General features: G+C 38.7%; 1 pseudogene; it reads right to left on the bottom strand.

The window, feature by feature from the left end:
• Nucleotides 1–33,487: 33,487 nt before the first annotated feature.
• LOC126066015 (olfactory receptor 12D3-like) lies at nucleotides 33,488–34,440 on the bottom strand (annotated as a pseudogene).
• Between the last annotated feature and the right edge of the window lie 37,649 nt (nucleotides 34,441–72,089).

Consider the following 72,089-nt stretch of genomic DNA (forward strand, 5'->3'; position numbering starts at 1 on the left):
ATCTACTCCAAACACAATCTGAGGCTTGGGTTCTTTCTACTGCATTCTTGCCCAAGAGGAAAGGTAGGAATATAAACCTCCCTAGCTGGTGGCATAGTGGTTAAGTGCTACAGCTATGAACCAAAGGGCCAGCAGTTCGAATCTGCCAGGTGCTCCTTGGATATTCTGTGGGGCAGTTCTACTCTGTCCTACAGGGTCGCTATGAGTCAGAATCGACTCGATGGCACTGGGTTTGGTTTACTTTTTTTTTTTTTAACATCCCCAGGCAATCAATGCCATAATTGGTCCATTGGACTGTTAGCAATTTATTCCTATAGTGACCCAAGATTTGCCTTCCTGTGACTTCCACTCATTCATCCTCTGGGTAATAAATATAGTCCTTATTTTCTATGACAGCCCATCAGTGCCTTGAAATCAGGAAGAAGTAAAGTAGAGGATAGCATATGAACAACAAACATAAATTTCATTATTCTGTTGTGTAACAGACATGTGCCTATTCTAATTCCTTTCATGACTGTTCAAAATAAAAGTTGTTTCATCTCTCTCCTTCCTACCATCCTGGAGAGACTATTTCAGATAATACAGAATGATGACCAGAGTAAATCAGAGTAAATCAAAGGAAAAGAAATTCCATTGCCCTCTAACTGCAAGGGGGATACCAGTACAAGGCATATGTTCCCGGGTGCCAATCTAGAAGGTACCACAAAGACTCCAGTCTTCTCATTCCACCCTCCCCATATGGAAAACAAAAAAAAAAATCCAAACCCATTGCTGTCCAGTAAATTCTTATTTATTGCCACCCTACAGGACAGAGTAGAATTGTCCCATAGGGTTTCCAAGGAGCGACTGGTGGATTTGAACTGCTGACCTTTTGATTAGCAGCTGAGCTCTTAAGCACCAGGGGTTGGGGGAGAATAAGTACATTACAGTATCCCCAGGCATCGTTTACTTTTATTATGCCACTGAAAAGATGCCAAACAATGCTGATTGTCCAGGGGTGTGGTTAAAAACTGACAGCTTAGACTGGGAATGGAAACAGAGTGAAATATAAATATAATGGGCAGTTCAGGTTATTAAGCTGCTTTTTTAAAACAAAGCCAAGGTCAGATGCTTGAAAACAAGGCCAAGGTCATGAAGTCTATTGTACATGAGCTAGATGACCTAATCAATCCCAAATTGAAGAAAAATTTCATTTCCTACACTCATATTGATTATATATATATATATGTGTGTATATATATATATAAAATACATTTGGAGTCCTGGTGGCACCATGATTAAGCACTCGGCTGCTAACAAAAAGGTTGGCAGTTCAAATCCACCAAGGGCTCTGTGGGAGAAAAGCCCTGGCCATCTGCTTCCGTAAAGATTATAGCCTTGGAAACTCTATGGGGCAGTTCTATTCAGTTCAACATAGGGATGAGTCAGGATCAACTCAAAGGCAACGGGTCTGGTTTATATATTTTGCAATATCTGCTAAACATAAGCTATTTTTTATAAACTACAAAAAAGTAAAGAAATTTTCATTCAGTCTGTTTTTCAATCTGTTAACACCCTTCAAACCTATTCTTCAAATATTCAATAATAAAGCAGAAAAATATACTTCTAAAAGTTTTAAAAGAAAACAGCACTAATTTACATATATCCCATTTTTGTCATCCCACAAGAAGGCAAAAGGACAAATTTCTACCATGAAAAAACTGGCAGGAGGGTGCCCTACCTCATCCTACTCCATAACATACCATGAAGCTTTGAAAGCAAGACTATCTACTGTTCTCTGTCTCCAAGAGAGAGGATATAAAGGAAATTAGCTGGAATGAAGCAGGAAGCATTGGAAATCAACTTTTTTAAGAGCTAGTGAAGGAAGTAGAAACTCTAGCATTTCAGAAGAACACTGGAGGATATCCTAAAATGCCTTTGAAAAAGAGATGTTTAGAGTCTCTGGGTTAATTGAAATACATTGCTGATTAGAGTGCAAAAGTCTGTAAAGAAGAAATCTTTATCTTGTTTAAGAGATCTGTGAACTAAGCTGTAAAGAATTATACAAAAAGGGAAATCCAGCTGAAACGGCAACCCTGCTCTCTAATGACAAGACTTTGATGAGGAGAATATATACTGAGACTTGCTGAAGACATCAAAATGTTGGAGTTTCCTACCTTCAGCTCCCTCCCTTCTTGAGCTCAATCTGAAATAAAGTAGGATATTAACTAGAAATGCCACCTTTGTCATTCTCCATTGCCTGGAGCTGTTCTGTCCTCTACCTAACATCCCTTTTTCTAGCTCCCAGACTATTCTGTCCTTTCCTGGCAGTTCTTTCCGTTTATCACAGGGAGGGCTTACAATTGCTGAGAACAGAGGTGCCCCTGAGAACCAATTAATGATTTATTGGGAGCAGGCTTAAATGAACAAGAAAAATCAATCCCTGAGGTGCTGTCTTTTTCCTGAGCTGTTAGCTTGATCAAAAATGGAACAGAAACCAAGAGTTACATGGGAACCCATCTTTCCATCCCTATGAGGATTAATGCTGTCCACTCCACCAGCACCTTATCTCCCAATTCCCAGTATCTTCCCCAGAACTCATCAGCAAATTTTCCTCATTCCTCTGCAGCATCCCTAACCATCGCCACCACCCCCCCGCCCACTTGCCATAGTGGTCCTCCAGAAGCCTTCTCTTAATTCTCATTCGTCACTGCTCTCACCTTCCCAAGCAACAATTTCAACATAGAGCTCCATTAGTAGGAGTGCTTTATATAGATCTGCAAAGGCTTGCCAGTGCTGGGCCTGCTTTAAAAAGAAGCTGTCATGTTGCTACAAAGTAAAGTTCCAAAGGATCATGTGGCTTCAGCATCTCCCATGCCCTGAAGCCTGCCTGACACCTCTGTCTCTCTATACTCGCTACTGAGAACTCGCCTGAGAAATCAGACTGATCTGTTCACTTCTCAGACCCAGGAGTGTGTTTAAGGCACTTCTCTGTCATTTACCTAAATCAAACTCTTACTTTAGCCCCACTTTCTGTTTGACCAACAGACACAGGTTAAAATTCCTTCCTCTGAACTACTATAGGGTCTGTTGTCTGTAGTCCACAGTAAATGCCAATGTAATGGATTGAATTGTGTTCCCTCAAAATATGCGTTGGAATCCTAACCCATATACCTGTGGATGTAATCTCCTTTGTGAACAGGGTTTTCTTTCTCATGCTAATGAGGCCATTCAGAGAATAAAAGAAGGCACAGGGAAAAAATAGATGTTATCTGATAACTACAAGGGCAGATGAATCTACAAGCCCAGGAACTCCTAGTATTGTCACTTACTAGAAGCTAAAGTAGACTAGGCCCTCTCCCTGAATTTGGACTTTTAGCCCCAGGAACTATGAGAAAATAATTAATCTGTTCTTTAAAGCCACCCATTTATGGTATTCCTGTTACAGCAGCACTAGGAAACTATGACAGTCACCCTATTTTTTTTATTGTGATGAAAATATACAAAACAAAATCTATAGAAATTCAACAATGTCTACATGTACAAATCAGTGACATTAATTGATTACATTGATCACTGAGCCACGCTACGTTTTTTAATTTAATATCTTAAGTCATAAATATATTCTTATTGTAATAATTCAAGTAGACTAGTAGTCTCTAAAGAAAAATGGACAGTCTCTTTCTTCCCCCCAAACACTCTATCCAACTGATAAAACCACTGTTAAGATGTTGGTGTCTGTCTTTACATACTTTATTTATGCTAACATTTGACTCTATGACTATTTCCATAGATGTCAAAGATCTCCATGATATTTTGTTACATGAAAAAATAAGGCGCTAAAGTGTGTTTTAGTTTGTTCTTATTTCCTTAAAAGAACAATATAACATGCACATATATTTATATGTACATAGTTAAGAAACTATTAACACCAGCTGCATGTAGATTATAGGATAGGATACCAGGGATCTAAGGTAGTAAAAAGATGTAATTTTCATTGCATAGTGTCATAGAGTAACCATCCTTAATCTGATTAATGTAAAATTGAGAGATTTATTAGAAGAAAAGAGTCAGCTCAAGCTGGGAATAGACTGAACTCCATGCAGGAGAATCTAGTAATCCAAAATGGCAACTCAGCAGTGATATTTCATAGAGGGGGAGCAAGGAATATGAAACACGTTGCTTGATTGGTATTTACAAATTTAGATCATTAAAAGACAATTGATTGGTAATTACAGGCTTAGGTCATTGAAATACTTTACTTGATAGGTAATTGTCATGGCTTGAACGGTGTCCCCAAAAAGTATCTGTCAACTTGTCTAGGTCATGATTCCCAGTATTATATGATTGTCTACCATTTTGTCATCTGATGTGATTTCCCTATCTCTTGTAAATTCTATCACTATGATGTAATGAAATGGATTAGTGGTAGTTATATTGATGAGATCTACAAGATTAGATAGTGTTTTAAGCCAGTGTCTTTTGAGATATAAAAGAGAGAATTTAGTAGAGAGACATGGGAACCTCATGCCACCAAAAAAGCAGTGCAAGGAGTAGAGCATGTCTTTGGACATGAGGTTCCTGGGCAGAGAAACTCCTAGATGAAGGGAAGATTGATGACACGGTCCTTCCTCCAGAGCCAACAGAGAAAGCCTTCCCCTGGAGCTGACACCCACCCTGAATTTGAACTTGTAGCCTACTAGACTGTGAGAGAATAAATTACCCTTTTTTAAAGCCATCCACTTGTGGTATTAAAACAAAGAATACTCCACAGGTGGAGTCCAATGACAAGAAAAAGAATTAGGAAAATTGGGAAACAAATTCCTAGTAACTCTACAGCTAAAAGTTTGAGTTTATAACAAAAAAACTATTTCAAAAGCAATGGCAAGTTATAATTTCAAATTAACAAAAATGGCCATCAGGGTCAGATGGCAGCACTACAAATGAGTTAGATCATTAAAACTAACAAAATATCCACAGCTAAAAATTTGATCCTGGTGACTAAGAAAAATTCAAAAAGAGTTGAAGCCCTCATTGAAACAACTTATTTTCACAGTTTCACTTATTTCTGGTCATTGGCCAGATACCAATTGGCATAATATAGTCACCAAAATTACCAAGATATAATTCCACAACCATGCATAACAGCTAATAATACAAAGATTTCAAAAATGACAAAGAAAAAGTCAAATAGTCCAACTTTTACTGAAGGCTGCTTAGGTAGTTTCAGGTCATCTCCAAAGATCTTGGGAAAGCAGTCTACCCAGCCTTCATCTGCTTCTCTTCCTGACATTCAGGAGTTGGGGTTTTCTTCAGTTGGTGTAAATGAATCCAGGCCTTAACTCCCTGTAATTTAATATCACAAGGATTAGTGAGAAGGACCAAATAAAGTCTTTTCCGTCAAAGTTTGAGACTCTTTTAATTTAGTGTCTTTTCCAGTAAACACTACCTCCAGGTTGAACATTAGGTAATTTAGATATTTCTTGCTTTTGATTATCAAAAACTTCCTTAGCCTCTGCATTCTTTAGAAATTGGATCAAAGATTTACAACATTGTAACAAATTAGTTTGAACTAAATTTGAAGCAGGACATGTCGCCCAATAGGAAAGGGTAATTGGCCATCCAGTGATAATTTCATGAGGGGTCAATTTGTGAGGTCCAAATGGAATAGTTTTTAAATTTAAAAGGACCAGTGGCAGCACCTTAGTCCAATGCAGTTGTAAAGATTTGGAAAGTTTGGCTAGTTTTTATTATACTGTTACTTCTTTCAACTAAACCAGTGCATTGAGAGTGATAAGAACAATGAAGTCTTCAAAAAATGAGGGAGATTTTACATATTTCCTTAATTATTTGCCCAGTAAAATGGGTGCTTTGGTCACTACAAAGGACCTTGGGGCTCCCCAAGTGGGGATAGTGTTCTCAAGAAGTTTCTTAGCCAAAAACGTGGCAGTAGTTCAACAACTGGGGAAAGCTCCTACCCAGTGAGAATATCTACAAATCATTATTAATGTAAACTTTTAACCACTTGATGTGGAAATTTGGGAAAAATCAAGCTGTCTCTCAAGCATTGGTCCCAACAGCAAGGGAGATCTCCTAGGTGGAGCTTTATAAGGTTTACCTGAATTGAGAGCAAATCGAACATTGGGAAGCCACTTTTTCAGCTGCTTCATAAAAATGCCCCCACCAATATTTCTTTAAAATCTCTATCATCTTATCTCTTGCTAAATGGATATTCATGAGCAAAGCCTCTAGTAAAGGGGTTTGCAGGGATTTGGGGAGAACTAAGTTCTCATTGGGACCAATCCATAGTCCAGAGGTGGGGCATTAGGAATAACCATGTTTCTTCCATTTTTCAACTTCATCATGTAGGGCTGATTTTTGATGTTCAAATAAATCCTTTAAGGCAATTCTTCAAGGCCTAGAAGGATTATCTAAAAATCATGTTAAAAGGTCACTCATCATCTGAAACAGTCCCCCAACATAAGGGACCATGCGTAACTGTTGAAAGCTTATGAGAAGCATTGACAGGATTGAAGAGGGAGGGTATGATCTTTAAAACTATGAGAATAACATGGTCTACAGTGACAGAAAAACCTCCCCACCAATGGGCTTCTGAAGACCTGATTAATTTGTCTGGTTATTCCTATATTATCATGACAGTAATTCCTAACCATAGGAATATGTAAGCATTCTGGCAAGATGGGTATTTTTTATTAGGCCCATTCCCCATGCCAGTGGTTGGGTCTTAATGACAAGTAGCCTGTCCCCATTCTCTACTCTCCTCCACGGGGGGTAATTGTTGGTGTTTAAAAAAGTGATTCTGAAATTTCTTTTGGATCAAATTTTGATCAGCAACATTTTACAGGTGCCGTATTTATAGGCCTCTTAACTGTTTTATTATTAATACCTATTCCCTCCTTTTCATTATGATCACTAGTGGAACTATCATGATCATGAATGAGGGTAGTGTCTTTAAATGGTGATTGGGTAGCAACTTGCTTAGCTGCTCTGTCAGCTAAGTCACTTCCTTTAACTTCCTCTGTTCATGGATCTCTTTGGGTTGGCGGGCTGGATTTTAATTACAGAAATCTCATGGGGTAGCAACAGGGCTTCTAAAAGTCTTCTACTAAGGATCCCTTTTTATTTTGGGTCCCAGAAGAAATTAGCAATCCCTTTTGTTTCCATAACATGTCAAATTCATGAGTAACTCCAGAAAACATACCTTGAGTCCTTAAAAATATTTACTGACAATCCAGAAGCCAGTTTGCAAGGCTTCATGAGTAAAATTAGTCCAGCTTGCTGAGGTGAAATGCCTTCAGGAAGGGTGCCACTTTTGAGGACTTTAGTTCAGGTAGTCACGGCATAACCTCCCTTGTAGTGGGAGCAGGTAGGTTCAGGCTTTAAGTATAGAGCAAATAAAACTAAATCAGGATTCAATATTGGGATTTCTTGTAAATCTGGTCTAGGAAACAAAAGTTGTTCAGTAAGATTTAAGCAATCATGGGGTAGGTAGTCAGCATGATTAGATAAAGGTAACAATGTAGCTGGACACAGAGAAGCTATAGTATGTAACCGAATATTAGAAGTGACCAAAAGGTGAACTTCATAAGAAGTCAGCCTGCTGGCCAACACGTGTTGAGTAAGTGTTGAATTTAAAATGGTCAACATCACATGAGGGACACAAACTTCAAGAAAATTTCCTAAAACAATATCTGCTGTGGTCTCAACTAGTCTAGTGGCTGCAGTGACTGCTCTAAGGCAAGGGAGGTAAGCCTCTGTCATGGAGTCAAGTTAGAGGTCATGATGACCAATGGATTTCAGTTGTTCTCCACTTTTTTGAGTGAGGACTCCTAGAGTGTTCCGAAAAATCTCATGGATAAGGAATGAAAAGTCTAAATTATAATTAGAAAATCCTAGAGGAGAAGTGTCAATTAATGCTTCTTTTAATTGAGTGATGGCTCTTTGGCCATCTTCAGATAACTGGAAGGGGTCAGGCTCTGAATTCTTTAAATAATGATAAAGAGGTTGAGCCAGCAAAGAAAAATTATGTATCCAAGTTCTGCAATATCCACAGATTCCTAGAAATCCTCTTAACTGTTTCTTGGTAGTAGGGACTGCATAAGCTAAGATGGTTTCTTTTCTTTTGGGGTTTTTTGTGACCCCTTTTGCTGAAATAATATGTCCCAAGTACTTAACAAATGTTTGGGCTAACTATAATTTTCTCTGGAGGCTTTGTGACCACCTCTGGCCAAAAGTTCTAACAACAAGATACTCAGTAACATATGCCTGCTGAGAGTTAGAAGAGACCAGTTAATCATCCACATATTGTAATAATGTAGACCCCTGAATGAACTGTAAAGTCTGTAAATCCTTATGTAAAATCTGAGGAATATAGGCAAAAAAAAAAAGGACTCAGTAAAACCTCAGGGCATGGCAGTCCAGGTGAATTTTTGGTCCCCCCCCCCCCCAAGTGAAGGCAAACAAATATTGACTATCCGGATGGACTGGAATGCTTAAAAAAGAAAGAAAGAAAACACTGCAAAGATCAACTACTGTAAAGTGAGTCACTTCAGGGGGTACATTAGAGAGGAGAGGTGAGGGTTAGGAACTATGGGGAATCTTGGAATTACTGTATAATTAACAGCATGCAGGTCTTGTACACATCTCCAGCCCTGATTATTGGGTTTCTTAACAGGGAAAACTGAAGTGTTGCAAGGACTGGTGCCAGGTATTATTAAGCCTTTAGCCAAAAAGTCTTGAATTAGAGGAACAATTCTTTCCTTAGCTTTTCATTTTAAAGGGTATTAAGAAATTTTAGGTAAGGGCTTAAAAAAGATATCTATTTTAATTTTAATTGTTTCAGATGATAGGCCCTGACAAACACGAGTAGAAGTAGTGGCCTATAAACTTTCAGGTACAGAAGAAAGACATTCCATAGAATTGCATACAGTAAGAGAATGACTTTCTTGTGGTGGTAAGCTAAATGCTTTGTAAATAGCAATAGGTTTTGTCACTTGAAGTATTTTCTATTGTGGAGTCTATTGTCTAATGATTGGCTTAAGGTAAATCTAATAGCATTTCTCCTGTCTCTGAAAATTTTATTTAGGAATTCTTTTTAGATAACAGATCTCTTCCTAATAAATTTAATGGAGTATCTAAGTTAAGTAAAAATGGGTCCATGCACTCATGTTTGTTGCAGCCTTGTTCAGCATGGCAAAAAGATGGAAACAATCTAGATGCCTATCACCAGATGAATGGATAATTAAACCGTGGTACATACACACAATGGAGTATTATGCAACAATAAAGAACAACGATGAATGTGTGAAGCATCTCATAACATGGATGAATCTGGAGGGCGTTATGCTAAGTGAAATAAGTCAATTACAAATCGACATATTTTATGAGACCACTACTGTAAAAACTCATGAAACTTTTACACACAAAAAGAAACAACCTTTGATGGTTACAAGGGAGGGGAGGGGTGGGGATGGAAAAACACTTAATAGACAAAAGATAAGTGGTAACTTTGGTGAGGGGTAAGACAGTACACTATACTGGGGAAGCCAGCACTACTTATAGAAGGCAAGGTCATGGAAGCTTCAAAGACGCATCCAAACTCCCTGAGGGACTGAATTACTGGGCCGAGGGCTGTGGGGACTGTGGTCTCAGGGAACATCTAGCTCAGGTGGCATAACATAGTTCGTAAAGAAAATGTTCTACACTCTACTTTGATGAGTAGCATCTGGGGTCTTAAAAGCCTGTGAGCAGCCATCTAGGTTACACCACGGGTCTCACTCCTTAGGCAGCAAGGAACAATGAAGAAAACTGAAGACACAAGGGAAAGATTAGTCCAAAGGATTCATGGACCACATCTACCACAGTATCCACCAGACTGAGTCCAGTACAACTAGATCGTGCGCGGCTACCACCACTAACTGCTCTGACAGGGATCACAATAGAGGGTCCCAGAGAGAGCTGGAGAAAAAAATGTAGAATAAAATTCTAACTGAAAAAGAAAGACCAAACTTGCTGGTCTGACAGAGACTGGAGAAACCCTGAGAGTATTGCCACCGGACACCCTTTCACCTCAGTAAGGAAGTCACTCCTGAGGTTCACCCTTCAGCCAAAGAGTGGACAGGCCTATAAATCAAATTGAGATTAAAGGGGCACACCAGCCCTGGGGCAAGGACTAGAAGGAAGGAGGGGACAGGAAAGCTGGTAATAGGGAACCCAAGGTTTCGAGCGGAGAGTATTGACCCATTGTGGAGGTTGTTAACCAATGTCAGAAACCAGTATGTGTACTAATTGTTGAATGAGAAACTAGTTTGTTCTGTAACCTTCATCTAAAGTACAATAAAAATAAATAAATAAATGGATGAAAGAATAAAACTGCTCATCTGTTGCATAACCTCTGGCCTTTTGAAAATGTACAACATGGTCAAATTGAAAGAAAACTCCAAAGATCCCAACAGTAGACATGATTAGCAGTATCTCCATTTTAATGGTGAAAAGTCTGAGGTCCATGAAACTGAAGTGACTTGTAGAAAGTTATAGGGTAGATCAGTCGTATGGCCAAGATTAAATCCCTGAACTAGTTTAGTGTTCTCTCTACCATATATTCAGCTCCTGGGATGCCATAAGAAAAGAGGAAACACAAAAAGATGAGAAGGAGGGTGACAAGGCATCAAAGACAAACTTTTGGGGACTTCCAAATTTCAAAAGAGTTGGCTCTGAAGAAACTCTCTAGTTAGGTAATTGAAAGTAGTATATCTTCATAGTGAAAAACACTAAAAAATAAAAAATCCACTGCCATGATTATTCTTCATACTCAGTAGGTCTCTTCCTTTCCTGTCACAGCCTCTGTACAGAAAAGAGTTCCTGAAACCCTCATTGCTGAAGTTGGGGTTATTGCTGCTACCTTTTGCATGCTTTCCCTGATTGTCTTTATTCCCAACAAAGATGTTTCTTAAATTCTCTAATTTGTTTTAAATTTTAAAAATTTTCTGAGAGGAAAATTTTCAACTCAACATCAAAAAAAGTGTACGTTAGACACAGTTCTCATTAATAATCGTGTTTGCTGGTTGTAGTGGTAGCCTCTGGAAGTACAGAACCCTGTGTGAGGCATGGCCTTGTTCAGCAGCTGTGGAATGAAGAGTATGACATCGTAAGAACTTCTAGAACCCATAGCTTCAGAGCTGATATTTAAGAGGGCCAGAGAGCAAAACTTGGCCCCCAACAATCTGCTCCCCAGATGGAGAGGTAGATGTGGTCCCTCTTTAGGGAGCTACCAGCTCTGGCAGGGCTCTTTGAGCCTGAGGGAATTGTGTGACTGCTGTGCTCCTGACACCAATCATCTCTGTGAGAACCCTCTGTGTGCGTGGGTCTTAGGGAGGATAGTTCCTCAGAGGAGAAGAGGCTCACATCAATGACATTTCTCTCTCCCAGGGTGACCAGCTCAGAACCTGGAGGCTCAATGACTGAAAAATAAACTGAAGGATGCTTCTGGAGATTCCTTGGTCTCCAGCACCCCTTGATACTCCAGGTAGGATATGGTTCCAAAAGGGGGGATGGGAACAGAGGACATGCAGAGCATCTCTCCAAACCACTCTTCCTCAGTTAGTCTTTCTCAATCTGTTTCCTAAGACAAAAGCTGAGCCCTATCTCTTCATCCTACAGAACCAAGCAATAAATCATCCTGGTTCTCTTTCCCATCTTTTGCAAATGTTATCCGCTCCTGCTCTGCTGCCTAACGCTTGCGGGGATCAGGGTCTTTGATCATGCCAGAGAGATTAGGAATGGAAAGAAACATAGAGTGTAATTAATGATGGTGAGCCAGATTTTCCCTCCTATAGCTCAGAATCAAAAAGAGTTGTCCCTATTGAAAAACAAGAAGAAAAAAAACTAAAACTCAGGAAGGCCAGGGCAGGAAGCTCCCAAGGAAACCTGAACCTTCACCCAAGAGGAGAAAACTTGGAGTATTTCTCCCCCTACTTGTTTTCAGAGAATTAATGTCTGGAGTGATGGGTAAGAGAAAATCCTTGATCATCTTCTGAGGAGGGGAGAGAGGTGGAGGAGGTGAGAACACTTGAAATCTTTCACTTCTGAATTACGCTCAGAGACAGCTGATCAGCAACCCACTATCTTATTTTTTTATATATATAACTTTTATTAAGCTTCAAGTGAACGTTTACAAATCCAATCAGTCTGTCACATATAAGTTTACATACATCTCACTCTCTACTCCCACTTGCTCTCCCCCTCTTGAGTCAGCCCTTCCGGTCTCTCCTTTCGTGACAATTTTGCCGGCTTCCCTCTCTCTCTATCCTCCCATCCCCCCTCCAGACAAGAGTTGCCAACACAATCTCAAGTGTCCACCTGATATAATTAGCTCACTCTTCATCAGCGTCTCTCTCCCACCCGCTGACCAGTCAGTCCCTTTCATGTCTGATGAGTTGTCTTCGGGGATGGTTCCTGTCCTGTGCCAACAGAAGGTTTGGGGACCATGGCCGCCGGGATTCCTCTAGTCGCAGTCAGACCATTAAGTTTGGTCTTTTTATGAGAATTTGGGGTCTGTATCCCACTGATCTCCTGCTCCCTCAAGGGTCCTCTGCTGTGCTCCCTGTCAGGGCAGCCATCGATTGTGGCCGGGCACCAACTAGTTCTTCTGGTCTCAGGATGATGTAGGTCTCTGGTTCATGTGGCCCTTTCTGTTTCTTGGGCTCTTAGTTGTCGTGTGGCCTTGGTGTTCTTCATTTTCCTTTGCTCCAGGTGGGTTGAGACCAATTGATGCATCTTAGATGGCCGCTTGTTAGCATTTAAGACCCCAGACGCCACATTTCAAAGTGGGATGCAGAGTGTTTTCATAATAGAATTATTTTGCCAATTCACTTAGAAGTCCCCGCAAACCATGTTCCCCAGACCCCCGACCTTGCTCCGCTGACCTTTGAAGCATTCATTTTATCCCAGAAACTTCTTTGCTTTTGGTCCAGTCCAACTGAGCTGACCTTCCATGTATTGAGTGTTGTCTTTCCCTTCACCTAAAGCAGTTCTTATCTACTGATTAATCAATAAAAAACCCTCTCCCTCCCTCCCTCCCTCCCCCCCTCGTAACCACAAAAGTATGTGTTCTTCTCAGGTTTACTATTTCTCAAGATTTTATAATAGTGGTCTTATACAATATTTGTCCTTTTGCCTCTGACTCATTTCGCTCAGCATAATGCCTTCCAGGTTCCTCCATGTTATGAAATGTTTCAGAGATTCGTCACTGTTCTTTATCGATGCGTAGTATTCCATTGTGTGAATATACCACAATTTATTTACCCATTCATCCGTTGATGGACACCTTGGTTGCTTCCAACTTTTTGCTATTGTAAACAGAGCTGCAATAAACATGGGTGTGCATATATCTGTTTGTATGAAGGCTCTTGTATCTCTAGGGTATATTCCCAGGAGTGGGATTTCTGGGTTGTATGGTAGTTCTATTTCTAACTGTTTAAGATAACACCAGATAGATTTCCAAAGTGGTTGTACCATTTTACATTCCCACCAGCAGTGTATGAGAGTTCCAATCTCTCCGCAGCCTCTCCAACATTTATTATTTTGTGTTTTTTGGATTAATGCCAGCCTTGCTGGTGTGAGGTGAAATCTCATCATAGTTTTAATTGGCATTTCTCTAATGGCTAATGATCGAGAGCATTTTCTCATGTATCTGTTGGCTGCCTGAATATCTTCTTTAGTGAAGTGTGTGTTCATATCCTTTGCCCACTTCTTGATTGGGTTGTTTGTCTTTTTGTGGTTGAGTTTTGACAGAATCATGTAGATTTTAGAGATCAGGTGCTGGTCGGAGATGTCATAGCTGAAAATTCTTTCCCAATCTGTAGGTGGTCTTTTTACTCTTTTGGAGAAGTCTTTAGAGGAGCATAGGTGTTTGATTTTTAGGAGCTCCCAGTTATCTGGTTTCTCTTCGTCATTTTTGGTAATGTTTTGTATTCTGTTTATACCTTGTATTAGGGCTCCTAAGGTTGTCCCAATTTTTTCTTCCATGATCTTTATCGTTTTAGTCTTTATGTTTAGGTCTTTGATCCACTTGGAGTTAGTTTTTGTGCATGGTGTGAGGTATGGGTCCTGTTTCATTTTTTTGCAAATGGATATCCAGTTATGACAGCACCATTTGTTAAAAAGGCTATCTTTTCCCCCAATTAATTGACACTGGTCCTTTGTCAAATATCAACTGCTCATACGTGAATGGATCTATGTCTGGGTTCTCAATTCTGATCCATTGGTCTATGTGCCTGTTGTTGTACCAGTACCAGGCTGTTTTGACTACTGTGGCTGTATAATAGGTTCTGAAGTCAGGTAAAGTGAGGTCTCCCACTTTCTTCTTCTTTTTCAGTAGTGCTTTGCTTATCCGGGGCTTCTTTCCCTTCCATATGAAATTGGTGATTTGTTTCTCTATCCCCTTAAAATATGACATTGGAATTTGGATTGGAAGTGCGTTAAATGTATAGATGGCTTTGGGTAGAATAGACATTTTTACTATGTTAAGCCTTCCTATCCATGAGCAGGGTATGTTTTTCCACTTAAGTATGTCCTTTTGAATTTCTTGTAGTAGAGCTTTGTAGTTTTCTTTGTATAGGTCTTTTACATCCTTGGTAAGATTTATTCCTAAGTATCTTATCTTCTTGGGGGCTACAGTGAATGGTATTGATTTGGTGATTTCCTCTTCGGTGTTCTTTTTGTTGATGTAGAGGAATCCAAGTGATTTTTGTATGTTTATTTTATAACCTGAGACTCTGCCAAACTCTTCTATTAGTTTCAGTAGTTTTCTGGAGGATTCCTTAGGGTTTTCTGTGTATATAATCATGTCATCTGCAAATAGTGATAACTTTACTTCTTCCTTGCCAATCCGGATGCCTTTTATTTCTTTGTCTAGCCTAATTGCCCTGGCTAGGACTTCCAGCACGATGTTGAATAAGAGCGGTGATAAAGGGCATCCTTGTCTGGTTCCCGTTCTCAAGGGAAATGCTTTCAGGTTCTCTCCATTTAGAGTGATATAGGCTGTTGGATTTGCATAGATGCCCTTTATTATGTTGAGGAATTTTCCTTCAATTCTTATTTTGGTAAGAGTTTTTATCATAAATGGGTGTTGGACTTTGTCAAAAGCCTTTTCTGCATCAATTGATAAGATCATGTGGTTTTTGTCTTTTGTTTTATTTATGTGATGGATTACATTAATGGTTTTTCTGATATTAAACCAGCCTTGCATACCTGGTATAAATCCCACTTGATCGTGGCGAATTATTTTTTTGATGTGTTGTTGAATTCTATTGGCTAGAATTTTGTTGAGGATTTTTGCATCAATGTTCATGAGGGATATAGGTCTATAATTTTCTTTTTCTGTAATGTCTTTACCTGGTTTTGGTATCAGGGAGATGGTGGCTTCATAGAATGAGTTCGGTAGTATTCCGTCATTTTCTATGCTTTGGAATACCTTCAGAAGTAGTGGTGTTAAGTCTTCTCCGAAAGTTTGGTAGAACTCTGCAGTGAAGCCGTCCGGGCCAGGGCTTTTTTTTGTTGGGAGTTTTTTCATTACCGTTTCAATCTCTTTTTTTGTTATGGGTCTATTTAGTTGTTCTACTTCTGATTGTGTTAGTTTAGGTAGGTAGTGTTTTTCCAGGAATTCATCCATTTCTTCTAGGTTTTCAAATTTGTTAGAGTACAATTTTTCGTAGTAATCTGAAATGATTCTTTTAATTTCATTTGGTTCGGTTGTGATGTGGTCCTTCTCGTTTCTTATTCGGGTTATTTGTTTCCTTTCCTGTATTTCTTCAGTCAGTCTAGCCAATGGTTTATCAATTTTGTTAATTTTTTCAAAGAACCAGCTTTTGGCTTTGTTAATTCTTTCAATTGTTTTTCTGTTCTCTAATTCATTTAGTTCAGCTCTAATTTTTATTATTTGTTTTCTTCTGGTGCCTGATGGATTCTTTTGTTGCTCAGTTTCTATTTGTTCAAGTTGTAGGGACAGTTCTCTGATTTTGGCTCTTTCTTCTTTTTGTATGTGTGCATTTATCGATCCAAATTGGCCTCTGAGCACTGCTTTTGCTGTGTCCCAGAGGTTTTGATAGGAAGTATTTTCATTCTCGTTGCTTTCTATGAATTTCCTTATTCCCTCCTTAATGTCTTCTATAACCCAGTCTTTTTTCAGGAGGGTATTGTTCATTTTCCATGTATTTGATTTCTTTTCCCTAGTTTTTTGTTATTGATCTCTAGTTTTATTGCCTTGTGGTCTGAGAAGATGCTTTGTAATATTTCGATGTTTTGGACTCTGCAAAGGTTTGTTTCATGACCTAATATGTGGTCTATTCTAGAGAATGTTCCATGTGCGCTGGAAGAAAAAGTATATTTTGCAGCAGTTGGGTGGAGAGTTCTGTATAAGTCAATGAGGTCAAGTTGGTTGATTGTTGTAAGTAGACCTTCCGTGTCTCTATTGAGCTTCTTACTGGATGTCCTGTCCTCCAAAAGTGGTGTGTTGAAGTCTCCTACTATAATTGTGGAGGTATCTATCTCACTTTTCAATTCTGTTAAAATTTGATTTATGTATCTTGCAGCCCTGTCATTGGGTGCATAAATATCTAATATGGTTATGTCTTCCTGATCAATTGTCCCTTTTATCATTATGTAGTGTCCTTCTTTATCCTTTGTGGTGGATTTAAGTCTAAAGTCTATTTTGTCAGAAATTAATATTGCTACTCCTCTTCTTTTTTGCTTCTTGTTTGCTTAATATACTTTTTTCCATCCTTTGAGTTTTAGTTTGTTTGTGTCTCTAAGTCTAAGGTGTGTCTCTTGTAGACAGCATAGAGATGGATCGTGTTTCTTTATCCAGTCTGTGACTCTCTGTCTCTTTATTGGTGCATTTAGTCCATTTACATTCAGCGTAATTATAGATAAATAAGTTTTTAGTGCTGTCATTTTGATGCCTTTTTATGTGTGTTGTTGACAATTTCATTTTTCCACATACTTTTTTGTGCTGAGGCGTTTTTCTTAGTAAATTGTGAGATCCTCATTTTCATAGTGTTTGACTTTATGTTAGTTGAGTCGTTACGTTTTTCTTGGCTTTTATCTTGAGTTATAGAGTTGTTATACCTTTTTGTGGTTACCTTATTATTTACCCCTATTTTTCTAAGTAAAAACCTAACTTGTATTGTTCTATATCGCCTTGTATCACTCTCCATATGGAAGTTCAATGCCTCCTGTATTTAGTCCCTCTTTTTGATTATTGTGATCTTTTACCTATTGACTTCCATAATTCCCTGTTATGTGTATTTTTTTTTAATTAATCTTAATTTGTTTGTTTTTGTGATTTCCCTATTTGAGTTGATATCAGGACGTTCTGTTTTGTGACGTTGTGTTGTGCTGATATCTGATATTATTGGTTCTCTGACCAAACAATATCCTTTAGTATTTTTTGTAGCTTGGTTTGATTTTTGTAAATTCTCTAAACTTGTGTTTGTCTGTAAATATCTTAATTTCGCCTTCATATTTCAGAGAGAGTTTTGCTGGATATATGATCCTTGGCTGGCAGTTTTTCTCCTTCAGTGTTCTGTATATGTTGTCCCATTCCCTTCTTGCCTGCATGGTTTCTGCTGAGTAGTCTGAACTTATTCTTATTGATTCTCCCTTGAAGGAAACCTTTCTTTTCTCCCTGGCTGCTTTTAAAATTTTCTCTTTATCTTTGGTTTTGGTGAGTTTGATGATAATATGTCTTGGTGTTTTTCTTTTTGGATCAATCTTAAATGGGGTTCGATGAGCATCTTGGATAGATATCCTTTCGTTTTTCATGATGTCAGGGAAGTTTTCTGTCCCGAGTTCTTCAACTATTTTCTCTGTGTTTTCTGTCTCCCCTCCCTGTTCTGGGACTCCAATCACCCGCAGGTTATCCTTCTTGATAGAGTCCCACATGATTCTTAGGGTTTCTTCATTTTTTTTTAATTCTTTTCTCTGATTTTTTTAAATTCTTTTCTCTGATTTTTTTTCAGCTATGTTGGTGTTGATTCCCTGGTCCTCCAGATGTCCCTGTCTGCATTCTAATTGCTCGAGTCTGCTCCTCTGACTTCCTAGTGCGTTGTCTAATTCTGTAATTTTATTGTTAATCTTTTGGATTTCTACATGTTGTCTCTCTATGGATTCTTGCAACTTGTTAATTTTTCCACTATGTTCTTGAATAATTTTTTTGAGTTCTTCAACAGTTTTATCGGTGTGTTCCTTGGCTTTTTCTGCAGTTATCCTAATTTCATTTGTGATATCTTTAAGCATTCTGTAAATTAGTTTTTTATATCCTGTATCTGATAATTCCAGGATTGTATCTTCATTTGGGAAAGATTTTGATTCTTTTGTTTGGGGGGTTGGAGAAGCTGTCATGGTCTGCTTCTTTAAGTGGTTTGATATGGATTGTTGTCTCCGAGCCATCACTGGGAAACTAGTTTTTCCAGAAAATCTGCTAAAAAAAAAATGCAGTCAGATCCCTATCAGAGTTCTCCCTCTGGCTCAGGCTATTCGGATGTTAATGAAGCCGCCTGGGGAGGGTGGGGGAGGGAACAGAGAGATAGGAGAGTAGCACCTCAGAGTATAGCCAGAGTTGCTTGTCTTGCTTGGAATGACTATTATATCTGAGATTCCCGCGGGCGCGATGCCTATGTGTGCTGGCTGTGTGGAGATTGCCCCCGGGGGGTCTGGCCCGCTGGAGTCACGGTCAGATCCTCAGCTTCCAGCCCCACGCCCAGCGTCAAGGCTCCCCTACTGGGACGGTGCACTCTCGACTCCAAAATCAGTCGCTGCCTCCCAGGGACTTCTCGTCCCTCCAGCCGCGTGGCCGTGCCGTCCCCGCAAACCAGTTGGGCCGCCTCCCGGGGTTAGTTCAGATGGGTGGAGCAGCTCCCCGTGCTTGTGCCGTGACCGAGTGTCCCAGCTGGGACGCTGTTCTCCCAGCTCCAATACCAGTCTCTGCCTCCCGGGGACTTCTCCTACCGGCTGCGTCCCAAGCCGCCCGCGGGACCCGGGTGGGCCCCTTCCCGTGGTTAGTTCAGGGGGGTGGAGCAGCTCTCCGTGTTTATGCTGTACCTGCATCCAGTCCAAATCCCGGCAGGACAGTTCTCCGGCTGGGACGCTGCTCTTTCTGCTCCAAGACCAGTCACTGCCTCCCGGGGACTTCTCCTACTGGCTGCGTCCCACGCCGCCTGCGGAACCAGCTGGTCCCCCTCCCGGGGTTAGTTCGGGGGGGGGAGTAGCTCTCTGTGCTTGTGCCGTACCTGAGTGGTACGCTGGCTCCAGGCTCTGGAAACAATCGTTGCTTCCCCGTATTAGTTCGTTCTCCGTCTCTAAATCTGTGTTTGTTGTTCAGGGTTCGTAGATTGTTATGTATGTGATCGATTCACTTGTTTTTCCGTGTCTTTGTTGTAAGAGGGATCCGAGGTAGCGTCTGCCTAGTCCGCCATCTTGGCTCCGCCTCTATCTTATATTTTTAAGGATTAACTGTTTTCACGTCTATCTCCTCTGGTTCAACTTTGTCGACAGTTTCATGAAGAGAAGTGATAATATCAGTGGCTCTATTTCAGTAATACCTTGAGATTTATTTCTAATAAATTGTATATTCACCTGGTTTAAAAAGTTAATAATAAGGGTAAGTGTAAAGTGAAAAGTATTTATAATATTTCCACATTTCTGAAGAGCCCTTAGAGCAAGAATCAGAGATGATTTGCCTCAGGTTTCAGGGGAAAACTTGACTCAGGGAATTCAGTGAGTTCTCTAAGACGACCACAAGGGAGCTGATAAATGCAACTACTAGCTCAGCTTCTAGGCATAAGCATTAAGCAAGCAACTATGAGCATATTGGAGAATGGACAGGGTGAGGCAAAGGGACCATAAGGTTACTTATTTTTAAAGCAAAAGAAATGAAAGCAGAGTCTGGTTTACTCTCCATACTCCCTCCCACTCACTCCCATCCTAAAACGTAAAAAACACCAAGGATGCGAACAGAGAAATATAAAGCTAACATGTCATGACACTAGTTCTAGGGGCCCAAGAGAACATTGAAATGCACCCCAATCAGTTCTCTCTTTCAGATTTCAGCATAGAGGAGATGAGACATGGTTGTTCTTTGTGGAGAAGAGAATGCCAAGGAGCTGCTAACCTGTGCACATCCGGGCAGGTGTATAAACATCCTGGAATGACAATTGGAAGGAATGATGTTAGGTACAGGTGATGCTGGCAGCACAAAATCTGATAATCAAGAAAAGGATGAGGAAAAGAAAAAAAAAAAAGCTCAGTGCAGATTTTCATGTTTATGCTAGTGGTTTATACATTTTTGTTTATTTGGACAAGGGAGGAGGAAAATGGAGAAAGTAACTTCTCACTTATCGTCTCTGTCCTCTATGTGATTTAGCTCAGTGGATACAGCTGAGTTTTTTGGTTTATTCACTGTAAAACTCCCTAACTTCAACCTTTTCCATGGTTACACTCCCCACTGACCAGTAGTGTCACAGATGTTTGCTGTTTGTCACACAGGGAAAGAAATATAAATGAGGGAAAAACAGAAATGTTAAAGAGTAAATCCAACCCTGCCATTCTGAGCCTGGTGGACTGCTGAGACCGTAGGCATAGAAAGCTCTATAAGGGCCTTATGAGACATAGATACTGAGTTTACAGTGCCAATGGAAAGATAAACTCATTCACAAGAGAATTCAAAACAAGGTGTCAAGCCAATAGGTGAGCCCAGAAACCAGAAGAGTTGGGTTCCAGTTCCCACATTACTATGCACCACCAAGGTGACCTTCAACAAGCCACCTCCTCTCTGGCCTTCAGTCCACTCATTATAGATGAGGTCATTGGACAAGAACATTCAAGTCCAATTACCACTCTGACAGTCTGTATGGAACCTCTCTGGAAGGACTGTAAAAACTCAATGATTAAAGGTCAGTGGACTAGAACAGTTGGATATTGTTGTTGTTAGTTGCTCTCGAGTTGATTCTGACTCATGGCAACCAAATGTGTGCAGAGTAAAACTGTGCTCCATAGAGTTTTCAAAACTGTGAACTCTGGAAGTGAAATTGTCTGGGCTATCTTCCAAGAAGCCTCTGGGTGGGTTCAACTGCCAACCTTTCAGCTAGTAGTCGAGTGTTTAACTATTTGCACCACGTAGTGACCTCGAAACAGTTGGATAAGGCTTCGTGAATGAGCTGAGAAGGATGGTTCCTCTTTTACAAAACAGAGAAGGATGCCAAGTATGAGCAAAGGCACTGAGGCAGGAAGGTGCCTAATGGATCAGTGTGTAACTGGAAAAGCTGCAGTGCGTAATCGGAAAAGCTGCCTGAACTGATGCCAACCATTAGATTCTTGGAATGTTAAATACGTGTTTGGAATTAATGAAATAGAGAGTTTACTAAGAAATCTTAAGGTATGGAAATGGAACAGTTTTATTTTTATGGTAATTGCCACAAGCTATTTTTATGATCTATTGACACCCTTTCTTTCCCATGAATGACCCTCAGTCAGATTCCCTAATTTGTCAGATTACCTAATTTTCACTTTTAGCTTTTGAAAGTGTTCTAGTTATTAAGACTGTTTACTTTTGTCCTTTTTTTTTTTAATTTGGGTGTAATTTTTAAGCTTCAATCACATTTTCACTTCAAGGTTCTTTTATTAGTACTAGATTTGGTCCAGTAGCTTCCTCTTCTGATCTGGGGGAGGTGAAGAGAATATGCTGGCAATGTTGTATCTTCTTCTTGGTTGTGGTAGCTTCTGCTCTAGCTCTTCATATGATTAATTTAGACAGGCGGTGACCAGCTCCCCTAATTCTTGGCCAGCAACTCAGCTTCATCTTCCATTTGACCTCCAGCTAGTGACCTCAGATTGAATTACTGATGCCCAAGACTCTGCTCTATGATCTAGTGTAGCCCCTAAAATCACCTGCCTCCCAGGACCCTAACTCTGGGGACTGTACCCATGAGTAGGATCTATCTTCCATACTCCTGGGAAAGCAGTAGCTCAGGAAGCAGGGTATGTTCCTTCTCCATCTGGTTGCCACACCACAACATCTCTCCCAAAGCTCCTCCCCTAACTCTTCCAATATGCTGCTGGCCAGCAAGCCCAGTAGCTTAGTGGGCATCTGACTAGGAAACCAGAAGTCAGTCCCCCTCTCTCTGCAGGCACTCGTCCTTCCCTTGGCTTCTAGGAAGAAAACCAATTGCAAACACACCCTCTTACCATATCAAAAGGCCAAGGATGGAGATAGCCCGTCTTCACAAACCCTCCCCTTCCTCCCAGCCCTCCTCTAACAATAATTGGGGCTGGAGAGGGTGGAGAGATAGTTCTCCTTCTACTAACACAACACCTGTCAGAAATCCCTGCTGGAAGGTAGCTGGACCCCATAGAAAGTTTGGGTTTATAGTATTTTGGGGGAAACAGGAAAAATTCCATTGATAAACCTAAAACTACACTTTTACAGTTAGATGCTGTGGGGCCATATTATACAGAGTCTGTAAAGGAATGCTAAGCAATGGAATTGGAACTTGATAATTTACACGTAGATATAAACAAATAGTGGAATCATTGTACCTTAAGTAGAGGAATGATGGGATGAAAGTGTGTCCAAGAATATCCATCTGGCAGGGAATGCAAGACACTTTGTAGGTGGTAGAAACTGGATAGCAGTTGGGAAACAGCTTCAGTGATATGTCAATTAATTCCTTCACTCAACACTTGATTTTTACTGCTCCATATTCTGGGTGAGTGCCTGGGTGGTAAAAACGGGTAAGCACTCAACTTGACACAGTGGCTGCAACAGTGATCTCAAGCATAACAACGATTGTAAGGATGGTGCAGGATCAAGCCGTGTTTTGTTCCGTTGTGCATAGGGTCACTATGAGTCGGAACGAGCTCGATGGCACCTAACAAGAACAACAGCTAACCGAAAGGTTGGCAGTTTAACACCATACAGAGATGCCTTGGAAGAAAGCCTAGTGACCTGCTTCCAAAAGGTCTTGAAAACCCTATGGAGCAATTCTATTCTGCAACACATGGAGTCATCATGAGTCGGAACCATCTCAAAAGCAATTTTTTTTTTTCCTTTTTAATCTTCCAGGTGGTACCCCAGGCTTTGAATATAGGCTTTGAGAATATGATCATGAATAACATACAGCTTCTACCTTTAAGGAGCTTAAGTCTAATAGTAGAAACAGATATAAATGAATGTCGTGTGAAGCAGTGTGATAAATGTCATAAACATGGAATAAACAAAGTGCTATAGAGAAGCTTGAAGGATGAAGCATGTAACTCTCACAAAGCAACAGAGAAAGGCTTCACAGAGGAGGTAAAATTCAACCTGAGTCTTGGTGGATATCTTGGAGCTATTAGGTAGGAGAGGGTACTGTGTTGACAAAGAGATGGAGGCATGAAATGAAAACTGGGAGAAGTTCATACAGCCAGTTACCAGACTTGATGTGGGGGGTGCAGATTCATGAGACTGAAATGGTAGGTTGGATCTTATATGCTTTACTAAGCAGTCTGGACCTTGTAGACTAGGCAATCTGGTTTACAGAAACACCAGAGTCCTTAGAATCGTAAAGATCTGAGTTCGAGTCATTGTTCCACCTTTTACTAAATAACATCTCTGAATCTCAATTCTTCATCTGTGTCATGAAGGTAACAATACCTACCTTGCAGGGTTGTTGTGAAGATTAGATAAGAAAAGTGTAATATATATTATACATATACATAAAATAATTAAAGTTCCAGAAGTTCCTCTGTTATTTTTCAATAATACAGAATCAATAGAGAATTTTAAACATAGGAATAGCATGAAAAAATTCAAAGACTCATAACTGTGTATAAATGAGACCAACTAGTTTCAGGGAGCTATTACATTAGCCAAAGTAAATTATGATTAGGATTTATTTTAAACTATGGTAATAGGAGTAGAGAAGAGGAACCTAACTGTGAAATTTTTCTGACATAAAGTAAGCAGAATTTTTCAAAAGATTGGAGCAGGGGGGACAGGGAAGTAGAGGAAAGAGTCATCAAACATGAATCCACATTTCTATTGTGGGGAACATGTTGGGTGCTGGCACCATTAACTAGAGAGATGGTACTAAGTTTTGGGCCAGGGTAGGGATGAAAGAATGGAAATTAAAGGATGAACAATTAAGATATTTTTTTCTTATGGCTTCAAATGTGTATTGCAAGCATGTGTAAGTGCATATAGACAACTAAAATAGCCTGTAATGTAAGTAATGTTTATTACTAAATGGAAGAATTTCAGTTGATTCTTGTTTTTCATTTTAATATTAATCACATTTTCTCAACTAGCAACATATTTATGACACCAAAATAAAATGTTTTAACAGAAAATTTTTAAAACTTATTATGATATTAAAGATGTATTCATTATAAAAATTTGTAAATATAGAAATCTACAGTTTAAAAAAATCACTGGTAATTTGAATCTTAAGAATATATGCCAGATCACACTGAATTTAAGGTTTTGTATTATACCTTTTCTTCACTTTACATTTTCTCAAAACAATTCCCCTGTGTTTTAACACATACTGTATTAACATTACTCCTAGTGACAAATATTTCTAATATTTCCATTTTTAGAGATACGTCCAAGGACGAACACTTCAAGGATTGGAAATCTGTGTAAAACTCATGTCCTGATAACTTCAATACTGTCATCTTTATCCATCCCAGTTTTAAATTTTTAAACCTGAAGGCCTGAGTTTCCTCTGAGGCTTGCTTTTCTGGTCAATTTGAGTTTAAACACAGATTAATAACAACGTATTCTAACTTCAAAGATCCTGATCCATCCAAAAATTCTAACCTGAGATTCTAAATTTACCCATTCGTTCTAAACTGTGTTTTCTCCCATTCCAATCTTCCATTGGGCAGATATCTCCTACTCTGCCTCTGATACCCAGAATCTGGAAGTCTCTGTGAAGTGCCTCTGTCCCCTGCCATGCTGGAAGATGTACAAAGGGAGTCAAACACGCATTACATCCCTACCACTGTGATCTGATGGCATGAGACAGAGCCACTGACTCAGAGTCTTGTGTACAGGACAGACAGAGAAAAGAGCAATAAGATTTCATATCTTCTCCAAGTCCCAAATGGGTCCCTAGGTGGCACAATCGGTTTGTGTTCGACTGCTAACCTAAAGTTTGGCAATTCAAACCTACCAGAGGTGTCACAGAAGATAGGCTGGGAAATCTTCCATTAAGATTGTGGTTAGTTGCCATTGAGTCAGTTCCAACTCATGGCGACCTCATGTGTTACAGCCAAGAAAACCCCATGGAGCAGCTCTATTCTATAACACATGTGGCCACTATATGTTAGAACCAACTCCGTGGCAACTAACAACAGAGAACAACCAAGTTCAAAGGTTAAAGAAGCTTAGAGTCAGAGAGAACACAGGGCACACACTAAACAGTCCTTAGAGATGCTAGTCCTTAGAGATGCTAGGTAGAATCATATAAATAGCTATTTTTGAGGTGAAAAAAAAAAAAGTTAAATACCAACAATTTCACCTATGGTTCAACCTATACAACCTATGCTACATGTTCAGTCTAGCAGGAACCATTGATGCCAAGTTCTCCACTCTAAGCAATCTGAGGAGACTTCTGGGAAATGTGGCGTTTCTGGATCTATTTAAATGAGAAAAGAGAGACAATCTTGAATATTTGGTATCCTATTTAAAAAGAAAAGAACATTCTCTGCTTTGAAGAGGCTGAGAGGCAGCCAAGGAATAAATTAAAGGAAACACTGAGAGTGTGTGTATTTCTAAAATTCACAATCCCACAACAAATGAACCCTGCATTCTAGCATTCAGCATAAATATATACACATCCACTCACCTGTTGGTTAAAATGTCGTGTCCAAAGCCATTACAGTGTGAATAACTCAAAAAGCAATGAAGCAATTTTCTTCCAATACTGAAAAACTGTTATCTGCTTTATTAAAAATGTCACTCATATCCTGAATCAGTGAAATTCAGGCGTACAACTCCGTTGATTCAATTTTGTCTTACTTATTAACATAAACAAAAACATCAACCAACATCCATGGCATTCATCAAGGATGTGAGTGACTTATTTGTTGAATTGGATAGCATTCGAGCAATTATTCATAGTCTGATTTTGTCAAATCATGATTGGATTTCAACCATAGTTTGGTAATGGATACAAGTATTCAGCAAAAATCACCCAAAACACTCCATAAACATCAATTATCTATATTTAATTGACAATTAAAAAGTATTGTGTATTTTATTATTACTTGTAAATTGTATATGACACATTCTTTATATCAGTTAAATTTGTAATAAGCATTTGTGTGTGTGAGCATGTGTATGTGTATTTCCCTACCTCCTGGAAAGGCAGTTGTTTAAACATATACTATCCCACCACTGGCTACAGCTCTTGAAAGTACTGCCTCTCTTTCTGGCTACTTGACCGAATTCAGAGCAGTAAGGACCGTACCCAAGGTCACATAGCTAGTAATCACAAAGATGATGATTTCAAGCTAATTAGGTCTGGACCCATAGTCTGAGCTCTTTCAACAACCTAAGAGGACAAATAGGTCTCGTTCTGCATGCCAATTCTGATGTATTTGTAGAGATTGCCTTATAACACTGTAGGGATAAATTAAGTGAAGATACACCCCAACTCAACCTATAATATACCCTATTCTACAATTTTTCATTCAATGGCATATATTCTGGAACACAGGTTTTTTAAAACTTGCCAGAGTACAATCTCTCTTCTTTTCCCTTTGTTGCTCTTGCACTTACTCCCGTCTTATACACACACACACACACCTGAATTTTTAGGAGAAATCACTCCAAAAGGGAAATTAGACTTAGATATTGAGGATATGATCAATAAAACTAGCTTTTGAAGGTTGTCCTCTATCTTGCTACTAGCTTCTCTTGAATGCCTCTCCCCAGTCATGAAGAACATGGGGCAACGAGATTCTGGTGCTCAGGTTAATCATGCTGGTCATCATACATCAGTAGGAATCATAATAGCATCAAGTTTATTAAAAAATATTTCATAGCTTCATAGCTATAATAATAAAAGGAAAGGAGGCAAAGCACATCAGAACAAAAACTGTGATAATCTCAGCATCACCAACTGCCTTATTAGATAAATACACAAATTATCTTAAGAATAGATTAACAGATGTACATTTGTGACTATATAAATATCTGGTTCATTATTTGTTGATGACTATCCACATGTGCTATATTGTCATAAGAATGGGGGTTTTTGTAGAGTGTGTTTTCCAGATTGGAAAGTGACATGGAAAGGAGAATTATTCTTTATAAATTAATGCACAGGATGGAAGTGAGTGTCAACCATAGGAAGATGATTTTAATGTTTACGATACGGAGCATGTTCAAGGAGCATGGTTAGTTTGTATTCTCCAAATTAATTGGCTTGAACTTTTTTGGATTATAAATGATGTTGTTGCTGTTAGGTACCTTCCAGTAGAATTTGAGTCATAGTGGCCCCATCTGACTGAGTATAACTGCCCCACAAGGTGTTCTAGGCTGTAATCTTTACAGGAGAAGACCACTAGATTTTTCTTCTGTGGAGTGGGTGGGTAGTTCAAACTGCCAACCTTTTAGTTAGCAGCCAAGTTAACTATGTGTCACCTGGGCTCCTGATTATAAGAGCAATATGTGTTTATTGTAGAATGTGTGGATAATACAGAAAACTAAAATACTATAATAATCCATTATCCCAGCATCAAAGAAGACTTCTGCTAATCTTTTGGTTTATGTCTTTACCTTGACATGGATGTTAATAAATATTCTCCTAAAACATAATTTTTTAGAGTTTTATATGACTCCATTATATGGAAGTACCATACCTCTTAATATTTGTTTTATCAAAGGTTTTTTTTCATTATGGTTAATATTATAGTGAACATCTAAATGACGATAACAAATGTCCTTAGGTTCCTCTTTAAATATTTTGTGAAAATAATTTCCTAGAATGGGTAAAAGTCAACATTTTCAGGATTATGGCACTAATGCTCATATTATAATATTTTGATGTTTCACTGAAGAGAATGGCGTAAGGACCATATTGGTTGATCTTAGAGAATATATCAGAGATGAGAGAGGTAGACCAAGAGAGTAAGGAGACCAGAATATTTGTCCCTAACTCTGCCACCAATTAACATTTTCAGTTCAGGAGTCATTTAGATTTTCTGACACTCAGAGGACTCATTTATAAAATTAAGGAAATGTGCTGACTCCAGAATTCTAGGAAATTATTTTGATTATATGGCAAAAATTAATCAGTTGCTCTGGTTTTTTAGTGTAATAAAGAATTTAAAAAATAAATGCTTAAAACAATTTGTCACTTTTTATTCAAATATTTTGCCAAGGTAACAGATAACTTGGTTTAATTTACTTCTTCTCATTTAATGTTATGATCTTAGGAGATCAGACTCCAATGAGAAAATCTAGGTAAAACACTAAGCAAATTAAATAATGAATGGAACAATATTGAGAGAGTGATTCATTGATCTTTGCCACTCAATGGATCACAACAGTCTTATCTGCAACCGATCACGGTGATGGTGCAGGATAGGGCAGCGTTTGCTTTCATTGTGCATGAAGCGACCATGAGTCAGGGAGCCAACTTGATGGTAGCTAATAACAACAACAAAGATGCCAAATACCTTACCTATTTATTATGTTTGTTATTTATTTCCTCTTCTCCCACCGGAATATAAGTTTCACAACATCATTCTATTGGCCAGTTTTGTTAATGATGCATCCCAGGCACCTAGAGCAGTCTCTGAACACAATGAATATTTGGAGAATGTTGAATCAATATTAAGGATCATTATTCATTAAAAATTAACTCAGAAAACTTATATCCTTTATGTTGAAAGCAAAATGAATATGAGCCAAAACATAGGATAATTTCTTCGTTGTATCAACACAAATTAATTTATCCCCACTTACCCAGCTTGGAAACCCTGGTGGCATAGAGGTAAGTGCTACAGCTGCTAACCAAAAGGCCAGCATTTCGAATCCACCAGGCGTTCCTTGGAAACTCTATGGGGCAATTCTACTCTGTCCTACACGGTCACTATGAGTCGGAATCAACTCGACCCCAATGGGTTTGTTTGCTTGCTTTTACTCAGTTTGGTTCAGTTTGTATTTCAGTGGTGATGACTCAACCAGGAATTTTTGTGGAGAAAAACACTGTCACCTTTATAAAGAAAAAGTGCTCCCTTCTTCACTATGTGTGAGCAAGGCTGAAATTCTCTTTATTATTATTTTTTGCTAGCATTGCTGCCCGCTTACCTTTGGAACCACACTGACTATAGCAAGAAGGTGCCACTGTCTCCTATCTCCCAAAGCATACGTCCAACCAAAGAATCATCTTTTTTCTCCTGTTTGTATGATTTATCAAAAAAAAAAAAAAAAAATTCTGTACTGAAAATTTAAATACTTTTTCCCTAAACGGCAATGAAAGAGACCTTGAGGACTTTGAGAATCTTACTAGCAATTAGGGTATATTGTAAAATTGTCCAGAGTGGCAAAATTTTTAAAAAATAATACTTCCATAAAAGAAGTTATCAGATTCCACAGTTAATTTTGTTCCTCAATATTAGGTATTGATGGAAATATTATTATGATAAATGATGTTAATGTGAGCTTCATCATATCATTACAGAAATTTAAACTGCATATGTCTCATTGTATATTTATAACTATTTGTCTAATTTGAGCCAGAAAAATATTATTGAGTTAGTTGTGTGTGGTAGGCAGAATCAAAGATGACGCCCAATGACCCTCATCATTGTAAAAGCTCCTCCACTTGAGTGTGGACAGAACATGCAAATATGATGAGACATTGCTCCTATGATCATATTACCTTATATGGCAAAAAAGAGATGAACGAATAGCAATATGAAATTTAATTGTAATTTTAAATATTGATGTATAATACATTAATAATAATGCTAAATTCTAACCTACATACAAATTTAATTTAAAGGAAAAAAATTACATATAAGTCAGGAGGAAAGCAAATGGAGTTAAAGCATTCTAACATCCTTATGTTATCAGGAAAGTAGTAAGCATACTAATTTATACAGTATTTTAATAAACCAAGGATACATGCTATAAATTTTAAGATAACTATTAAAATAATAATAAAATGGTATATCTAACAAACTGATGGACAAAAATATATATATGTATATGTTTCACAGTTTATACAACAGAATTCAAGAAAAGAGAGAAAGGAAAATAAAAGTAGAAAGACAAATGGAAAGTACATTGAGGAATGGTATATTTAAACCTAAACATATCTGTTAATATTTTAAATGCAAACAGAATAAAGATTCCAACTAAAAGATAAAGATTTTCAGGATGCATCAAAATAACTAACTTTAGGCTGCTTGCAAAAGACAGCCCTTAAATAGATAAAAACAACAAGATTAAAAGTAAAAGAACAAAATATACCATGTGAACAATAATCAAAATAAATCTGGTAGATGTATAATCCAAACCCACTGCTGCCGAGTCGATTCCAACTCAGATGTGTAATAGTGTCAAATAAAGTGAACTATAAGAAAACAAAGTATAACTAGTAGAGGTAAAGAGGAAAGTTTCATATAGATAAAGTGCTCCATCTCCCAGGAAGTCATAATAATTGTAAGTTTCTACACAACTGACAATATAATCTGACACTATATAAAGTGAAAATTAATAGAATTAAAATATCAGTTGAAATCATAGTGGAGGATAATTTAATGCACATTTCTCAGTTACTTATATAACAAGCAGGCAAGGTGCCAGTCAATGAACCGTGTTTTTCAATTGGACCATGTCAGTCTGTTGAGATCTGTAAGTCACCACACAAAGCAAAGCTCTTTCTCAAACATCATCAGAACATGTAGCATGAGCAAAAATTAGATTTCTGTTACTTTAAGCTACTGAGTTTGGGGATTACTTATTTACATACATATAAATGGTCCTGTGGCATGCAGTAAATGAAGAAATATTTATTCAAGAAAATCTACTAGAGCTTGGTAAGAATGGCGAGAATCTGTGGTGTTTGACTCAGGACACACTCTCTACCTTCCCCCTCCCAGCTCAGCGAGACAGAAACTGCACTCAACACAAATGTAGCCAAGATCTCAGGGTTCCATCTTGTTCCAGCTTCCTATCAGTGGACTATCTTTTCAGAAGTGGCAGGACATCAGCATTTCTCAGCCTGGCCCCAGATCTCTGTTGCTGAAGCTAATTTTAGTGTGAGTACAGCTGAGATGGGGGCTTTCTGTTTCCACTTAGCCCTCACTAGTGGTACAGAGGCTCTACCTTGGGTGTGGTGCCACTGAGAATACTGGGGCCAAATGTCATTGTCCTGGTTTGCAAGCCATGATAACACATCGGGAGGATCAAGCTGAGGAGATTGAGGCTGTTGCCCACCCACACCCATGAGCACGCAGCTTTTAAAGGAGAATATCACTCACACAATGGGTGCACCATTGTCCACGAGATTCAAAGTGTGAACTTGAGTATATCCCACCTGAATTTAGAGACCATCTTGAGAATATATTGGATGCATTGAACACTAATGACTGAAGACCAGATAAGTTGTGAGATGACATCAAGAACATCATACATGAAGAAAGCAAAAGATTATTGCAAAGACAGGAAAAAAAGAAAAGACCAAAATAAATGTCAGAAGAGACTCTGAAACTTGCTCTTGGATGTGGAGTAGCTAAAGCAAATGGAAGAAATAATAAAGCAAAAGAGCTGAACAGAAGATTTCAAAGCGTGGCTCAAGAAGACAAAGTAAAGTATTACAGTGAAATGGCAAAGACCTGGAGTTAGAAAACCAAAAGGGAAGAACGCACTTGGCATTTCTCAAGCTAAAAGAACTGAAGAAAATATTCAAGCCTTATGTTGCAATACTGAAGGATTCTATGCAGAAAATCTTGAGTGACACAGGAAGCATCAAAGCTGAAAAACCAAAAACTAAATCTATTGCCCTTAGAGTCAATTAAGACTCATAGCTAAAGATCCTAAAAATACATTGTTCAGGACAGTAAGAGGGCTACTTAATGGGAAGGATTGCCTGAGTTCAAGTCAACCCATTATGAGAAGAACAAATTCAAGTCTATATCACATCTTTGCTATGTCCATAGCCTAATTTATTTACACTACAGACATTTCTTTAGAGTTAACAGAGGTAAGTAAACACTGAGAATAATCCTTGATGCTTAGCTTTCACAGCACACATCTAAGCTGTCAGCAAATATTAAAAGTAATGTTTTCAAAATACACCCAAAATCTAACTACCTCTCTTAGCTCTGCCACTATCACCCTTGTCTAAGCCCACCAACAATTCTCATCTAAAGGACAATAAGGAAATCCTAAAAAAAAACTGAAGAGCTCTGGTGGCACAATGATTAAGCACTTGGCAGCTAACCGAAAGGTTTGAACTCACCAGCTGCCCCATGGGAGTGAAGACCTGACAATCTGCTCCTGTAAGATTTCAGCCTAGGAAACATTATAGGGTGGTTTTACTCTGTCCTGTAGGGTCTCCCTAAGTTGGAATTGACTGGATAGCACACAACAACCAATTTGCTGCCCTACTGTTTATTCTCAACATAGCATTCACTGTGATTCTTTCAACACAGAAGTTAGATCAGTTCATTAATCAAACACCCTAATGTCATCCTGTAGCACTCAGTGTAAATGCTAAACTAAAAAAAAATAATTCACGAGAGGCCCATGACATAGCCTTGTCTCTGCCTTTATCTTCTGCCACTTTTTCCGTTACCTACTGGGTTCTAGGCACAATGACCATTTTGCTTTTCCTTGCATACAGCAAGCACACTCTACCCCAATGCTCTTTCATTTGCTTCTCTTTCTGCACTGAATAAAATCAGATATTCAGACGTTAATATATCCTCAGATATTTGCACGACTCACTCCCTCATTTCTTTCAGAATTATGCTCACGTTACCTTCTTGGAGAAGCCTTTGTTGATTCAACCATACAAAAAGTGTCAACCTCAGCACAATGCTTCTCCCTTCCCTTCCATAACATGTATCACCTTCTGACAGCAACATGCATTTACTTATTCATCTCCTTAGAGCTCACCTCCTCCACTAAAATTTAATATCTATATTAAGTCCTCATGTATTAAGTCCTCAAGGTAAGCCTGTAGGCTTTTTGTTTTTGTTTTTTTACTATCATATCCTCTATAGTATCCTTGAACATTTTCTGCTCAACAAATATTTTGAAAGAATGACAGAAGGAATAAAGAAAAAAATGAATAGCAACTGGGCACATATGAGTGAAAAATCTAATTACCGATGATACCAATTCTAAAAGGAAAATAATATTCAAGAAATATATTTATTACAGATAACAAAATGAGTATCATAAAACCACATGCAGTTTTCATTTGTTCTAGTGTTGCCACCAACTGTCCTTAGGCAGTTTCCTCCCAAACAGTTTCCTCAGAGCCAACAACACTTCCTTATTCCTAAGTGTGTATATCAGTGGATTCAGCACTGGGGTGACAGTGGTGTGTATGACAGCCACAAACCTTTCCTGTATGACAGAGGTGGTGAAGGTAGTGGGAATGTAGGTGAGGCCCACAGTTCCATAGAAGAGACAAACCACCATGAAATGGGAGACGCAAGTGGACAGAGCCTTGTGGAGTGCACTGCAGGCCCAGTGCTTGAACACAAGGAAGCCATCAATGTAAAAGTAGGAGAGGAGGGTCGGGAAGCAAGCTGCCATGGCTAAGCTACAAGTGACAATGAAAATGAGCCACTGGTTGAGCCTCTTGTCACCACAAGCCAATTCCAAAAGAGGCTTGACATCGCAGAAGAAGTAGTTGAGCTTCTGAGAGCCACAAAATTTCAGGCATGCAGTCATGACTGGATGCATCAGGGCATAAAAGAAGCCGGTGACCCAGGCCACACCTGCCACCAGAATGCACACCTGGGGGCTCATGATGACCATGTTGCGGAGTGGGTAGCAAATGGCCACAAATCGGTCAAAGGCCATGATGGTCAGCAACATGGCCTTGGTAGAGCCCAGGAAGTGGAAGAAGTGTAGCTGGGTGATGCAGCCTGGGAAGGAGAAAGCCTTTCGAGTGGAAAGGAGGTTCCACACATGAGCTTGGGTAGTGTCACTGAGGAATAGCAGATATCAAGACAAGAAAGGTTTCCCAGGAAAAAATACATAGGGGAGTGGAGTCTTGACTCTGAGATAAAAATCACTAGTATGGCCCCATTTCCAAACAGATTTATCAGGTATAGAATGAGCAATACCATGAAGATTACCGGCTGCAGCTCCTGAATACAGGTCAGTCCCAGCAAAAGAAACTCATTTGCTCTAGTGATGTTCTCCATTGCTTTGGGAAGGAAACATAACAGCGACAATTAGCAAATCGTTTTCAGTCTATTTTGCAGGGTTAAGGGAAGCAAGTTTATCTTCTGGGAGGCTATCAGAATGAGCTATGGTGAGCAGAATGATTAGGAATTCTGGAGTTGAATTCATTTGCAACATAATTAAGGGAAAACAAATACATGATAAATTCTGAGTCACTGTGATATAATGGAAACCCTGGTGGTGTAGTGGTTAAGCGCTATGGCTGCTAACCAAAGGGTCGACAGTTCAAATCCACCAGGTGCTCCTTGGAAACTCTATGGGGCAGTTCTACTCTGTCCTATAGGGTCGCTATGAGTCGGAATCAACTCGACAGCGCTGGCTTTGGTTCTGGTGACATAAGTGATAAATAGGAGTAAGAAGGAGACTCAGAATGTTTAGTTAAACCTAAAAAGCAGCTCATAAAGAATAAAGTCAGATATTCAGAGCCAACATGTTAAAAAGAAGAGTCGGACTCAACAGTAGCATCATCTATGGCATTAAAATTAATGTATCTAATTAAAGTCTGTCAATGAGATATTTGCAAAATTTGATTTTTTGTTTAAATAGAGGTAACAGAAACACTTATTATTTTTGGCTACTGGTAGGAATATGGCAGTAGCCTGGACCCAAATCTCCCCCCACACTTGACAGAAAAACAATAAACAAAGCAAAAAAAAAAAACAAGGAGAATAAACTTCCCCACAATATGTCTTCATCGAACCTAGAAGACATTAAATACATAAATAAATAAAACTCATGAATTTCAAATAACATGTAGGCAGAATCGGCACGGGTAGTCACCACAGTGCATCACAGCAAGGAGGCGGCCTGTGCAGGAAGGAACCACCCAAACTCCTGAGAAAAACTGGCAGCAGGATGATTTTGAAAACACCAGAAAATAACCAACTTTGGAAAAACAGTGCCCCCCGCTGAGTGTGAATTGCTATGGGAATATCAGGAAAGACCAAGGCAGGGTACAGGCTCTGAGGAAGTAGAGAGAAAAGCTTGCTGACTGCAAAGAGATTAAAGGCATGGCAATGAAGAGGGACCTTGGAGGTAAAAACTCGGCAAAACTACCCCATTCCCTCTGCCCATAGGAATCTCCTACTAATCACTTGTCCCCCAAAAGAAAACTTATTCAAATATGAACCATATATAGGAAAAACTTCTGCATCCACATAAGGTACGAGAAGAAAAAAACAGATCATAATTTTTCAACAGAGAAAATCTCACCAGAAGAGTATTTATTATAGTGAAGCATAGGAAACCTACAGAACTGTGTTTCAAATTGCAGCTGTAACAGAATTTTTTTAATGGGCAAAGAATATACAAATATGAAAAACAGAAATGCAAATTAAAATACAACGAAATGGTATTTTGACAAAGTGACATTATATTTGCTTGAGATGGTTATATACACAAGTGCGGATGCCAATTGATTCAACCTCTAAAGGCCAGTTTTCATAACTATCAAAACTGGAAACTCTCACAGACCTTGAACTAACAATTCTACTTTCTGGAATCTGTTTTTCAGATGTATTTACACATGAAAAATCATATATGTGGAGGGGGGCCAAGATGGCTGACTAGGTAGATGCTACCTCAGATCCCTCTTGCAACAAAGACTCGGAAAAACAAGTGAATCGATCACATACATGACAATCTACGAACCCTGACCAACAAACACAGATTTAAAGAGTTGACCTTAGTGACAGAGACGGAGAACAAACAACCACGGGGAAGCAGAGACTGTTTTCGGAGCCTGGAGCCAGCGTCCCAGTCAGGTAACCTTGGCGAGGGGCTTTGGGCTGGGTGCAGGGGAGCTGAGCACCACATCCTGTGATGGTGCAAACACGGGGCACAGCCCTACACCCCTGAACTGACCCCCGGAAGGGGCCCAGCTGGTCAGCATGGGCAGCGCGGCGATGCAGCTGGCGGGAGAAGTCCCCAGGAGGCAGCGACTGTTTTTGGAGCCGGGAGTGCAGCATCCCAGCCGGGGAACCTCAACACTGGGCTTTGGACTGGCAGCGGAGGAACTGACCGGGGCTTCTGTGGGCCTGACCCTTGGGGGCAATCTCTACCCAGCCAGCACACATAGGCGACACGCCCCTCGGGAATCTCAGATAAAATAGTCATCCTAAGCAAGATAAGTAACTTTGTTTATATTCCGGGGTGCTACTCTCTCCTATTTTTCTGAGCCCTCCCCTCCCCTTCCCAGGCGGCTTCATTAACATTGGAATTTCCTGAGCCAGAGGGAGAACTGCTCTGTGGTTTTTCTTTTCCCTTTTTTTTTTTTTTTTTGGTCTTTTCCTAACCCATTCTTCCGGCCTGAGAGAAGCAACCACAAAAAACCCAGGGACCAAAAATCCTTCCCTAATTGGACTAAAAACACAGAACCAGCTCCAGCCAAGCATATGTGAACCACAGTCTCCGGCTTTCATCCCTACAGGGAACAAGGTGGCTATTATAATGCAAAGGCATTTCTGGTAGAGATCTGACTGCAATTGTTTTAGCAGATTTACTGGAAAGAAAATTTCCCAGGTCTAATATCTCTGTGTATTCAACAGAGCCCTCACTGACTGACAACAGGGAACTGAGGGCTGAAGCTCCCCCCAGATCACCTAGCCTCCTGCCTTAGGGGTTTAACGAGGGTGACACCTACCAATCTGTAGAGGTACTTGCATTGGGGGCCTAAGGTACAGCTGCAGAGCACACCCACCAAGGTGCTTTAGGAATAGAGACACGCCTACCTCACTGACACTTCGGGGAAGCCTGTCAGCATCCTGCCTCCCCTGGAGTGTGAACCCCAGCTGCTACTAGAATCTGGTGCACACAACTATCACCACTACTTCTCAAGGTGGATAGGTGACAGTGTGCATCACACACTTGATGACCCAAAATCAGATTCTACTCAAGAATAGTGAATGGACTCAGGCATACGTATCTGGTAACAGCCCAAACCACTTGGTAATAGGTCATAAGTAAGTCAAGGGCTACAACAATCAAGACAGTACAATCTAGTAGCCCATCCAAGTATATTGAAAGAAAACAAAACAAGATAAGACTCAGTGAGCAAATATAGAATAAATCACTACAATATCTTAGTGATGGCTCGGAGACAGCAGTAGATAAACCACATAAAGAAGCAGACCATGACTTCTTCTACAACCCCCCAAACAAAAGAACCAAAATCTTTCCCAAATGAAGATACAATCCTGGAATTATCAGATACAGAATATAAAAAACTAATTTACTGAATGCTTCAAGACATCAGGGATGACCTCAGAAATGAAATAAGGCAAACTGCAGAAAAAGCCAAGGAACACATTGATAAAACAGTTGAAGAACTCAAAAACATTATTCAAGAACATAGTGGAAAAATTAATAAGTTGCAAGAATCCATAGACAGCATGTAGAAATCCAAAAGATTAACAATAAAATAACAGAATTAGACAATGCAATAGGAAGTCAGAGGAGCAGACTCGAGCAATTAGAATGCAGAGTGGGAAATCTGGAGGACCAGGGAATTAACACCAACATAGCTGAAAAAAAATCAGATAAAAGAATTTAAAAAAATGAAGAAACCCTAAGAATCATGTAGGACTCTATCAAGAAGGATAACTTGCATGTGATTGGAGTCCCAGAACAGGGAGGGAGGACAGAAAACGCAGAGAGAATAGTTGAAGATCTGCTGACAGAAAACTTCCCTGACGTTATGAAAGAAGAAAAGATATCTATCCAAGATGCTCATCAAATCCCATTTAAGACTGATCCAAAAAGAAAAACACCAAGACATATTATCAGCAAACTTGCCAAAACCAAAGATAAAGAGAAAATTTTAAAAGCAGCCAGGGAGAAAAGAAAGGTCTCCTTCAAGGGAGAATCAATAAGAATAAGTTCAGACTACTCAGCAGAAACCATGCAGGCAAGAAGGCAATGCAATGACATATATAGAGCACTGAAGGAGAAAAACTGCCAGCCAAGGATCATATATCCAGCAAAACTTTCTCTGAAATATGAAGGCGAAATTAAGATATTTACAGATAAACACAAGCTTAGAGAATTTGCAAAAACCAAACCAAAGCTACAAGAGGTCAGAATCAGATACCAGCACAACACAAGGTCACAGAACAGAACATCCTGATATCAACTCAAATAGGGAAATCACAAAAACAAATTAAGATTAATTAAAAAAAAAAATGCTCAAAACAGGGAATCACTGAAGTCAATATGTAAAAGATCACAATAATCAAAAACAGGGACTAAATACAGGTGGCATAGAACTGCCATATGGAGAGGGATACAAGGCGATACAGGACAATACAAGTTAGGTTTTTACTTAGAAAAATAGGGGTAAATATTAAGGTAACCACAAAGAGGTATAACAACTCCGTAACTCAAAATAAAAACCAAGAAAAACGTAACAACTCAGCAAACATAAAGTCAAATACTATGAAACTGAGGAACACACAATTTACAAAGAAAACCGTCTCAGCACAAAAAAGTCAGTGGAAAATTGAAATTGTCAACAACACACATAAAAAGGCATCAAAATGACAACACTAAACACATACTTATCTATAACTACTCTGAATGTAAATGGACTAAATGCACCAATAAAGAGACAGAGAGTCTCAGACTGGATAAAGAAACACAATCCGTCTATATGCTCCCTACAAGAGACACACCTTAGACTTAGAGACACAAACAAACTAAAACTCAAAGGATGGAAAAAATATATCAAGCAAACAATAAGCAAAAAAGAAGAGGAGTAGCAATATTAATTTCTGACAAAAGAGACTTTAAACTTAAATCCACCACAAAGGATAAAGAAGGACACTACATAATGATAAAAGGGACAATTGACCAGGAAGATATAACCATATTCAATATTTATGCACCCAATGACAGGGCTGCAAGATACATAAATCAAATTTTAACAGAACTGAAAAGTGAGATGGACACCTCCACAATTATAGTAGGAGACTTCAACACACCACTTTCGGAGAAGGACAGGACATCCAGTAAGAAGCTCGATAGAGACACGGAAGACCTAATTACAACAATCAACCAACTTGACCTCATTGACTTATACAGAACTCTCCACCCAACTGCTGCAAAATATACTTTTTTTTCTAGCGCACATGGGACATTCTCTAGAATAGGCCACATATTAGGTCATAAAACAAACCTTTGCAGAGTCCAAAACATCGAAATATTACAAGGCATCTTCTCAGACCACAAGGCCATAAAAGTGGAAATCAATAAGAGAAAAACTAGGGAAAAGAAATCAAATACTTGGAAACTGAACAATACCCTCCTGAAAAAAGACTGGGTTATAGAAGACATTAAGGAGGGAACAAGGAAATTCACAGAATGCAACGAGAATGAAAATACTTCCTATCAAAATCTCTGGGACAAAGCAAAAGCGGTGCGCAGAGGCCAATTTATATCAATAAATGCACACATACAAAAAGAAGAAAGAGCCAAAATCAGAGAACTGTCCCTACAACTTGAACAAATAGAAAGTGAGCTACAAAAGAATCCATCAGGCACCAGAAGAAAACAATAAAAATTAGAGCTGAACTAAATGAATTAGAGAACAGAAAAACAATTGAAAGAATTAACAAGGACAAAAGCAGGTTCCTTGAAAAAATTGACAAACCATTGGCCACACTGACTAAAGAAATACAGGAAAGGAAACAAATGACCCGAATAAGAAATGAGATGGGCCACATCGCAACAGACCCACCTGAAATTAAAAGAATCATATCAGATTATTATGAAAAATTGTACTCTAACAAATTTGCAAACCTAGAAGAAATGGATGAATTCCTGGAAAAACACTACCTGCCTAAACTAACACAATCAGAAGTAGAACAACTAAATAGACCCATAACAAAAAAAGAGATTGAAATGGTAATCAAAAAACTCCCAACAAAAAAAAACCCTGGCCCTGATGGCTTTACTGCAGAGTTCTACCAAACTTTCAGAGAAGAGTTAACACCACTACTACTAAAGGTATTTCAAGGCATAGAAAATGATGGAATACTACCTAACTCATTTTATGAAGCCACCATTTCCCTGATACCAAAACCAGGTAAAGACATCACAAAAAAAGAAAATTACAGACTTATATCCCTCAGGAACATAGACGCAAAAATCCTCAACAAAATTCTAGCCAGTAGAATTCAACAACATATCAAAAATTAATCCATCATGACCAAGTGGGATTTATACCAGGTATGCAAGGCTGGTTTAATATCAGAAAAACCATTCATGTAATCCACCATATAAATAAAACAAAAGACAAAAACCACATGATCTTATCAATTGATGCAGAAAAGGCATTTGACAAAGTCCAACACCCATTTATGATAAAAACTTTCAGTAAAATAGGAATTGAAGGAAAATTGCTCAACATAATAAAGGGCAGCTATACAATTTTTTTTTTTTTTTATACAAAGCCAACAGCCAATGTCGCTCTAAATGGAGAGAGCCTGAAAGCATCTCCCTTGAGAAAGGGAACCAGACAAGGATGCCCTTTATCACTGCTCTTATTCAACATTGTGCTAGAGGTCCTAGCCAGAGCAATTAGGCTAGACAAAGAAATAAAGGGCATCTGGATTGGCAAGGAGGAAGTAAAATTATCTCTATTTGCAGATGACATGATCTTATACACAGAAAACCCTAAGGAATCCTCCAGAAAAGTACTGAAACTAATAGAAGAGTTTGGCAGAGTTTCAGCTTACAAGATAAACATACAAAAATCACTTGGATTCCTCTACATCATCAAAAAGGACATCGAAGAGGAAATAACCAAATCAATACCATTCACAGTAGCCCCCAAGAAGATAAAATACTTAGGAATAAATCTTACCAAAGATGTAAAAGACCTATACAAAGAAAACTACAAAGTACTACTACAAGAAACTAAAAAGGACCTACTTAAGTGAAAAAACATACCTTCCTCACGGATAGGAAGACTTAACATAGTAAAAATGTCTATTCTACCAAAAGCCATCTATACATACAATGCAATTTCGATCCAAATTCCAATGACATTTTTTAATGTGATGGAGAAACAAATCACCAACTTCATATGGAAGGGAAAGAAGCCTCGGATAAGCAAAGCATTACTGAAAAAGAAGAAGAAAGTGGGAGGCCTCACTCTACCTGATTTCAGAACCTATTATACAGCCACAGTAGTCAAAACAGCCTGGTACTGGTACAACAACAGGCACATAGACCAATGGAACAGAATTGAGAACCCAGATATAAATCCATCCACATATGAGCAGCTGATATTTGACAAAGGCCCAGTGTCAGTTAATTGGGGAAAAGATAGTCTTTTGAACAAATGGTGCTGGCATAACTGGATATCCATTTGCAAAATAATGAAACAGGACCCATACCTCACACCATGCACAAAAACTAACTCCAAGTGGATCAAAGACCTAAACATAAAGAATAAAATGATAAAGATCATGGGAGAAAAAATAGGGACAACCTTAGGAGCCCTAATACAAGGCATAAACAATACAAAACATTACCAAAAATGACGAAGAGAAACCCGATAACTGGGAGCTCCTAAAAATCAAACACCTATGCTCATTTAAAGACTTCACCAAAAGAGTATAAAGACCACCTACAGACTGGGAAAGAATTTTCAGTTATGACATCTCCGACCAGCACCTGATCTCTAAAATCTATACGATTCTGTCAAAACTCAACCACAAAAAGACAAAAAACCCAATCAAAAAGTGGGCAAAGGATATGAACACGCACTTCACTAAAGAAGATATTCAGGTAGCTAACAGATACATGAGAAAATGCTCTCGATCATTAGCCATTAGAGAAATGCAAATTAAAACTACGACGAGATTCCATCTCACTCCAACAAGGCTGGCATTAATCCAAAAGACACAAAATAATAAATGTTGGAGAGGCTGTGGAGAGATTGGAACTCTTATACACTGCTGGTGGGAACGTCAAATGGTACAACCACTTTGGAAATCTATCTGGCATTATCTTAAACAGTTAGAAATAGAACTACCATACAACCCAGAAATCCCACTCCTCGGAATATACCCTAGAGAAATAAGAGCCTTCACACAAACAGATATATGCACACCCATGTTTATTGCAGCTCTGTTTACAATAGCAAAAAGCTGAAAGCAACCAAGGTGTCCATCAACGGATGAATGGTTAAATAAATTGTGGTATTGTCACACAATGGAATACTACGCATCGATAAAGAACAGTGACGAATCTGTGAAACATTTCATAACATGGAGGAACCTGGAAGGCATTATGCTGAGCGAAATTAGTCAGAGGCAAAAGGACAAATATTATATAAGACCACTATTATAAGATCTTGTGAAATGGTATAAACTGAGAAGAACACATACTTTTGTGGTTACGAGGTGGGGAGGGAGGGAGGGTGGGAGAGGGTTTTTTACTGATTAGTTAGTAGATAAGAACTGCTTTAGGTGAAGGGAAGGACAATACTCAATACACGGAAGGTCAGCTCAACTGGACTGGACCAAAAGCAAAGAAGTTTCTGGGATAAACGGAATGCTTCAAAGGTCAGCGGAGCAAGGGCGGGGGTTTGGGGACCATGGTTTAAGGGGACTTCTAAGTCCATTGGCAAAATAATTCTATTATGAAAACATTCTGCATCCCACTTTGAAATGTGGTGTCTGGGGTCTTAAAGACTAACAAGTGGCCATCTAAGATGCATCAATTGGTCTCAACCCACCTGGATCAAAGGAGAATGAAGAACACCAAGGTCACACGATAACTAAGAGCCCAAGAGACAGAAAGGGCCGCATGAACCAGAGACCTACATCATCCTGAGACCAGAAGAACTAGATGGTGCCCAGCCACAACCGATGACTGCCCTGACAGGGAGCACAGCAAAAAACCCTTGAGGGAGCAGGAGATCAGTGGGATGCAGACCCCAAATTCTCACAAAAAGACCATACTTAATGGTCTGACTGAGACTAGAGGAATCCCTGCGGTCATGGTCCCCAAACCTTCTGTTGGCACAGGACAGGAACCATGCCCGAAGACAACTCATCAGACATGAAAGGGACTGGACAGTGGGTAGGAGAGAGATGCTGATGAAGAGTGAGCTATTTGTATCAGGTGGACACTTGAGACTGTGTTGGCCTCTCCTGTCTGGAGGGGGGATGGAAGGGTAGAGAGTGCTGGAAGCTGACAAAATTGTCACGAAAGAAGAGACTGGAAGGGTTGACTCATTAGGGGGAGAGCAAGTGGGAGTACGGAGTAAGGTGTACATAAACTTATATGTGACAGTTTGACTGGATTTGTAAACGTTCACTTAAAGCTCAATAAAAGTTAATAATAAATAAATAAATATATATGTACCATTCGTATATATATTTCTTTAAGTACTACATGACAAAAAAGATTAGAAACAAAATGTCTAGCCATAGGGGATTGGTTAAATAACTTTCAATTTGAAGAAATCTTAAAATAAACAAGGCAGCACTATATATACTGTGCTCAGCCTCACATACATGCAAAAGAAAAAGAAAAAACTCACGAATGCATACATATAAATACCCAATGCAAGTATACCTATTTTAAACTATACTTTAAACAAAGAATGATCATAAGATCAGAAAATTCAAAGCTTTTCTAGATTGATTTGTACCGTAAGCATACTTGTTGTCTCCGCCCTTGAAGTTCCATAGCCTAATTTCAGAGATGTTTCCCAGTTACTCTAGCCTACTTTTTAAATTCCTTTCCATCAAAAAAGTCTCGTTCTAATCTAACCCCTTTTGTTCTACGCCCTACATGTGCCAGTGCACCCTACTCTTTGCTCCTGTCTACACGTCTTCGAAAAAATGCATCTTTTTGATCCATAAGGAAATCCAGGAATCAGGAGAGGGATGCGTTGATTGTCTCCTTGAATAAAAGTAACAAGGAGATTTTGGGCCGCTCAAAGCCTCATATGACAAACAGCTTACATTTAAGCGTAGGAATAAATCTCAGAAGGCTTTGCTTTCATTCCACTTCTAACCAGAAAATAAACAAGCTGAGTCCCCTCTGAATATCCCAGTGGTGTCCCAGGCATAGATGTCTTGGGATTTCCTCTCAAAGTCCTTATTCTGTTTTTATCTTTCCATGCACATTAGTTTATCTCCATTTTATGAGAATATTGAGCTTTATTTAACAAAGAAACTGGCCTTGCATACCTAGAATGAATCCTACTTGGTCATGGCATGTAATTCATTTTACAGATTATAAGATTGGATTTGCAAATATTTTGTTGAGAATCTTTACATCTGTGTTCATGAGAGATTTGAGCTCTAGATTTCCTTTCTTGCCATGTCTTTATCTGGTCTTGGTAATAGGAAGTCCCCTTAGAATAAGTTAGACAGTGTTCTCCTGCTTCTCTTTTTTGGAAAAAAAATGCAAAAAATTAGTAAAATTCAACAGTGAAAACATGTGGCCCTTGTGCTCTCTGTCTTGAAGCTTATTAATTATCAATTCAATTTTTTTAACAGGTGTATCCTATTCAGGTTATCTGTTTCTCCTTGTGTGAGTTTTGATAGATTTTTTCATGCAAGAAATCGGTCTGTCTTATCTTGGTTACCAAATTTGTGGACATACTGTTGTTCATAATATTCTTTGGTTATCCTTTAATGTCCATGGGATCAGTATGGAAGGCCTTCTTTCATTTCTTATATTAGCTATTTTTGTTTTCTCTTTTTTTCTTAGTTAAGCTGGTTAGAAGTTTATAAATTTTATCGATTTCTTCAAAGAGCCAGCTTTTGGTTTCATTTATTTATTTTTCTTTCAGTGATTTATGTTCTAATTTCCATCTTTTCATTTGTTCTGCTTAGTTTTAATTTCTCTTCTTTTCTAGTTTTCTATGGTGGAAGTTTAGGTTATGGGTTTTCGACCGTTCTTTCCTAAAGTTTGCATTCAATGCTCTCAATTTCTCTCTATGCACAGCTTTCGCTGCATCCCACAATTCTGATATGTTGTCCTTCATTTTCCTTTAGTTGAAAATATTTTTAATTTCTCTTGAGATTTCTTCTTTGACTCATTTGTTGTTAAGAAGCATGTTGTTTAATCACCACATTGAGATTTTCCAGCTGTCTTTCTGCTTTTGATTTCTAGTTTAATTTCATTGGGGTCTGAGAGCGTGCTTTGTATGCATTCTCTTCTTATAAAGTTGTTAGGGTGGATTTTATGGCCTAGAATGTGGCCTATCTTGGTGTTCCATGTGAGCTTGAGAAGAATGCTGATTCTGCTGTTGTTAGATGAAGTATTTTATAAATGTCAATTATACCCAGTTGATTACTTGTGCAGTTCAGTTGAAGTATGTCATTACTGATTTTCTGCATGCTTAATCTGTCAATTACTGTTAGAGAAGTGTTGAAGTCTTCAAATCCAACAGCGGATTTGCCTATTTCTCCTTACAATTCCATCATTTTTCCCTCTTGTATTTTGATGATTTGTTGTTAGGTGCATACATATTGTTGTTATTAGGTGCCCTTGAGTCAATTTTCAACTAGCGACCCCAGGTGACAGAGTAGAACTGCCCCGTAGGGTTTTCTAGGCTGTAATATTAAAAGGTGCAGATTACCAAGTCTTTCTCCCATGGAATTGCTGGGTGGGTTCGAACTACCAATGTTTTGATTATCGGCTGAGTGCTTAAATGTTGCACTACCAGGGCCTTGAATACATAGTAAGGGTTGTTTATACCTTCTTGAAAGATTGACTCATCCATCACTATGTAATTCTCCCCTTTATTCCTGACAGTTTTCCGTGCTCTGAAGTTTGATTTGCCTCAAATTAATATAGCCACCTTAGGTTTTTGTTTTTTAATTTTTGTTGTGCTTTAAGTGAAAGTTTACAAATCAAGTCAGTCTCTCACACAAAAATTTATATACACCTTGCTATATACTCCTAATTGCTCTCCCCCTAATGAGACAGGCTGCTCCTTCCCTCCACTCTCTCTTTTCGTGTCCATTATGCCAGCTTCTGACCCCCTCTGTCCTCTCATCTCCCCTCCAGATAGGAGATGCCAACATATTCTCATGTGTCTACTTGTTCAAAGAAGCTCATTCTTCACCGGTATCATTTCCTATCCCATTGTCCACTGCAATCCCTGTCTGAGATGTTGGCCTTGGGAATGCTTCCTGTCTTTGGCTAACAGAAGGTCTTGGAACCATGCCCACCGGGGTCCTTCTAGTCTCAGTTAGACCATTAAGTCTGTTTTTTTTTTACGAGAATTTAGGGTATACACCCCACTGCTCTCCTGCTCCATCAGGGGTTCTTTGTTGAGTTCCCTGTCAGTTCAGTCATCAGTTGTAGCCCAGCACCATCTAGCTCTTCTGGTCTCAGAATGATGTAGTCTCTGGTTTATGCGGCCCTTTCTGTCTCTTGGGCTCATGATCACCTCGTGTTCTTGGTGTTCTTCATTCTTCATTGGTCCAGGTGGGTTGAGAACAACTGGTGCATCTTAGATGTCCGCTTGCTAGCGTTAAAGACTCCAGACGCTGCTCTCCAAAGTGGGACGCAGAATGTTTTCTTATTAGATTTTATTATGCCCTGAAACCATGGTCCCAAACCCCCATCCCTGCTACCCTGGCCTTCGAAGCATTCAGTTTCTTCAGGAAACTTCTTTGCTTTTGGTTTACTCCAGTTGTGCTGACCTCTCCTATATTGTGTGTTGTCTTTCCATTCACCCAAAGTAGTTCTTATCTAATATCTAATTAGCAAATACTTCTCTCCCTTCCTCTTTCCTTCCCCCCTCTCATAACCATCAAAGAACATATTCTTCTCTGTTTAAACTACTTCTCGAGTTCTTATAATAGTGGTCTTACACAATATTTGTCCTTTTGCAACCAGCTAATTTCACTCAGCATAACGCCTTCCAGGTTCCTCCATGTTATGAAATGTTTCACAGATTCATCACTGTTCTTTATCAATGCATACTATTCCATTGTGTGAATATACCATAATTTATTTATCCATTCATCCATTGATGGGCACCTTGGTTGCTTCCATCTTTTTATTATTGTAAACAGTGCTGCAATGAGCACAGGGGTTCATATATCTGTTCATGTAAAGGCTCTTATTTCTCTAGGATATATTCCAAGGAGTGGGATTGCTGGATTGTATGATAATTCTATTTCTAGCTTTTTAAGGAAGCTCCAAATTGATTTCCAAATTGGTTTCACCATTTCCCACCAGCAGTGTATGTGTTCCAGTCTCTCCACAGCCTCTCCTAACATTTATTATTTTGTGTTTTTTGGATTATTGCCAGCCTCATTGGAGTGAGATAAAACCTCATTGTAATTTTGATTTGCATTTCTCTAATGGCTAATGATTGTGAGCATTTTCTCATGTATCTATTAGCTACCTGAATGTCTTCTTTAGTGAAGTGCCTGTTCATATCTTTTGCCCATTTCTTAATTGGCTTCCTTGTATTTTTGTTGCTGAGTTTTTGCAGTATCACATAGATTTTAGAGAGCAGGCCCTGATCGTAAATGTCATAGCTAAAAACTTTTTCCCAGTCTGTGGGTATTCTTGTTACTCTTTAGGTGAACTCTTTGGATGAGCATAGGTGTTTGATTTTTATGAGCTGCCAGTTACCTAGTTTCTCTTCTGCATTGTTAGTAATGTTTTGTATACTGTTTAAGCCATGTATTAGCGCTCCTAACATTGTCCCTATTTTTTCTTCCATGATCTTTATCATTTTAGATTTTATATTTAGGTCTTTGATCCATTTTGAGTTCATTTTTTTGCGTGGTGTTAGGTATGGGTCTTGTTTCATTTTATGCAGATCGATATCCAGTTCAGCCAGCACCATTTGTTAAAAAGACTGTCTTTTCCCCATTTAACTGATTTAGTGCCTGTATCAAATATCAACTGCATATATGTGGATGGATTTATGTCTGGATTCTCAATTCTGTTCCATTGGTCTATGTATGTGTTGTAGTACCAGTACCAGGCTGTTTCGACTACTGTGGCTGTATAATAGGTTCTAAAATCAGGTAGAGTGAGGCCTCCCACTTTCTTCTTCTTTTTCAGTAATGCTTTACTTTATGCAGGTCCTCTTTCCCTTCCGTATGAAGTTGGTGATTTGTTTCTCCAACTCATTAAAAAATGTTGTTGGAATTTGGATCAGAATTGCATTGTTTGTACAGATCACTTCTGGTAGAACAGACATTTTTACAATGTTAAGTCTTCCTATCCGTGAGCAAGGTATGTATTTCTACTTATGTAGTTCTCTTTTGATTTCTTGCAGAAGTAATTTGTTGTTTTCTTTGTATTAGTCTTTTATAACTCTGGTAAGATTTATTCCTAAGTATTTTATCTTTTGGGAGCTACTGTAAATGGTATCTGGTGATTTCCTCTTCAATGTTCTTTATGTTGGTGTAGAGGAATCCAAGTGGTTTTGTATGTTTGTCTTGTATCCTGATACTCTGCTGAATTCTTCTGTTAGTTTCAGTAGTTTTCTTGAGGATTCCTTAGGACTTTTTATGTATCAGATTGTGTCATCTTCAAATATAAATACTTTAATATCTTCCTCACCAATCTGGATGCCCTGTATTTCTTTATCTAGCCTAAATGCTTTGGCTACGACCTCCAGCACAATGTCAAATAAGAGTGGTGATAAAGGGCATCCTTTTCTGATTCCCAGTCTCAAGGGGAATGCTTTCAGACTCTCTCCATTTAGGGTGATGTTGGCTATTGGTTTAGTATAAATGCCCTTTATTATGCTGAAGAATTTTCCTTCTATTCCTGTTTTGCTGAGAGCTTTTATCCTGAATGGGTTTTGAACTTTGTCAAATGCCTTTTCTGCATCAATTGATAAAACCAAGTGATTGTTGTCTTTTGTTTTATTTATATGTTTTATTACATTAATTGTTTTTCTAATGTTGAACCATCCCTGCATCCCTGGTACGAATCCCACTTGGTCATGGTGAATTAATTTTTTGATATGTGGTTGAATTCTATTGGCTAGAATTTTGTAGAGAATTTTTGCATCTGTGTTCATGAGGGATATAGGTTTTTAATTTTCCTTTTTTTTGTGGTGTCTTTACCTGGTTTTGGTATAAGGAATATGCTGGCTTCATAGAATGAGTTTGGGAGTATCCCATCCTTTTCTGTGATCTGAAATACCTTTAGTAGTAGTAGTAGTGGTGTTAATGCTTCTCTGAAAGTTTGGTGGAACTCTGCAGTGAAGCTATCCAGGCCATGGCTTTATTTTGGTTGGGACGTTTTCAATTACCTTTTCAATCTCTCTCTCTTTTTTTTTTATGGGTCTATTTAGTTGTCCCAACTCATTTTGTGTTAGTTTAGGCAGGTAGTGTGTTTCTAAGAATTCATCCATTTCTTCTAGGTTTTCAAATTTATTAGAGTACAATTTCATATAGTAATCTGATATGATTCTTTTAATTTCAGTTGGGTCTGTTGTACTATCACCCGTATCATTTCTTATTCAGGTGATTTGTTTCCTCTCCTGTTTTTCTTTTGTCGGTTTGGCCAATGGTTTATCAGTTTTGTTAATTTTTTCAAAGAACCAGCTTTTGCTCTTGCTAATCCATTTTTTTGTTTGTTTTATTTTCTATTTTATTTAATTCTGCTCTAATTTTTACTATTTTCTTTCTGCTGGTGCCTGAATTTCTTTTGTTGCTCTCTTTCTATTTGTTCAAGTTGTAGGCATAATTCATTGATTTTGGCCCTTTCATCTTTTAGGATGTGAGCATTTACTGATTTAAATTGACCTCTGAGCACTGCTTTTGCTGGGCCCCAAAGCTTCTGATATGAAGTTTTTTCATTTTTGTTAAATTCTATGAATTTCTTTATGCCATCCTTAATGTCTTCTATAACCCAGTTGTTTTTGAGCAGGGTATTGTTCAGTTTCCAAGTGTCTCATTTGTTTTCACTGCTTTTTCTGTTATTGATTTCTACTTTTATGGACTTATGGTCAGAGAAGATGATTCGTATTATTTCAATGTTTTGGATTCTGCCAGGCTTTTTTTATGACCTAATATTGGTCTATTCTAGAGAGTGCTCCATGTGCACTAGAAAAGAAAGTAAACTTGACTGCTGTTGGGTGGAGTGTTTTGTATACGTCTATGATGTCATTTGTTGATTGTGGCATTTAGAGTTTCCATTTCTATATTGAGCTTCTTTGTGATCTCTTGTCCTTCACTGAAAGTGGTGTGTTGAAGTCTCCTACTATAATTGTGGAGCTGTCTATCTCACTTTTCAATGCTATTAGAGTTTGTTTTATGTATCTTGCAGCCCTGTCACTGGATGCATAAGTATTTAATATGGTTTTATCCTTCCAATATATTGTCAATTTCATCATTATATAGTGTCCTTCCTTATCCTTTGTGATGGATTTAACTTAAAAGTCTATTTTTTCAGAAATTAATATTGCCACACTTGCTCTTTTTTGATTGTTGTTTGCTTGATATTTTTTTTCCATTCTTTGAGATTTAGTTTGTGTCTCTGAGTCTCAGGTGTGTCTCTTGTAGGTGGCATACAGACAGGTCATTTTTTTTACCCATTCTGCCACTCTCTGTCTCTTTATTGGTGCATTTAGTCCATTTACATTCAGTGTAATTATGAATAGGAACAAATTTAGTGCTGTCATTTTGATGTCTTTTTTTGTGTGTTGTTGACAGTTTCTTTTTACCACTTAATTTTATGTGCTGAGTAGTTAATCTTTATATATTGTCTTTTCCACACACTCACTGTTGATTTTCTTTCTGCTGAATCTCTATTTTTTTCTAGTATTTTATTTTGATGTGTAGGATAGTTTGTCTCCTTTGTGGTTACCTTATTATTTACCCATATTTTTCTAAATTTAAACCTAACTTTTATTTATCTGTATCACCTTGTCTTCCTCTCCATATGAAAGATCTATGACTACATTTCTTAATCCCTCTTTCTTGTTTTAATGCTAATTTTTTATAATAACATCGCTGTTTCCCTGTTTTCAGTGTTTTTTTTAATCTTGATTTATTTTTGTGATTTCCCTGTCTGGGTTGACATCTGTCCAGTGTTCTCTTCTTGGGTTGATACCAGATATTATTGATTTTCTAACCCAAGAACTCCCTTAAGTATTTCCTGTAGTTTTGGTTTTTTTTTTTTACAAATTCCCTAAACTTCCGCTTATCTGGAAATGTCTTAATTTTGCCCTCGTGTTTGAGAGACAGTTTCGATGGATATATGATTCTTGGCTGGCAATCCTTTTCTTTTAGTTTTTTATATAAGTCATCCCATTGTCTTTTTACCTGCATGGTTTCTGCAAAGAAGCTAGAGCTTATTCTTATTGACTGTCCTTTGTAGGTGACTTTTCGTTTATCCCTAGCTACTCTTAAAATTCTTTTTCTTTGGTTTTGGCAAATTTGATTATAATATGTCTTCGCGACTTTCTTTTAAAATCTACCTTATGTGGATTTCAATGAGCATCTTGGATAGATATCTTCTCATCTCTCATGATATTGGGGAAGTTTTCTGCCAACAAATCTTCAAAACTTCTCTGTGTATTTTCTATTATCCCTCCCTGTTCTGGTACTCCAATCACTCATAGGTTATTTCTCTTGATAGAGTCCCACATGATTCTCAAGTTTTCTTCATTTTTTCAAATTCTTTCATCTGATTTTTCTTCATATATATTGGTGTGAAGTGCTTTATCTTCAAGTTCTCCAATTCTGCCCTCTAGTTGCTCAATTCTGCTCCTTTGACTTTCTTATGAGTTGTCTAATTCTGTAATTTCATTGTTAATCTTCTGAATTCCTGATTGCTGTTTCTCTATGGATTCTTGCAGATTATTAAGTTTTTCATTATGTTCTTGAATAACCTTTTTAATTTCTTCGACTACTTTATCTGTGTGTTCCTTGACTTGTTCTGCCTATTGCCTGATCGCCTTCTTAATTTCATTCCTGATGTTTTGAAGAGTTCTGTATATTAAGCTTTTGAATTCTGCATCTGGTAATTCCAGGAAGGTACATTGCTCCAGAAGATTAGTTGATTCTTTGTTTTGAGAGCTTGTTGTGGTGATCGTGGTCTGTTTCTTTATGTGACTTGATACTGATTGTTGTCTGTGAGCCATCTATAAGTTATTGCATTAGTTTATTTTGTTTGCTTATTGTATTCTAGCATCCTGCTTTGTTTGTTTTAATATGCCCAAATGGGTTGCTTAAGCGAGCTAGCTTGATTATTTTTGCCTTTGAAGCTCTGACGTCTTGTCACCAGATGGCTAGAGCTATAATCATTTTATCAGTCTATGAGTCCATTCACTTTTCTTGTATGAATTCAGCTCAGGTGTCCAGGTAGATGATCATCAAGTGTGTAATACAGGCTCTGTCCTACTGTCTTAGAGGGGTAGGGGTGATTAGTGCAGGTATGGGTATCTGGTTGCTGCAAGGGGTCATGCTATGAACAAGGTAGGGCTTGAGAATCATCCCCCAAGTGTCTCAGAGGAAAGTGGGTCCCTGTTCCCTAGCATGTACAAGTGGGTGTGTTCTGCCGATGGAAAATGGTCACCCAATGTTTTTGGGTCTGAGGACTGGGAGGTAACATTTACCTTGGACCCCTGTCGTGGGTGGCTGGGTGACCTGAGTGGAGCCACAAGTCCTTAGGCCCCTGATGTGCGTAGGTGAGGACCCTGTTTAATAGGCAAAGCAGTGTCAAACATCAAACACTCACCTCTCCACCGCACAGCGGAAACAGTTGTAGTCTGCCAACAAGGGTCTGTTCTCCTATTTCAGGCACACACAAGTCCATGCAGTGGGGAAAGCTATTCAAAGTCCATTTATGCCTAGGCAGGAGCCACTTTGTCCTGAGCTCCCTTGGTTAGTGGACCTGGCAAAATATCTTTTCCCCAATTGCAAATTTATTCCTTCTTCGAGGCCGGGAGGATAGCTCCAGGTGCTCAACAGGGCCTATGTCAGGCCCAGGGAAATCAACAGCCACTGAAGCTGGCTTTAGGGCAGGGGCACGGTAAAATACACACAAGTACTTAGCTTTCACCAAGAGCACTATTCTTCTCTGGTTCCAGAGGTGTGAGTAGGCTGTGCAGCTGGCTTCTTCTCCCTGAGGAAACTGCGGCCGAGCTCTACTACCAGCCCTCTGCACCTGCTTCCAGAAATGGTGCCTGAGGGACCCCTGCTATTCAGGTCCAGCAACTCCTCTCTGCTTCCAAACAGTCTCTCCCTCTGCCACTCAATCCATTTTCTAAATTGCCTTTGATGTTCAGGGCTCCTAGGTTGTCATAAATATGATTGTTTTGCTTGATTTTTCAGGTCTTTGTTGTAAGAGGGTTCACAGGAATCGTCTGGCTATTTTGCCATCTTGGCCCTGCCTCTACCTTAGGTTTCTTTTGATGACATTGTAAAGTATTTTTTCTTCAATCTTTTATTTTTAATCTAACAGTGTCTTTATATTTAAATTGGGTTTCTTGTAGACGAAGAAGATATGCTTTTCTATCCACTCTGACAGTCTATCATTCAATTGGTATATTTAGACAATTCATGTTTGCAATTACTATTGATGTATTTGGATTATTATCAACCATATTTGTAACTCTTTGTGTTCGTTGCCCATGGTCTTATTTTTTTTATTTTTTTGTCTTCAACTCTTTTTTGCCTTCTTCGGTCTTAATTGAACATTTTCTATGATTCTATTTTCTCTCCTTAATAGTATATCAATTGTACTTCTTTTTAAATTTTTTTCCAGGTTTGCCCTAAACCCACCCAGTGCCGTCAAGTCTATTCCAGCTCATAGCTACCCTATAAAGAGTTTGGAATATGCATCCACAATTAATTCAAGTCCACTTTCAAATTACATTATCCAACTTCATCAGTAGTGCAAGGACTTTATAACAGAGTATTTCCAATTCCCCTCTCCTATCCCTCATGCCTTTTCTGTCATTCATTTAACTTATCCATAACCAATAATCCTCTAATACGTTGTTGAGCAAACTGTTATCTGTTAGATCAATTAAAAATATGAAAAAAATAGAAGATTTTATTTTATCTTAATTTATTCTTTCTAGAATGCTCTTCCTTTCTATATGTTGATCTCAGTTTTTTTTTTACCTATATTATTATGAATAATACATACACATATCAACTTGGATGAATGTAAGAAGCATACTGTTTAATTTTTGTTGTGGCAGATTCAGACCTTTGATATAAGGGCAATGAGAGTTGAAAAGCTTACAAATGCTTATATTATTAGAGAATAAATATATTTGTAATAAAAATATCAAAATACATAGGAAATACACACACATAATTTACTGTGGGAAGAAAAGAGGAGTATGAGAACTTTAAAACCAAATCCAAACTCATTGCCATCGAGTCGATTTTGACTCATAGCGGCCCTATAAGACAGAGTAGAACTGCCCCATAGAGTTTCCAAGGAGCAACTGGTGCATTTGAACTGGTGACCATTTGGTTGGTAGCCTTACCACTTAACCACTACACCACCAGCATTTCCATGAGAACTTCAGCACTTCAAAATACTAAGAGTATATATGCTACAACTTTCCTAACACCTTTTTCTATCACTTTTCTTGGTGTCTAATAAGACTCAAAATTATTCTTAGCCTGAGACATGAAAAAGTAAATTGAACACTCACTTGTATAATTATGAAAGCATAAATTTATAACATGTACCTAGCTTTCTCAAACTAAATAGAAGTAATTGGAAATGATTTAGTTACAGATAACCTAATTAATCATAGGCCACTTATTAAACACAGACCAGCATATTTGAGGGAAAACTATATTATCACCTTTGAAAATTGTGCTCCACAATTTTGGAAAGCATGAAATGACTTATTGAATAAGAGAACAGTAAAGTTTCACTTTACCAATACTACAATATAAATATCGAAAAGGAAAACCCTAGAAACCTCTGTCTAATATTATTTTAACTAAATAGAGTTCGTTCTTTGGCTCAATTAAACCAATGCAAATGGGGAGATTGCTTTGCAGTGGGTCTTTGTCATCATTACAAAAATGATCTGGCAGGGCAGACCAAGCTCCATGTTTGAATAAATCGACATATATTGTAATAATTATGAGCATATTATAGAGTTCAAAATATTATACAGTTTTTACATTCTGATTAGAGACATAATATACACCTAGGAAGGTTTCTAATATTCCTCTTCCTTTTCAATAGCAGTAACTCTATTTTAATTACAAAACAGACTGTGAATATCGATGAATACCAAGATTGGCAGGCAAGACCACAAAGCTTCTAGTGATTCTTGTACCTGCGTAAGCTGGCAGACCCAAGATCAGCAGGCTGCAAAGTAGGGCTCCACTCACAGGCTGTGAAGATCTACAAACTCCAAGATTGGCGGATAAGCTGATTGCTCAAGTCCCAAGAACCAGAGGTCAGACAGACAGGAGGCAGCCAAAGGATCCAGAGGAGGCAAAAAGCAGAACATCCACTTATATTCAGGTGCAGTCCACATCCCCAAGGAAACTCCCTTTCAACTTACTTGCTACTCACAGCAGATCCCATCATAGGGGTGATCACATATAAACACTGAGAATCACGGCCTAGCCAATTTGACACACAAGCTTAACCATCACAAATGTTAACATCAACAAATGGACCAGCTTAAGAGTTAAAAACTTACGTGGGGCCTAATCTGGAGGGGGGAGGATGCCACACTTTTGTGGGTTTTACTTCCAGGAACCCCACCAGATTCTTACAGCAAAGATCAGAGGAAAACTCCCCTTTTGATTGGCTAGGGAGAACAGAAAAGTAACTATTTTGAAAAAAGCTAGAGCATTTTTTATATCAAAGATCTTCTCTCGAGGGAAATTACTTTACTAAGGCCCTATCCAAAAGAGAGAAACGAAAATGCCCAATCTACTCTAGTCTTCCTGTCTCACCTAGGGGGAAAAAACTGAGAAGTACTTGTAAAAGTAACAGCCCAGGGCCACAGGCCCCCTACAAGGCTCAGAACTAATCATAAAAATATAGAATGCTTCTCTGCCTTCCACACCTGACTACCACATTAACAGGACTGCTATACAATAACAATATTTCACAGCTGGAAGAAATTCAAGGCTTAGACCCTACTTAAGAAAGAGCTTCTAAGGAAGTTCAAAGATAGCCTGGGAAACAAAAATCAAGGATACTAGAGGAAAAAGAAGTCTCTGAAACCTACAACTCCCCCAAAAACCTATTACTTCCAAGTCAGTTCTGACTCACAGGAACTCTACAGGACAGAGTAAAACTGTCCCACAGGATTTCCAAAGAGCAGAGTCACTCCATTTCGAAATTAGTCCCAGTGCAGCTCTACCTAAGGATGACACACATACAAAAAAAAAAAAAAGAGAACACATTGCCAACAAGTTGACTTTGAAGGACAGGGTAGACTTGCCCCATAATGTTTTCAAAGACTGGCTGGTGGATTCAAATGCCTGATCTTTTTCTTAGCAGCCGAACTCTTAACTACTGTGCCACCAGGGCTGCTCCTAAGAGTGACAGAGTCTGATACCAGTTTCTTTCCAAGCCTTCAATGCTCTTTTAATACCCTGCATCCTCAAGTCACAAGTAACCAAGCATTCTGAAAAAAAGATATATTTGAAAAAATTTTTTCTGACATGGAACCATTTGGCATTTCTATGCACACTTATTCACACTACCACATTCAAAGACTGATACAGGAAAAATGGATTTTCAACAATTACTGTAGGTAAATTGTTTCAGAAAAAAGTGTTTCCTCAAAATTTTGCTGTTACTAGTTGGGTAGAAAGAATGTGGAGTCCCTGGGTGACACTAATGGTTAAGCACTGAACTATTAATCAAAGGTTGGCATTCCAGCTTTCCCAAAAAACCCCTGGAAGAAAGGTCTGGTGATCTATTTCCAAAAAGGTCAAAGCGAGTAAAAACACTATGGAGAAGGCGGAGCCAAGATGGCGGACTAGGCAGATGCTACCTCGGATCCCTCTTACAACAAAGACACGGAAAAACAAGTAAAACGATCACATGCATAACAATCTACGAACTCTGAACAAGAAACACAGATTTAGAGACGGAGAACGAACTAATACGGGGAAGCAGCGATTGTTTCCAGAGCCTGGAGCCAGCGTACCAGTCAGGCACGGCACGAGCACAGAGAGCTGCTCCACCCCCCTGAACTAACCCCGGGAGGGGGACCAGCCGGTTCCACGGGCGGCGTGGGATGCAGCCGGTAGGAGAAGTCCCCGGGAGGCAGTGACTGGTCTTGGAGCAGAAAGAGCAGCGTCCGAGCCGGGGAACCGTCCCGCAGGGATTTGGACTGGACGCAGGTACGGCATAAACACGGAGAGTTGCTCCACCCCCCTTGAACTAACCCAGGGAAGGGGACCAGCCGGGTCACGCGGGCGGCGTGGGACGCAGCCGGTAGGAGAAGTCCCCAGGAGGCAGCGACTGGTATTGGAGCGGGGAGAACAGCGTCCCAGCCGGGACACTCGGTCACAGCACAAGCACGGGGAACTGCTCCACACATCTGAACTAATCCCAGGAGGAGGCCCAACTGGCTCTCGGGTGCGGCACGGCCACGCGGCTAGAGGGACGAGAAGTCCCCGTGAGGCAGCGACTGATTTTGGAGTCGAGAGTGCACTGTCCCAGTAGGGGAGCCTTGACGCTGGGCGTCGGGCTGGAAGCGGAGGATCTGACCGTGACTCCAGCGGGCCAGACCCCCCGGGGGCAATCTCCACACAGCCAGCACACATAGGCGACGTGCCCCACGGGAATCTCAGATATAATAGTCATTCCAAGCAAGACAAGCAACTCTGGCTATATTCTGAGGTGCTACTCTCCTATCTCTCTGTTCCCTCCCCCACCCTCCCCAGGTGGCTTCATTAACATCTGAATAGCCTGAGCCAGAGGGAGAACTCTGATAGGGATCTGACTGCATTTTTTTTTAGCGGATTTTCTGCAAAAACTAGTTTCCCAGTGATGGCGCGGAGACAACAATCCATATCAAACCACTTAAAGAAGCAGACCATGACAGCTTCTCCAACCCCCCAAACAAAAGAATCAAAATCTTTCCCAAATGAAGATACAATCTTGGAATTATCAGATACAGAATATAAAAAACTAATTTACAGAATGCTTAATGATATCACAAATGAAATTAGGATAACTGCAGAAAAAGCCAAGGAACACACTGATAAAACTGTTGAAGAACTCAAAAAGATTATTCAAGAACATAGTGGAAAAATTAATAAGTTGCAAGAATCCATAGAGAGACAGCATGTAGAAATCCAAAAGATTAACAATAAAATAACAGAATTAGACAATGCACTAGGAAGTCAGAGGAGCAGACTCGAGCAACTAGAATGTAGACTGGGACATCTGGAGGACCAGGGAATCAACACCAACATAGCTGAAAAAAAATCAGATAAAAGAATTTAAAAAAATGAAGAAACCCTAAGAATCATGTAGGACTCTATCAAGAAGGATAACTTGCATGTGATTGGAGTCCCAGAACAGGGAGGGGGAACAGAAAACACAGAGAAAATAGTTGAAGAACTCCTGACAGAAAACTTCCCTGACATCATGAAAGACGAAAGGATATCTATCCAAGATGCTCATCGAACCCCATTTAAGATTGATCCAAAAAGAAAAACACCAAGACATATTATCATCAAACTCACCAAAACCAAAGATAAACAGAAAATTTTAAAAGCAGCCAGGGAGAAAAGAAAGGTTTCCTTCAAGGGAGAATCAATAAGAATATGTTCTGACTACTCAGCAGAAACCATGCAGGCAAGAAGGGAATGGGACGACATATACAGAACACTGAAGGAGAAAAACTGCCAGCCAAGGATCATATATCCAGCAAAACTCTCTCTGAAATATGAAGGAGAAATTAAGATATTTACAGACAAACACAAGTTTAGAGAATTTGCAAAAACCAAACCAAAGCTACAAGAAATAATAAAGGATATTGTTTGGTCAGAGAACCAATAATATCAGATATCAGCACAACACAAGGTCACAAAACAGAACATCCTAATATCAACTCAAATAGGGAAATCACAAAAACAAACAAATTAAGATTAATTAAAAAAAAAATACACATAACAGGGAATCATGGAAGTCAATAGGTAAAAGATCACAATAATCAAAAAGAGGGACTAAATACAGGAGGCATTGAACGGCCATATAAAGAGTGATACAAGGCGATATAGAACAATACAAGTTAGGTTTTTACTTAGAAAAATAGGGGTAAATAATAAGGTAACCACAAAAAGGTATAACAACTCTATAACTCAAGATAAAAACCAAGAAAAACGTAACGACTCAACTAACATAAAGTCAAGCACTATGAAAATGAGGATCTCACAATTTACTAAGAAAAACGCCTCAGCACAAAAAAGTATGTGGAAAAATGAAATTGTCAACAACACACATAAAAAGGCATCAAAATGACAGCACTAAAAACTTCTTTATCTATAATTACCCTGAATGTAAATGGACTAAATGCACCAATAAAGAGACAGAGAGTCACAGACTGGATAAAGAAACACGATCCATCTATATGCTGCCTACAAGAGACACACCTTAGACTTAGAGACACAAACAAACTAAAACTCAAAGGATGGAAAAAAGTATATCAAGCAAACAATAAGCAAAAAAGAAGAGGAGTAGCAATATTAATTTCTGACAAAATAGACTTTAGACTTAAATCCACCACAAAGGATAAAGAAGGACACTATATAATGATAAAAGGGACAATTGATCAGGAAGACATAACCATATTAAATATTTATGCACCCAATGACAGGGCTGCAAGATACATAAATCAAATTTTAACAGAATTGAAAAGCGAGATAGATACCTCCACAATTATAGTAGGAGACTTCAACACACCACTTTCGGAGAAGGACAGGACATCCAGTAAGAAGCTCAACAGAGACACGGAAGATCTAATTACAACAATCAACCAACTTGACCTCATTGACTTATACAGAACTCTCCACCCAACTGCTGCAAAATATACTTTTTTTTCTAGCACACATGGAACATTCTCTAGAATAGACCACATATTAGGTCATAAAACAAACCTTTGCAGAGTCCAAAACATTGAAATCTTACAAAGCATCTTCTCAGACCACAAGGCAATAAAACTAGAGATCAATAACAGAAAAACTAGGGAAAAGAAATCAAATACTTGGAAAATGAACAATACCCTCCTGAAAAAACACTGGGTTATAGAAGACATCAAGGAAGGAATAAGGAAATTCATAGAAAGCAACGAGAATGAAAATACTTCCTGTCAAAACCTCTGGGACACAGCAAAAGCAGTGCTCAGAGGCCAATTCATATCGATAAATGCACACATACAAAAAGAAGAAAGAGCCAAAATCAGAGAAATGTCCCTACAACTTGAACAAATAGAAACTGAGCAACAAAAGAATCCATCAGGCACCAGAAGAAAACAAATAATAAAAATTAGAGCTGAACTAAATGAATTAGAGAACAGAAAAACAATTGAAAGAATTAACAAAGCCAAAAGCTGGTTCTTTGAAAAAATTAACAAAATTGATAAACCATTGGCTAGACTGACCAAAGAAATACAGGAAAGGAAACAAATAACCCGAATAAGAAACGAGAAGGACCACATCACAACAGAACCAAATGAAATTAAAAGAATCATTTCAGATTATTATGAAAAATTATACTCTAACAAATTTGCAAACCTAGAAGAAATGGATGAATTCCTGGAAAAACACTACCTACCTAAACTAACACATTCAGAAGTAGAACAACTAAAGAGACCCGTAACAAAAAAAGAGATTGAAACGGTAATCAAAAAACTCCCAACAAAAAAAAACCCTGGCCCGGACGGTTTCACTGTAGAGTTCTACCAAACTTTCAGAGAAGAGTTAACACCACTACTACTAAAGGTATTCCAAAGCATAGAAAATGACGGAATACTACCCAACTCATTCTATGAAGCCACCATCTCCCTGATACCAAAACCAGGTAAAGACATTACAAAAAAGGAAAATTATAGACCTATATCCCTCATGAACATTGATGCAAAAATCCTCAACAAAATTCTAGCCAATAGAATCCAACAACACATCAAAAAAATAATACACCCTGATCAAGTGGGATTTATACCAGGTATGCAAGGCTGGTTTAATATCAGAAAAACCATTAATGTAATCCATCACATAAATAAAACAAAAGACAAAAACCACATGATCTTATCAATTGATGCAGAAAAGGCATTTGACAAAGTCCAACACCCATTCATGATAAAAACTCTTACCAAAATAGGAATTGAAGGAAAATTCCTCAACATAATAAAGGGCATCTATGCAAAGCCAACAGGCAATATCACTCTAAATGGAGAGAACCTGAAAGCATTTCCCTTGAGAACGGGAACCAGACAAGGATGCCCTTTATCACCGCTCTTATTCAACATTGGGCTAGAAGTCCTAGCCAGGGCAATTAGGCTAGACAAAGAAATAAAAGGTATCCGGATTGGCAAGGAAGAAGTAAAGTTATCACTATTTGCAGATGACATGATTATATACACAGAAAACCCTAAGGAATCCTCCAGAAAACTACTGAAACTAATAGAAGAGTTTGGCAGAGTCTCGGGTTATAAAATAAACATACAAAAATCACTTGGATTCCTCTACATCAACAAAAAGAACACCGAAGAGGAAATCACCAAATCAATACCATTCACAGTAGCCCCCAAGAAGATAAGATATTTAGGAATAAATCTTACCAAGGATGTAAAAGACCTATACAAAGAAAACTACAAAGCTCTACTACAAGAAATTCAAAAGGACATACTTAAGTGGAAAAACATACCCTGCTCATGGATAGGAAGACTTAACATAGTAAAAATGTCTGTTCTACCAAAAGCCATCTATACATTTAACGCACTTCCGATCCAAATTCCAATGTCATATTTTAAGGGGATAGAGAAACAAATCACCAATTTCATATGGAAGGGGAAGAAGCCCCGGATAAGCAAAGCACTACTGAAAAAGAAGAAGAAAGTGGGAGGCCTCACCCTACCTGACTTCAGAACCTACTATACAGCCACAGTAGTCAAAACAGCCTGGTATTGGTACAACAACAGACACATAGACCAATGGAACAGAATTGAGAACCCAGACATAGATCCATCCACGTATGAGCAGCTGATATTCGACAAAGGACCAGTGTCAATTAACTGGGGAAAAGATAGCCTTTTTAACAAATGGTGCTGGCAGAACTGGATATCCATTTGCAAAAAAGTGAAACAGGACCCATACCTCACACCATGCACAAAAACTAACTCCAAGTGGATCAAAGACCTAAACATAAAGACTAAAACGATAAAGATCATGGAAGAAAAAATTGGGACAACCCTAGGAGCCCTAATACAGGGCATAAACAGAATACAAAACATTACCAGAAATGATGAAGGAAACCCGATAACTGGGAGCTCCTAAAAATCAAACACCTATGCTCATCTAGAGACTTCTCCAAAAGAGTAAAAAGACCACCTACAGACTGGGAAAGAATTTTCAGCTATAACATCTCCGACCAGCGCCTGATCTCTAAAATCTACATGATTCTGTCAAAACTCAACCACAAAAAGACAAACAACCCAATCAAGAAGTGGGCAAAGGATATGAACACACATTTCACTAAAGAAGATATTCAGGCAGCCAACAGATACATGAGAAAATGCTCTCGATCATTAGCCATTAGAGAAATGCAAATTAAAACTACGATGAGATTCCATCTCACACCAGCAAGGCTGGCATTAATCCAAAAAACACAAAATAATAAATGTTGGAGAGGCTGCGGAGAGATTGGAACTCTCATACACTGCTGGTGGGAATGTAAAATGGTACAACCACTTTGGAAATCTATCTGGCGTTATCTTAAACAGTTAGAAATAGAACTACCATACAACCCAGAAATCCCACTCCTAGGAATATACCCTAGAGATACAAGAGCCTTCATACAAACAGATATATGCACACCCATGTTTATTGCAGCTCTGTTTACAATAGCAAAAAGCTGGAAGCAACCAAGGTGTCCGTCAACGGATGAATGGGTAAATAAATTGTGGTATATTCACACAATGGAATACTACGTATCAATAAAGAACAGTGACGGATCTCTGAAACATTTCATAACATGGAGGAACCTGGAAGGCATTATGCTGAGTGAAATTAGTCAGAGGCAAAAGGACAAATATTGTATAAGACCACTATTATAAGATCTTGAGAAATAGTAAACCTGAGAAGAACACATACTTTTGTGGTTACGAGGGGGGGAGGGAGGGAGGGTGGGAGAGGGTTTTTTATTGATTACTCAGTAGATAAGAACTGCTTTAGGTGAAGGGAAAGACAACACTCAATACATGGAAGGTCAGCTCATTTGGACTGGACCAAAAGCAAAGAAGTTTCCGGGATAAAATGAATGCTTCAAAGGTCAGGGGAGCAAGTGCGGGGCTCTGGGGAACATGATTTGCGGGGACTTCTAAGTCAATTGGCAAAATAATTCTATTATGAAATCATTCTGCATCCCACTTTGAAATGTGGCGTCTGGGGTCTTAAATGCTAACAAGCGGCCATCTAAGATGCAGCAATTGGTCTCAACCCACCTGGAGCAAAGGAAAATGAAGAACACCAAGGGCACATGACAACTAAGAGCCCAAGAGACAGAAAGGGCCACATGAACCAGAGACCTACATCATTCTGAGACCAGAAGAACTAGTTGGTGCCCGGCCACAATCGATGACTGCCCTGACAGGGAGCACAGCAGAGGACCCCTGAGGGAGCAGGAGATCAGTGGGATACAGACCCCAAATTCTCATAAAAAGACCAAACTTAATGGTCTGGCTGAGACTGGAGGAATCTCGGCGGCCATGCTCCCCAGACCTTCAGTTGACACAGGACAGGAACCATCCCCGAAGACAACTCATCAGAAATGAAAGGGACTGGTCAGCGGGTGGGAGAGAGACGCTGATGAAGAGTGAGCTAATTATATCAGGTGGACACTTGAGATTGGGTTGGCAACTCTTGTCTGGAGGGGGGATGGGAGGATAGAGAGAGAGGGAAGCCGGCAAAATTGTCACGAAAGGAGAGACTGAAAGGGCTGACTCAAGAGGGGGAGAGCAAGTGGGAGTAGGGAGTGAGATGTATGTAAACTTATATGTGACAGACTGATTGGATTTGTAAACGTTCACTTGAAGCTTAATAAAAGTTAAAAAAAAAAAAAAAAACACTATGGAGTTACCGTGAGTAGGAATTGACTTGACAGCAACTGGTGTGTGTGGTGAGGAAGAATGTGGTGTGAAAAATCTTGCTCAGAGTTTTTTTTTTAAGCAATTGTATTTGTTTTTTTGTTGTTGTTGAGAACATATATGTTCATACACCAATTCAACAGTTTCTACATGTAGAATTTAGTGATATTTATTACAATATTCAGTTGTGCAATTATTCTCACCCTCCTTTCCTGTATTGTTCCTCTTCCATTAACATAAACTCACTACCACCTAAGGTTCCTATCTAATCTTTCCTGTTGCTGTTTTCAATCTGATCCCATAAAGATAGTTCTTAAAAGAGCATAATGCCCAAGGCAGACCTTTTTTACTAGTTAAGGTAAACTACTGTTAGGTTTTAAGACAAAATCAGGGGATATTTTTGGTTTAACGTTTAAAGATTATCTCAAGGTAATAATTTCAGGGATTTATCCACCCTCCATGGCTCCAGGCAGTCTGAAGTCCATGAGGATTCCCCTCCCCCCTCTTTATTTATTGTGCTTTAGGTGAATATTTGCAGACCAAATTAGTTTCCCATTCAAAAATTTATTCTCAAATTGTTCTGTAACATTGGTTACAATCCCTACAATTCATCAACACTATCCCCTTCTTCATCCCAGGTTCCCAATTTCCATTCAGCCTGTTTTCCTACATCCTCGTCTTTGCTTTTGGGCAGGCGTTGCCCATTTGTTCTCATTTACGTGACTGAGTTAAGAAGCACTTTCCTGGGGCCAAGATGGGGGAGTAGTCAGACACTTCCAGTGATCCTTCTTACAACAAAGATGTGAAAAAATCAAGTGAAATCATTATATATATAACAATCTAGGATACCTGAACACAAAAGGCAAAGTTAGAAAATGGACTGAGTGGCAGGGGTAGGAAGAGATGGTTCAGAAGCAGTGAGGAGTTGCTGGACCTAAATCACTGGGAACCCTCAGGCACCATTCTCTGCAGCAACCACAGCAGGGCTGGCAGTACCATTCCTGATGCCATTCCCCCAGGGAGAGACAATGATCTTCACAGCTTACTCAAACCTCCAGAACCAAAGAAGAACGGTGCTCTCAGAAAAAAGCTAAGTTCTTGTGTTTATTTTACTGCGCTCTGAGCCCCCATGCCACCTTTGGTGGCTGTCAATTTCCCTGAGCCTGAGACAGATCCAGCTTCAAATCCTGAGCCATTTTTCCAGCTTTGGAGAAGGAACAAATTTGCAATTAGGGGAAAAGATAACCTGCCAGTTCTCTAAGCTGGAGCGTTCAGGACAGAAGTGGCTCCTGTACAGGTACAAATGGTTTGCAGACATTGAATACCTTTCACCCCTGAATGTGCCTGTGTAGGCCCATTTCAGGAGAATAGGTCCTAGTTGGCACATCACAGCTGTTTCAGCTGTGCAGTGTAGAGGTGGGTGTTTGATGTTTGACACCGCTTTGCCTATTAAACAGGGTCCTCATCTACCCACATCAGGGGTCTAAGGACTAGTGGCTCCATCCAGGTCACCTAGCTATGCATGACAGTGGACCAAGGAGAAGTGGTACTTCCCAGTCCTTACAACCAAAAGAATTGGATGCTCATGGTCTGCTGCAAATCCCACCCACCTGTGTGTTCTACAGAACAGGGACATGCTTTCCTCACAGACACTCAGGGGATGGTTGTCAGTCCCCTGCATTGTTCAGATTGTGACACCCTGCTGCAACCAGACACCTGTACCTACACCAATCACCCCTGCCCCTCTAAGACTGTAGGAGAGAGCCTATACCACACACTTGATGACCAACTACCTGGAAACCTGAGCTGAATCAATACAGGAAAAGTGAAAGGACACCTAAATTCATATACCTGGCAACAGCTCTAGCCATCTGGTGACAGGTTGTTAGAGCTTCAAAGGCAAAAATAATCAAGCTAGGTCACTCAAGCAGCCTATTTGGGCATATCAAAATGAAACAAAGCAAGAAGGAAGGATAGAGTAAGGAAACATGTAATAAAATAATACAATAACTTTAGATGGCTCAGAGGCAACAGTAAATATCAAACCATGTCAACAAGCAGAACATGATTGCTTCAACAAGCTCTCAAAACAAAGAATCAAGGAATCTTCCAGATGAAGGTGTATTCCTGAAATTACCAGATGCAAAAAACAAAAGATTAATACACAGAACTCTTCAAGACATCAGGAATGGAATCAGGCAAAATGCAGAGCAAGCCAAGAAACACACAGATAAAGCAGTTGAAGAAATTAAAATGGCTATTCAAGAACATGACAGAAAATTGAATGAGCTGCAAGAATCCATAGAGAGACAGTAATCAGAAATTCAGAAGATTAACAATAAAATTACAGAATTAGATAACTCAAAAGAAAAGCAGAGGAGCAGAATTGAGGACTTGGAAGGCAGAATTAGTGAGACTGTAGATAAAGCACTTGGAACCAATGTATTTGAAGAAAAATCATATAAGAATTTTTTTTCATAAATGAAGAAACCCTAAGAATCATGTGGGACTCTATCAAGAGAAATAACCTACAAGTGATTGAAGTACCAGAATACAGAGGGATAACAGAAAATGCAGACAGAATTGTTGAAGATTTCTTGGTAGAAAATTTCTGTGATACTGTGAAAGATGAACAGATATCTATCCAAGATGCTCATAGAACTCCACATAAGGTAGATCTCAAAAGAAAGTCACCAAGACATATTATAATCAAATTTGCCAAAACGAAAGAAGAAGAGAGAATTTTAAGAGCAGCTAAGGATAAAAGAAAAGTCACCTACAAAGGACAGAGTCAATAAGAAAAACCTCCCACTACTTGACATAAACCATGCAGACAAGAAGGCAACGGGATGACTTATATAAACCATTGAAGGAAGAAAAATTGCCAGCCAAGAATCATATATCTGGCAAAACTGTCTCAAATATGAAGGTGAAATTAGGATATTTCCAGATAAATAGCAGTTTAGGGAATTCATACAAATCGAACCAAAACTATGAGAAATATTGAAGGGAGTATTCTGATTAGAAAATCAGTAATATCATATATAAACCCAAGACACAGGACAGAGCAATCAGATGTCAACCCAGATAGGAAAATCACAAAAATAAACAAGGATTAGAAAAAAAAAAAAAAAAACCACTCAGCACAAGGAAACAACCATGTCATAATGTAAAAGAAGACAACATTAAAACTATAAAGAGGGATTAAGAAATGTAGTCATGCCATTAAAACTGATCTTTTTATGAGAATTTGGGGTCTGCATCCCACTGCTCTCCTGCTCCATCAGGGGTTCTCTGTTGTGTTCCCTGTCAGGGCAGTCATCAATTGTAGCCGGGCACCATCTAGTTCTTCTGGTCTCAGGCTGATGTAGTCTCTGGCTTATGTGGCCCTTTCTGTCCCTTGGGCTTGTAATTACCTTGTGTCCTTGATGGGTTGAGACCAAGTGATGCATCTTAGGTGACCTCTTGCTAGCTTTTAAGACCTCAGACACCACTCTCCAAAGTGGAATGCAGAATGTTTTCTTAATAGATTTAATTACACCAATTGACTTAGATATCCCCTGAAACCATGGTTCCCAAACCCCCGCCCCTGCTACGCCCGTCTTGGAAACATTTAGATAATTCAGGAATGGTTATTCCAGTCGTGCTGACCCCTCCTCTGTTGTGTGTTGTCTTTCCCTTCACCTAAAGTAGTTCTTATCTACTATCTAATTAGTGAATACCCCTCTCCCTCCCTCCTTCTCTCCCTCCACCATCTCATAACCATCAAATAATATTTTCTTCTCTGTTTAAACTATTTCTTAAGTTCTTATAATAGTGGTCTTATACAATATTTGTCCTTTTGCAACTGACTAATTTCACTCAGCATAATACCTTCCAGGTTCCTCCATGTTATGAAATGTTTCACAGATTCCTCACTGTTCTTTATCAGTGCTTAGTATTCCATTCTGTGAATGTACTATAATTTATTTATCCACTCATCTGTTGATGGGCACCTTGGTTGCTTCCATGTTTTTGCTATTGTAAACAGTGCTGCAATAAACATGGGTGTGCATATCTCTGTTCGTGTAAAGGATCTTATTTCTCTAGGATATATTCCAAGAAGTGGGATTGCTGGATCGTATGGTAGTTCTATTTCTAGCTTTTTAAGGAAGAACCAAATCGATTTCCAAACTGGTTATACCATTTTACATTCCCCTCAGTGGTGTATAAGCCTTGTTGTAGTGAGATGGAATCTCACTGTAAATTTGATTTGCATTTCTCTAATGGCCAGTGATCATGAACATTTTCTTATGTATCTGTTAGCTACCTGAATGTCTTCTTTAGTGAAGTGTCTGTTCCTATCTTTTGCCCATTTTTTAGTTGGGTTATTTGTCTTTTTGTGGTTGAGTTTTGGCACTATCATGTAGATTTTACAGATCATGTGCTGGTCGTAAATGTCATAGCTAAAAACTTTTTCCCAGTCTGTAGGTAATCTTTTTAATCTTTTGGTGGAGTCTTTGGATGAGATAGGTGTTTGATTTTTAGGAGCTCCCGGTTATCTAGTTTCTCTTCTGTAGTGTTAGTAATGTTTCGTATACTGTTTATGCCTTGTATTATAGCTCCTAATGTTGCTCTTATTTTTTCTTCCATGATCTTTATCATTTTAGATTTTATATTTAGGTCTTTGATCAATTTTGAGCTCCTTTTTGTGCATGGAGTGAGGTATGGATCTTGTTTCATTTTTTAACATTTTTTTACAGATGGATATCCAGTTATATCAGCACTATTTGTTAAAAAGTCTTTTCCCCATTTAACTGTTTTGGGACCTTTGTCAAATATCAGCTGTTCCTCTGTGGATGGATTTATGTCTGGATTCTCAATTCTGTTAAATTGTTCTACGTATCTGTTGTTGTATAAGTACCAGGCTGTTTTGACTACTATAGCAGTATAATAAGTTCTAAAATCAGGTAGAGTAAGTTCTCCCACTTTGTTCTTCTTTTTCAATAATGCTTTCCTTATCTGGGGCCTCTTTCCCTTCCATATGAAGTTGGCTATTTGTTTCTCCTTCTCATTAAATATGTCTTTGGATTTTGGATCGGAATAGCATTAAATCTAGAGGTCAATTTTGGTAGAATAGACGTTTTTATAATGTTAAGTCTTCCTATCCATGAGCAAGGTATCTTTTTCCACTTATGTAGGTATCTTTTGTTTTCTTGTAGAAGTGTTTTGTAGTTTTCTTTGCATAAGTCTTTTACATCTCTGGTAAGATTTATTCCTAAGTATTTTACCTTCTTGGGGGATACTATAAATGGTATTTATTTGGTGATTTCCTATTCGATGTTCTTGAATCCAACTGATTTTCATATGTTTATCTTGTATCCTGATTCTCTGCTGAACTCTTCTATTAGTTTTGGTAGTTTTCTTGAGGATTCTTCAGGTTTTTCTGTGTATGAGATCATGTCATCTGCAAATAGAGATACTTTGACTTCTTCCTTGCCAATCTGGATGCCCTTGATTTGTTTATCTAGCCTAATTGCTCTGGTTAGGACCTCCAACACAATGTTGAATAAGAGCAGTGATGAAGGGCATCCTTCTCTGGTTCCTAATCTCAAAGGGAATGCTTTCAGGCTTTCTCCACTTAGGATGATGTTGGCTTTGTATAAATGCCCTTTATTATGTTGAGGAATTTTCCTTCTATTCCTATTTTGCTGAGAGTTTTTATCATGAATGGGTGTTGAACTTTGTCAAATGCCTTTTCTGCATGAATTGATAAAATCATGTGATTCTTGTCTTTTGTTTTATTAATATGATAAATTCTATTGGCTATTATTTTGTTGAGGACTTTTGCATCTAAGTTCAGGAGGGATATAGGTCTGTAATTTTCTTTTTTTGTGGTGTCTTTACCTGGTTTTGGTATCAGGGATATGGTGGATTCATAGAACGAGTTTGGGAGTATTCCGTCCTTTTCTATGCTCTGAAATACCTTTAGTAGTGGTGTTAACTCTTCTCTGAAATTTTGGTACAGCTCTGCAGTGAAGCTGGCCAGGCCAGGGCTTTTTTTTGTTGGGATTTTTTAAATTACCTTTTCAATCTCTTCTTTTGTTTCTTTTTAGTTGTTCTAACTCTGTTTGTGTTAGTCTAGGTAGGTAGTGTGTTTCTAGGAATTCATCCTTTTCTTCTAGGTTTTCAAACTTGTTAAAGTATAATTTTTCATAGTAATCTTATATGATTCTTTTAATTCTAGTTCGGTGTGATATAATATCCCCCATCTCATTTCTTATTCAGGTTATTTGCTTCCTCTCCTGTTTTTTTTTTTTTCCCCTCAGTTTGGCCAATGGTTTATTAATTTTATTGATTTTTTCAAAGAACCAGCTTTCGGTCTTGTTAATTCTTTCAATTGTTTTTCTGTTTTCTATTTCATTTAGTTCAGCTCTAATTTCTATTATTTATTGTCTTCTTGTACCTGAGGGTTTCTTTTGTTGCTCTCTTTCTATTTGTTCAAGTCGTAGGGATAATTCTTTGATTTTGGCCCTTTCTTCTTTTTGGATATGTGCATTTATTGGTATAAGTTGACCTCTGAGCACTGCTTTTGCTGTGTCCCAAAGGTTCTGATAGGAAGTGTTTTCATCCTCATTGGATTCTATGAATTTCTTTATTCCATTCTTAATGTCTTCTATAATCCAGTCTTTCTTGTGCAGGGTATTGTTCAGTTTCCAAGTGTTTGATTTCTTTTCCTTGCTTTTTCTGTTATTGATTTCCACTTTTATGACCTTATGGTCAGAGAAGATGCTTTGTAATTTTCAATGTTTTGGGTTCTACTAAGGCTTGCTTTATGACCTAATATGTGGTCCTTTGTAGAGAATGTTCCATGTGCACTAGAAAAGAAAGTATACCTGGTTGCTGTTGGGTGGAGTGTTCTATATATGTGTATGAGGTCAACTTGGTTAACTTAGATCTTCCGCGTCTTTATTGAACTTCTTTCTGGATGCCCTGTCCTTCACCAAAAGTCCCGTGTTGAAGTCTCCCACTGTTATTTTGGAGCTATCTATCTCACTTTTCAATGCTGATAGAGCTTGTCTTACGTATCTTGCAGCCCTGTCATTGGGTGCGTAAATACTTAATATGTTTATATCTTCTTGGTATATTGTCCCTTTAATTATTATATAGTGTCTTTCCCTAACCTTTGTGGTAGATTTAACTTTAAAGTTTATTTTTTCAGAAGTTAGTATTGCCCCTTCTAATCTTTTTTGATTGTTGTTTGCTTGATATATTTTTTTCCATCCTTTGAGTTTTAGTTTGTTTGTGTCTCTAAGTCTAAGGTGTGTCTCTTGTAGGCAGCATATAGGT

Source organism: Elephas maximus, chromosome 1, assembly GCF_024166365.1.
Source record: "Elephas maximus indicus isolate mEleMax1 chromosome 1, mEleMax1 primary haplotype, whole genome shotgun sequence".
Classification (NCBI taxonomy): domain Eukaryota; kingdom Metazoa; phylum Chordata; class Mammalia; order Proboscidea; family Elephantidae; genus Elephas; species Elephas maximus.